The 72,089-nt window shown below is 42.0% G+C and overlaps 1 protein-coding gene across 1 annotated transcript; it reads left to right on the top strand.

Annotated features, from left to right (window-relative positions):
- The first annotated feature begins 30,473 nt into the window (after nucleotides 1–30,473).
- On the top strand, nucleotides 30,474–46,645 carry LOC116522546 (leukocyte-associated immunoglobulin-like receptor 2). Its single transcript, XM_032237506.1, has 7 exons — nucleotides 30,474–30,631; nucleotides 30,744–30,779; nucleotides 37,576–37,869; nucleotides 41,189–41,245; nucleotides 41,721–41,777; nucleotides 44,508–44,603; nucleotides 45,651–46,645. Exons 1-7 carry the CDS (start codon nucleotides 30,604–30,606, stop codon nucleotides 45,677–45,679), a joined length of 597 nt encoding a protein of 198 aa, XP_032093397.1. The 5' UTR covers nucleotides 30,474–30,603; the 3' UTR covers nucleotides 45,680–46,645.
- Nucleotides 46,646–72,089: the final 25,444 nt, after the last annotated feature.

Genomic DNA, 72,089 nt, shown 5'->3' with positions numbered 1-72,089 from the left:
GCATGTAAGGAATAGCCACACCTTGTATTCCTTACAGAGTATTATATACATTTTAGGCAGATAGAAACAAAGTTTATCCAATCAGAGACAAAGGTTCATTATCTTTAAAGCGTTCTTTTGTTCAAGCTCCTGTCTCTGTCTACCTTTTCTGTGGAGTATTCCTATAGCATTGGGTAAGGGTTGGCTGCTCCCCTTTGCCAAGTTGTTTTTCGGCAGAATGCTTTAAGGATTTATGAGCCAGGAAAACTCCCTAGTTGGGTTCATTTATCTATACAGTTTGATATTCCCGTGTAACAATTTCTTCTACTAGCTTCCAAAAATGTGCCAAGTTTTGAAGCCAAGAATAGAAGCGAGACGCAGCAGTGAGATAACATTTGAAGTCCAGTATTAAGGTTACAATTTGCTATGCTAGAAAACAACTAATTTCAGACAGTATACAATAATATAAACAGAAGCCAATATTGATTCATATACTCCTTCAGTATCAAAAATCTGAATGCGTAAATGGTTTTGTTGCATAGATGGCAACAAAATAGATATTTTTGTAGGTGTATTCTTTGGTTAAGTGCTCCTGATGGAAATAATTTCTTCCAAAAATAACTGGCCACTCTTCATTAAGAAAAATACTGCTTCCAAACACAGAAAGAGTCCTGATTTTGCCTTTAGTTGTTCCGTTTCTGAGGGTAAACAGATGCTCCACCTTCCACATTTATCCACATTTATTATTATTTTTGTCTTGTCCAGGTCAAATTCTTTCCCCACCTTTCATATCTACCAATTTCAATGAGATGGTTGCTTTGGGAGAAGATGTCACCTTCTTCTGCTGGAGCCAGGATGATTTTCATGGAAATTTCCATCTCGTCAAATTTGCAAGCTCAAGGGATAGAGGGAAAGTTGTAGACGCTAAGGAGGCAACATCCAAACAGGCTGCATTTTCCTTGCCCAATCTTAGAAAATCACAGGGCGGCATATACCGCTGCAGATCTTGCCTAGATGAATGGCGATGCTCAGATTTAAGTGCTACAATTTATCTCAACCTAATAGGTGAGGTCTGCTTAGTAATTGTTTGGTTTTCACACAACTGGCACTACAAAGAGTTTCACAATTTTGCATCAGCCAAATATTTCCTTTCACTGCTAGAGAAGCTTATAGGACATTTTGGGCAAATAGCTCTCTGCATTTTGTTTGTTTGTTTGTTTGTATTTTGCCCTTTTATTCATTTATGATATAAAATACAAAAATGCAAAAGCAAATAATAGGAAAAATGGGGGAGGGGAAAGGGAAGAGAAAAGTGTAGAAAAGAAGGGGAAAGAAAGAAAAGCATTAACTCCTGACTCCTTTTGGTGCAGTAGAATAAGACGACAGTAACATCGAACTTCAACTTTTTTACTTTTACTTAATAATATAAACCAGCCATTTCTATAACAATAAACGTGTCTAATCAGTAAACCCCAAAGTCAAATTTTTATTTGCCTGGAGGTGGGAAAATTAGCATTTGTAATGCCTGAATGGAAAGCCAAGTTGCTTCAATTAAAATGCCCAGGCATTTTTGCAAGAGATTTTCCTTCTGTGTAATGTTAATCCAGATTAAAATTGGTTCATTTTGTTCTCCTGATGTGACTTAGGTTCTTTTGCAGTCCTTGAAATGCCAAATCCACATCTATGCCTGGGCCCCCACTGGGTTGGACAAAGAGCAGTGGTGAAATTCCAATTTTTTTACTACCAGTTCTGTGGGTGTGGCTTAGTGGGAGTGGCAGGGAAAGGATAGTGCAAAATCTGCATTCCCTAACCCCTCTGGGGCCAGCCAGAAATGGTATTTGCCGGTTCTCCAAACTACTCAAAATTTCCCCACCGGTTCTCCAGTACCTGCTGAATTTCACCCCTGACAAAGCGTGTCTACGTGTGCATGAGGATAGCCAAATAGATATGTGGTCACTTACATCTTTGCATCAGATGTGGTTCACCTCATGAGACAATGCAGCCATTTGCGCACTTGCATCGTGGCACCGACAACTTCATTTTGATATTGTTTTGCTTTTATAGATGCCATTCTTTGTGAGCTAACATTGATTAGTATAATCACTTTGAGAGACAGAATGTGAGATAAGGGAAATTGGGCGCTTGGGCCTTGGATAGAATAATAGAATGGGGAGAAATAAATAGGTTTTCTTATAAATATTTGAAAGGAAAAAGTATTGAGAATGGAGAAGATGATCCATTTATTGTCAAAAGACTGAAAAGGGGGGGATTTTATATGTGCTGAATGAAGTAGGAGTTATTTGCATACAAGGATCTCTGAGATTTCATTGCATCTTTCTTCTTTCTAGATCCCAGCATGACCAAGCCTTCCATCCAGATTTTAATTGAAATAGTAGGTCCATACTTCTCCATACAGTGTGAGGGGAATAAACGTAGTCTGACATTTGCTCTTATGAACTCAAGCCAGCAGATAGCTTACAAGGCTGCAGAGCCAGGGGAAAAGGGAGTGAAATTTTTCCTCCATTGGAGAAGGTTGGAAGAGGCAGGAAGTTATACCTGCCAGTACCACAACAAAAGGAGTCCCTTTGTCTGGTCAGTGCCAATGGACCCATTGGAGCTCCCTTCGAGAGGTAAGTCATTCCAATTCTCCATTTGCCCATCTGGGATGGACTGAATTCTGGAAGATCTCGGACTGAAACAGAACTTTCAGTAATGGATATCGTATAGATTGGTAAACATAAGCCAGTCAGAGACCCTTAATAGGCAGGTATCTGTCTTGGGACCATTGAATGTTTCAGGAGAGACAAGGAAAGAGAAAGATTGACATGAAGGCTGATGGAGAGGCAAGAAGAGACAGATCATTCTTGTTTTAATAGGTCATAGCAATAAATTAATGTTCAGAAGAATGAGAGAGATAGAGACAGAACGGTGAATAGACATATGTTGCAATATTGACCAGAGGCCTATCTGCACTTTTGAGGTGTCCTATCACCAGATTAGAACAATTGTAAACACCGAAGGATATTGCTCCAATGGTGAGTGCATGCAGTGATCATTGGGGCTAAGCATAAGATTTGGATGATAATATTTTAAAGTCATCCCTTGACAGCAACTGCTGAAATTGGAAACACGGAAGGGCGAAGCAGTATTAGCAATGTGCAGAGAGAGGCGAGGAGAAGGGACTTGGTCAAGACAGGACCTGCAAGGACCTTAGTGGTGGGATTGTCCTCTGATAGTTGATCATGAGACCAACTTGAGGTCGATTCCCATGGTGTGGCAGTGTTCCCAGAGCAGAACGAACCTCTCTTGTTGGAAAGCATCTGGTGGCGGTTTAGGTTAACTCGCTGTTATTGTTCATTGGAGAGGAAATCACATTTTATTTATTTATTGGTTTGTCAAACATGTACAAGATAGCAAGTATAAATATGAACATGGACATGAACGAAGGAAACGAATACAAATAAATGGGGACAGTGGGACAGGGACGCTATGCACACTGGTGCGCTTATGCATGCCCCCTTTAATATGTTTTGTGGTAGAGTGGTGCCGGGCTTCCATTCCCATTGTTTTGAGTGGGAATTCTCTTTTCTTGCCAATGAATAAAGATGTGTAGGGAATGTGTATTGCTAATAGATTTCACAAGAAATATTGTTAAAATCCAGAGGAATAAATGAATTTCTTTCTTGAATCCTGATTGTTTTTAGATCCAGAGATGATGACTCCCACCATGATGATGATACCCGGAGGGTCCAGTGGTTCAGGTGAGAATCCCCCCCATAGAGTCCCAGGGACTAAGAAAAAATCTGATTTTTGCCCTTCATAAATAAGAAAGGGGACTTTCTTTCTCCAGACTCCATTGACAAAACCTGTTGAACCAATGAGAAACTTAGCAGTTGCAACCTACTAAGCATAGTTAGGTTTAACTTTGGTTAATTATCCTTGGGACCAAGAACACAGATCTTGAACCACTCCTTTGAGGAAGGGAGGGGCCTGATGAACATCTTCAAGGATGCTCTGAGGATTGTGATAAAGAGAGATAAATTGCTCAGACCTGGTCTGAGTTTGATTTTGAGGATATAGACCAAAACGAACACAATTTCCAATTTCTTGCCTCCAATCCATGAGACATATGGGTTTTTTTTTTAATGATTGTTTAATCCCTCCACTCAGAAATCCCTGGTGGAAGTAAGTAAAAATCTTTATTACGGTGAAAGACCAGCAATACACAATAGTTTTTACACTATATTAAAAAATACTAACATTAAAATATAATTTAAAAATATTGACATTAAAGTGGATAATAACATAATGGTCCAAAGATTGTTAAAGATATGTCCAGATAATTGATACAAGATGGTACTATACTTCTGTAGTCAATTTTTTCTTATGGACATTGCAGCAGCACAGAACTTTGCCACTGCATACATGGTAAACAGGTTAGTGTCCTGGAGGAGAAAGCCTAGATAAAAATGGTCCTGCCCTCCCTGGCAATCTCTCTAATAAGGGGAGAATATATGCAGACCTACAAGCTCTGTATAGCTCGGTTGTAACAATAAAAGTAATGTTCAGAAGAATGAGAAGAGATAGAGAGACAGAAAGGTGAACAGACACATGTTGCAATATTGACCAGAGGCCTATCTGCACTTTTAAGGTCTCCCATCACCAGATTAGAACAATTGTAAACACTAAAGGATATTGCTCCAATGGTGAGTGCTTGCAGTGATTGTCGGGGTTAAGCATAGGATTTGGATGATAATATTTTAAAGTTATCCCTTGACAGCAGTTGCTGCAATTGGAAACACGGAAGGGGGCAGTATTAGCAATGTGAGTATTCCTTTAGGCAGAGAGAGAGGAGAGGAGAAGGGATTTGGTCAAGACAGGACCTGCAAGGACCTTTAGTGGTGGGCTCTGCTTATCCTCTGAAGTTGATCATGAGACCAACTTGAGATCGATTCCATGGTGTGGCAGTGTTCCCAGAGCAGAACGAACCTCTCTTGTTGGAAAGCATCTGGTGGCGGTTTAGGTTAACTCGCTGTTATTGTTCATTGGAGGAGGGATCACATTTTATTTATTTATTGGTTTGTCAAACATGTACAAGATAGCAGGTATAAATATGAACATGGACATGAATGAAGGAAATTAATACAAATAAATGGGGACAGTGGGACAGGGACGCTATGCACACTGGTGTGCTTATGCATGCCCCCTTAATATGTTTTGTGTAGAGTGGTGCCGGGCTTCCATTCCCATTGTTTTGAGAGGGGATTCTCTTTTCTTTGCCAATAAATAAGATGTGTAGCGAATGTGTATTTGCTAAGAATTTTCACAAGAATATTGTTAAAGTCCAGAGGAATAAATGAATTTCTTTCTTGAATCCTGATTGTTTTAGATCCAGAGATGATGACTCCCACCATGATGATGATACCCGGAGGGTCCAGTGGTTCAGGTGAGAATCCCCCCATAGAGTCCCAGGGGCTAAGAAAAGGTCTGATTTTTGTCCTTCATAAATAAGAAAGGGGACTTTCTTTCTCCAGACTCCATTGACAAAACCTGTTGAACCAATGAGAAACTTAGCAGCTGCAACCTACTAAGCATAGTTAGGTTAAGTTTGGTTAATTCTCCTTGGGACCAAGAACACAGATCTTGAACCACTCCTTTGTGGAAGGGAGGGGCCTGATGAACATCTCAAGGATGCTCTGAGGATGTGATAAAGAGAGATAAAGTTGCTCAGACCTGGTCTGAGTTGGATTTTGAGGATATAGACCAAACGAACACAATTTCTAATTCTTGCCTCCAATCAATGAGACATATGGATTTTTTTTAATGATTGTATAATCCCTCACTCAAAAATCCTGATTGTTTTTAGATCCGGAAGTATATGACTCCCACCGTGATGATGATACATGGAGGGTCCAGTGGTTCAGGTGAGAATCCCCCCCATAGAGTCCCAGGGGCTAAGAAAAGGTCTGATTTTTGTCCTTCAGAAATAAGAAAGGGGACGTCTTTCTCCAGGACCCCATTGACATAACCTGTTGAACCAATGAGAAACTTAGCATCTTCAATGGTGGATGGAATTCTATTTCTGCTTACCGTATTTTCACGACTATAAGCCGCACTGAAAATCCTAAAATTTGATAAAAAAACCGGCAGTGCGGCTTGTAACCAGTGCGCTTTATATATGGAAAAAGATCGAAATCTCTCCCTCCCGATTTACGCTCAAACTTGAAACTCGCAAGCGAATGACCGTGAGCAGGCACGCACACGTCCCTTGGGTCTCTCTCTCCCTCCTTAGCCGGGAGGCACCAAACTGCGCCCAACCATCCTCACTTCATTCTGGTTAGGGTGGGAGTGTCTGAGACGCCGCTGGGAGAATGTCCACTTCGGGTTGCCGGGACAGCAAATTTCAAGGAAAAACGCAGCTGCCTGGAATCGGTGCACCACCGAAAGTTCTCTGGTCTGGCTGTACCCCGAGCTGGTGAAGCGCCCTTGCGATCGGAGCAATCGCGCGGCTCACCTCCACTGGCTGTCTCCCCTGGCGATAGGGGGCGGTTGCGAGCACTCCATCAGCTTGGTTCAGCCTGGACCGGAGCCCTTTCTCTTCTCAGAAATGTCTTCTCAGTGGAGCTATAGCAGCCTGCATGCCCCTTTCAGGTACTTTGAACCCCCCCCCCCTGGGAGGGAGGGGGCCAGCCAGAGGGGCATAAAGGGAGCCGCAGCTTCTCTGTGAATGGAGGGGAAAGAGTTCGGCTTCTCTCTGCCATTTAAAGGCTGCAGCAGGGAGAATCCCAACTTTTTTCCTCTCCCCATTCAGAACGAAACTGCTCCAGCCTCCCCACCCCCACGTTGCCCAGTAACCCTAACCTTCGCGCTCTTCTCCGCATTCTCCCAGGATTGCAATAGATGTCCAGAAGCGGCTTTTGGGGCTAATGGGGATTGGATTTCCAGCTCGATAGCCCCTGCCGCTTCTGGACGTCTATTGCAGTTGTGAGGAGCCGAGGAGAGTGTGAAGAAGAGCGCGAAGGTTCTTGGCGCTCCGGGAAGCGGGAGAGGCGCGCGGTTTGGTTTATCCTCCCTGGATGTCGCAGTAGCAGCCCCAAACTCACCGATCTCAGTGTTTTTCGCATCGGGGTGTGCTGCAAGAGGGAATGAGTGAAGAGTGAAGACCTTTTCCAGCCAGCGCAAAGGTCTCCCCCGGACTTTTTTTGCTGAGCACAGGGCGACCGGCCCGCACCTCCACCACCAGCAATCCGGAAAGGTCTTCACTCACTCTCTCTTGCAGCATGCCCCGATGCGAAAAACACAGAGATCGGTGCGCTTGGGGCTGCTGCTGCGACGTCCAGGGAGGATAAACCAAGCCGTGCACCTCTCCCAGCTGCTTTCGCGGCTTCCTGGAGCGCCAAGAACCTTCGCGCTCTTCTCCGCTCCTCGCGACTGCAACAGATGTCCAGAAGCGTCGGGAAACGTGCGGCTTATAACCCGGTGCGCTTTATATATGGAAAAAGTTTGAAAAATTAACGTTAACTGATACTGCGGCTTATAATCCGGTGCGGCTTTTGGTCGTGAAAATACGGTACTCTAATCTACTGTTTATTTGACCCTGATTTTTATTCCTTTTATTCCTTTATTCCTCTCTTGTTGGGAATCAGCTGGTGGCGGGTTATGTTAACTCACTGTTGTTGTTCATTGGAGGGTGGGGGTCATATGTTGTGTGTAGAATGATGCTGGGCTTCCATCCTCATTGTTTTATGGGGGGTTCCCTTTTCTTTGCCAATAAATGAAGATGTGTTGCAAATGTGTATTTGCTAAGAGATTTCACAAGAAATATTGATGAAATATAGAGGAATAAATGAATTTCTTTCTTGAATCCTTCTTCTTTTTAGATATTGAAATGATGAATCCCACCATGAAGACGATACCCGGAGGGTCCAGTGGTTCAGGTGGGAATCCCCCCATAGAGTCCCAGGGGCTAAGAAAAGGTCTGATTTTTGTCCTTCATAAATAAGAAAGGGGACTTTCTTTCTCCAGACCCCATTGAGAAAACCTGTTGAACCAATGAGAAACTTAGCAGCTGCAACCTACTAAGCATAGTTAGGTTTAACTTTGGTTAATTATCCTTGGGACCAAGAACACAGATCTTGAACCACTCCTTTGAGGAAGGGAGGGGCCTGATGAACATCTTCAAGGAGGCTCTAAGGATTGTGATAAGAGGGATAAAATTGCTCAGATCTGGTCTGAGTTGGATTTTGAGAATATAGACCAAAATTAACATGATTTCCCATTTCTTGCTCCTGTCAGCCTCTGCTTTGCTGCTGCTTCGGCTGCCATTGTAACGGGGGGGGGGCATTTGGGAGGGGAATCATGATGTGCTGGAGGAAGATTCTAGCCGCTGACCTGACCATCTTACTCTGCATGTGGAGGAAGGGAGTTTCCCGCCAAGGTTAACTGTCCGGCATTCCATCCTGGTGATGTCTTTTGAAGATATCTCCCACCTGACAGTTGGTGCATTATAATTGGACTATGGACTGTGGTGCCAAGGGGAGGGATTGAATTGCTTTCGCGCCTAATTAAGCAGATTCAGCTTAGCTTTGGTACTGTTCGTTTATAATTAGTAAAAGTACACTGGATTTCAAACAAATGGAGTTGAGTGGTTTCTTTCCTGATTATTAAATGAAGTCGCACCTGACAATAAGCTGAATCTGCACCTCGCACCCAACCCGGAGCGAACAACTACTGAGGGGGGTGCCCTCACAAGAAGAAAAGAAAATGTCTTTGCATGGAAGCGACCAGGAGGAAGAAGTGGGGGCAGCAGCGGGACCATCTCTAACAGAAAGACTAGCCGAACTGAGAGTGGAAGAACCTGCCGTCCGTCCCAGATGGACTTGGGGTGTGGGACAGAAAGAGGAACCTGAGGAATTACAAGCTGGAGTCACGAGAAGGAGGCCCAAGAAAAAAACAGCGGCTGACTGGAGTGGCACTGGAGAAGAAGACTACAAACTCTCCCACGCCATGAGGCTCCTCAAAGAGGCATGGAGCGAACGTAGAATTCGAGAGAGAGCTGTGGAAAGGGAGCCAACAGAGGAGCTGGAAAAAAGGTACTCAATGCATAGCTTAAGGGAAGCTGGAGGGGCCGAAGGGGATGTGCGCAAGAAAACCCAGAACCAGCCTCCCCTCCCCCTGCGGCTAGAGACATTCCAAAAGGAGGGGGGTCAGGCGATGCCAGATGGCTAAGGTCCCACCCTTAAGCATAAAATTGATGGAGAACCCGGAGGTCTCAGGTTGTTTATTTATCAGGTCTGGAATTATATGGAAATATATGGGCCTGATTTAGAGACAGATGAAACTAAAGTGAGAATGGTGTTAATAGCCTTGGAGAAGAAAGCAGCCGACTGGCTACATAAATGCAATTCTCCTCTCCTGAGGAATTTTGATGAATTTATGGCAGCCATGAGAAGAAGGTTCGACGACCCTTTGACCGAGCGTCGCGCTAGGCTGAAATTTACGGCCCTTAAACAGGGAAAGAAAACTGCCTGACTATGTGCAAGAATTTCAGGAATTGTCAGCCTATATGAGGAGGTGGTCGGAAGAGGCCTTGCTGGATCAATATGCTGATGGCTTGGATAAAGATGTTTACCAGCAATGCATAAATAGACGCCTTCCCCGTCGTTTAGAAGCTTGGTATGAGAACGCGGCAGATGTGGAATTGGATTTAGTCAGACTTCGTTGCATGAGAGAGGGAAGTTGAGAAATCCCCCCCCAGCACCTCCTAAATCCCCTCGCCCAAGGAGTGAAGGCAGGGGAGGTTTTGCGGGCAAAGCCAAGTCTTTCACTTGTTTCTGCTGTGGAAAGGAGGGGCATCGGGCTATGAATTGCCGCATCAAACTGATTCAACCCGCTCCACCACACCCCAGGGAGGGGAAACTCGAGAGGACTCCAAGCAAGAGGAAGGAGGCTGCCTTTGCTATTGAGAATGTTTCTCGACGCTTCTAGCCAGAGGAAGGAAGATGGAAGCCCCAGCTCGTCTGACGAATCTGATGATGAGAATTCTCATCACTGAGTCCTATGCTTATCCCAATTGAGCTTAGAGTGCCCTCTTCTGGCGTAACAGACAAACTTCTAGCTCTATTAGATTCTGGGTGTTCCCGTTGCATGATAAGCCCTGAGATGGTGGAGAAGCTGGGCTTGAAATTAAAGACTTTAAAAATCCCTATTGCTTTTTGCCAAATTGATGGTTCTATTGCGGGAGACGGCCCTGCTCATTTTTCCACTGAACCCATCGAGATGTGGATGGGTACCCACTAAGAATTAATAACTTTTATTGTGGCGCTTGGGATGGACCGGCCCCTTATTTTCCGGACTTCCCTGGCTCCGTAGATGGAACCCACGCATTAACTGGAGAGATGGTTGGTTACGGATTCGAACAACCACACCCCTGAGGGGAAAGTTGAAGCTCCAGACTCTGATACTACTACCCCCACACTGGCAGCCAGGGGAAGGAGAGAATTGAGGGGGAGGAAAGAATTCCAAAGGAATATTGGGACCCAAGGATGTTTTTAGTGAGAAATCTTCTGATAAATTGCCCCCTCACAGGCCTACAAATTGCACTATTGATATTTTACCTGGAGGTAAAGCTTCCAAAGCCCACTATATATTCAATGTCCCTAGAGAGATGGAGGAAATGAGGAAATTCATTGATAAAAACTTGGAAAGGGGCTTTATTGAGCCAGCGAGGCCCAGGTAGCAGGGCCAGTATTGTTCAGAGAAAAGAAAGATGCTCCCTCAGATTATGTGTGAACTTCAAAAACCTGAACTGCATCTCAACTCAGAACCTGTACCCATTACCACTGATGAAGGACATGCTGGCCCAACTGGGGAAGGGCCGTATTTTCACTAAATTGGACCTAAGAGAAAAGTACTATAGAGTCAGAATTAAAGAGGGGGACAAATGGAAAAACTGCTTTCAACTGCCCCTTTAGTTGTTTCCAATTTCGGGTAATGCCATTTGGCCTCCAGAGGGCGCCAGCGGTATTCATGCAGCTAATTAATGAGGTTTTACATGACCATCTTTACAAAGGGGTAATCGTCTATTTAGATGATATCCTTATATACACGGAGATACGTAAAGAACACATGAGGCTTGTTCGCACAGTGCTGAAAAAACTCCGGGGGGCTGAACTCTACGCCAAATTATCCAAGTGCGAATTCCATCAGGAGAAGGTTGATTGCCTGGGCTATCACATCTCCCACAGGGGCATTGAAATGGACCCCACTTAGGTCAAAGCGGTCACCGAGTGGGAGGCCCCTCATACATGTAAGCAATTGCAGAAGTTCTTGGGTTTTGCTAATTTCTATCGTCAATTTATTCCCTCCTTTGCTAAGATAGCTCTCCCCATAACTAACCTCCTTAAGTCTAAAGGAGGGACCAAACCCAAACCTAGCAAACCGCTGGATTGGACTATGGACTGTCAAGCTGCTTTCGAGAAGTTAAAGCACCTTTTTGCAGAGGAACCAGTCCTCAAACACCTGGACATGGACGCACCTTTTGTGGTCCAAGCTGACACCAGTGATGTGGCAGTGGGAGCTGTACTACTTCAAGCTAATAGCCAAGGTAATTACAACCCTGCTCTTACACCTCTCGCAAACTAACCGACATGGAGAGATGTTGGGCCATTTGGGAGAAAGAAGCTTTTGCTGTTTGCTGGGCTTTGTCCATGTGGCGCCATTTTTGGGAGGGCGCCAAACACCCTTTCGAGGTATGGACTGATCATAAGAATTTGGAAGCTTTGAGAACGCCCAGAAAACTTTCCCCTAAGCAGATGCACTAGGCTCAGCATTCAATAGATTCAATTTTACCTGAAATACATTCCGGGGGGGGGGGGGGACTTTATGGCTGATGCTTTGTCCAGACTCCCTCAGTACAACTGTTCTAAGCTCAGTGTGGTCCAGCCTGTCATTCCCGAGAAGAGCCTCGCTGCTCCTGTTGTTACTAGAAGTCAAGAAACTTCTAAGATAGAGGTCACTCAGGTCTTTCTTTCTAACCTAAAAAAGGCCCTTACTGGAGATGACTGGTTCCAACAGCACATGAATGAATGCACTATGAAGGATGGATTGCCTTGGATTGGAGCGAAGTTATACGTTCCTGTGTCCATTAGACCCATTGTTCTTCAACGGGCTCATGACTCCCGGATGGCTGGGCACTGTGGATTTGTCAAGACTCTACACCTCGTCAAACGGCAATTTTGGTGGGCCACTTTGAAAAAGGACATTGAGACATATGTTGCCAGTTGTCCCATTTGTGCTGCTGCTAAACGCCCTCCGGGTAAGCCCCAGGGATTACTCCAGGCGGTGACTCACCCAGTAGCCCCGTGGAAGGAGATCTCTATAGATTTCATTGTTGAACTTCCTGAGAGTCAGGGACACACTGTCATCTGGGTTGTTATGGACTTATTCTCCAGACAAGTCCATTTCATCCCTTGCTCCAAGATCCCCTCTGCTAAATCCCCTCGCTAAGATGTTCATCTCTCATATTTATCGCTTGCATGGGGTGCCCAACCGCATCATTTCGGACAGGGGTGTTCAGTTCACCTCCCTCTTCTGTAAAGAGTTTTTGAAGCGGATTGGCTCCACCCAGGGACTAAGCTCCTCCCACCACCCTCAGACTAATGGGGCTGTGAAAGGACTAATTCTGTAATAGAACAATATTTACATTGTTTCATCAACTACCAGCAGGATGATTGGGTGGATTTGTTGCCTCATGCTGAGGTGGCTTACAATAATTCCGTGCACAGCAGCACTGGCTTTACCCCTTTTCGTGTGGTGTTCGGCCAGGATTTTGTATCCATTCCTGAAATTCCTCGCGAGCAACCGCAAGTGTCGTCGCTGTCCGAGTGGAGTGATCACCTTCGGGACATTTGGCATTTGGTTCTCCGGATTCTGGATGCTGCGCACCGCGCTCATAAAAAACACGCTGATAAGAAACGGACTAAGCCCTATGAGTACAAAGTTGGTGATCAAGTTTATTTATCCACTAGATTTTTTCAAACACCCCAGAAGTCGAAGAAATTGGGCTCCAAATATGTTGGCCCGTTTCCCATGTCAAGATCATCAACCCTGTTTCTGTCCAACTCCAGTTGCCTAAGCATCTCAACTGGGTTTACCCTGTTTTTCATGTTAATCTCCTAAAGCCTCTCTACACTTCTCCTTGAGAATACGTCTCCCTCCTTCACCTGCTCCACTTTGATTGAGAGTGAGTGACATTTCGAGATCTGTGAGATTCTGGACTCTCGTAAACGGCGAAACCGTGTTAAGTACCTGGTGGCTTGGAAGCATTTTCCCCCATCTCACATTGAATGGGTTGACGGGTCCCATGTTCGAGCGCCTCGTCTGCAACGCAAGTTCTACTCTGCCTATCCTGACAAGCCCCAATGGTTGGACAGTCTCCTAATTTTTCCTTTCTTCTTGTTTTTTTTTCTCTCCCATACCCTTTCTCTCTTTTATGTTTTGTTGTGTGTCTGTTTGTTTGTGTTCTTTTCATTTCTGCAGGTCTGACCACCCTTTTCTGGAGGAGGGCCGGATGTCAGCCTCTGCTTTGCTGCTGCTTCGGCTGCCATTATAACGGGGGGGGGGTGGTATTTGAGAGGGGAATCATGATGTGCTGGAGGAAGATTCTAGCCGCTGACCTGACCATCTTACTGCGCACGTGGAGGAAGGGAGTTTCTCACCAAGGTTAACTGTCCGGCATTCCATCCTGGTGATGTCTTTTGAAGATATCTCCCACCTGACAGTTGGGTGCATTATAATTGGACTATGGACTGGGGTGCCAAGGGGAGGGGATTGAATTATACATCATATTCTTTGCTTTCGTGCCTAATTAAGCAGATTCAGCTTAGCTTTTCTACTGTTCGTTTATAATTAGTAAAAGTACACTTGATTTCAAACTAATGGAGTTGAGTGGTTTCTTTCCTGATTATTAAATGAAGTTGCACCTGACACCTCCAATCAATGAGGCATATGCTTTTTTAATGATTGTATAATCTCTTCACTCAGAAATCCCTGGTGGAAGACTTTCAGAGGTAGAGACTGGTGCTCAGCCACCAAGAGAGCAGCAGGTTTGGGGGTTAAGTGAGCATGTCTGGAAAAGCAGAAAGTATGCTTTGGGAAAGGACCATGATGACTGCCTTGAGAACTTTCTTCTTCTCAAAATAGCCACCATGATGGTTCCACTAATCAAAAGATGCTCACTTCACAAATAGCACCTGGGGACAAAGCAGTGATGAAATTCAATTTTTTTTACTACCGGGTCTGTGGGCGTGGCAGGGGAAGGATACTGATAATTTTCAGTCACTCATTTTTTTCTTATCGTGTTTCTTGGGCCTACGTGTTAAGGAATATTGCTTTGTTTGGCTGCATTGCTAAAATTGTAGGACACAGAACCTGGCTGGCCCCAAGGCAATTATTTGTGGTTACTTTCCAGCGTGTGGAGATCTTACAGAAAATAGGATGGAAATGGAAAACAGATAAAGACACCTGAGGTTATGGATCTTTTTGCAGATTTAATGGTGGATGGAATTCTATTTCTGCTTACTCTAATCTACTGTATATTTGACCCTGATTTTTATTCCTTAAATGTATTACATGGATTTTCAACATTCACAATGATGATTTTTTATATCCATCACCTACCAATTTGGATTGTCCCCTTCACATTAGCTTCTTTTAATCTTTGCAAAGAATTCTTATGACTGTGATTGGACTGAATTTTGAATCACAGAATTTTACTCTTGAAAAAATTCCACTCTGGGCCTGGACTCCAAGCACTTGCTCTGGGCTGAAATCAGGGTTGCTTGGAAGGACTGGTCAAAACAGGAAAGAGGATGATGCAACAATGCTATCAAAGCCCTACTCCTTTCTTTGCATTCGCCCCCCCCCTCACACACACAAACACACACACACACACACACACAACACACACACACACACACACAAAGGGGCTGGCTTCTATTGTAGTGATGCATATTTCCACACCGTTGGCAGGAATAGATGGTGCGTCCTAGGGAGCCATTGGGCTTTTTGTAGATTAGGAAATCCAGAAAGGGAAGTTGGTTGTTTGCTTCTATTTCCATAGTGAATTGTATTTTGGGGTGTAGGCTGTTGAGATGTGTGAGGAAGTTGTCCAGTTTTTCTTTCCCATGTGGACAAATCACAAAAGTGTCATCAACATTTCTAAGCCAGAGTTTGGGTCTAGCTTAGATATGTTGATGATACTTTCATGATTTGGCCACATGGGAAAGAAAAACTGGACAGCTCAAAAGCTTATTTCAGCTATATCTAAATAGCATCATGTTTCTCATCCTAATTTAACCATTGATGAGGACATATCATATTTATATTATCTTATAAAATCAAACCAGGACATGATGACTTAGTTGGCAGAGCTATAATATACAAAGAGCTAATCAGAAGAATGATATAATTTTACAAAATCATTTACTGAATCTTATAAACATTGTAGAAGAGTCATGTTAATCTATAGTAGCCATTGTTTTTTGGATCTGATACCGAATTCACAGAAAGTAGCTCCATTATTCTATGCCTTGTACTTTGGAAAGAAATAAACAAGTTTTGACTTCCTCCTGTGGGATGTCCCTTCATGGCATTTGAGAAGTTCTCCTTCGTACTCTCTTTTCATGGCTGAACAACTGGTTTTCCCCTTCATCCCTACACCTATACACTTCTTCATGCTCTCTGATTTTCCATTTCCTGGATTTATAGGTAGTCCTCAATTTACAACCGCAATTGGGATTGGACCTGTGAAGTTACTGTGGCCATACGTCAAGCCATACCTGATTTTATGGCCAATTTTATGACAGCGTTAATGACCACCAATGGCCGTTAATGCCACAGTCATAAATGCAAATTCATTCTTCTAAATTATTATTTTTTTGACCAGAAACCCCACCCACCGACCCACCCACCCAAGGTTGCAAATCATGATCACATGAGCACAGGGATACTGGAAACTGTCATATATCTGTGCTGGTTGCCAAGCATCCCATACCATATGATGGTGATACAGCAATAATTAAGTGCAAGAAATGATTGTAAGTGTAAGGGTTGTATTTTTTTCAGCCCCATCACAACTCCAAATAGTTACTAAAGAAATGATCTCTAGTTAAAGATTACCTGTACTTATCATTATAGCCGGTAACTCGGCGTTGCCAGGGTATTTATTTATAGGGGGGAAATGTACGGACCAAATGTAATTTCTAATGTTAGATTTCCCCTCTTACCAGAGGGAGCCCCCTTGTGGAGTACTGTGAAACAGTTACCATGGCAATTCCACTGCGCTGTACAGTAGAAGCATTTTACGGCAGTACAGTAAAGCCATTTAAAGGCACAACAGACTGCATCTTAACAGAACACATACCCTGAGGGGTGTTAGGGGTGTCTTACCCCCTCATTATTTCTGTGGGCTGAGAGATCTTTTCAATGGCTGCTTTAAATGCCATTTTTCCTCCTGTCTCTCAAGGTCACTCTCTTGCTGATTTGCTCTGTCTAAAAACAGCTGACCAACACTCGTGGGTGGACTCATTGCTTCACCAGTAACACTCCACCCCACAAACTGTCTATCACCCATGGATTATTTTGTTGTTGTTGTTGTTGTTGTTGTTGTGTCTAATATGTGAGACTGCTAGAACTGTGCAAATAAGGAGCACAGTACATAAGGAGTTTGTGTAATGCCTGATTAGGATATTGTGAGGCACAGACCAAGCATTATACAGCAAAACCCCAGTGCCTGGTCATGTTTGCTCTCAAAAAGCTAAAATGGACATAGAGAGAACTCAGAACTAAAAAGAGTTCATAGCAGCCAAAAACAACCTTTAGGAGCTCAGAAGGTCTCACTACAGTTGCTACAAAAGTGGCACGTAGCAAGGTGAAAATACTACTTCAACACTGAATTAGGTAAATCTAAAGCATCCTTGGCTATGGATGGATGAGCAAATCTACGTCATGAGGATGTGTCCTTCAAGGCATCTTCAAATCTACCTTAATCAATTGTGTATAAGTCCTCTTTGTCCTCCATTAGCTTTACCTGTCTCAGTTACTTTATTTAAAAATGCTTATAATAAAGGATTTTCTACTTAATTCCTAGGGTTTGTCTATCAAAACCATCTCTGTAAGGGGCAGATGTTGTTGAATCACCATGCAGAAGCAATAACTGGTGTATCAATGAGAAAGGATGCTCAAAAGTTTATCTAAATAGTAGATATGTTTCTCACCCTAATTTACCCATTAATGAGCACATATTTATATTCTCCTATAAAATCAAACCAGGACATGATGACTTAGTTGGCAGAGCTATAATATACAAAACAGCTAATGAGAAGAATGATATAATTTTGCAAAAATCATTTACTGTATCTTATAAACATTGTAGAAGACTCACGTTAGTCTATAGCAGCCATTGTTTTTTGGATCTGATACCGAAACTCACAGAAAGTAGGGCTGTTTGAAATGAAAAATGAAGAATAAAATGCAAATGTTTTGGCTTTACAGGTATTATTAACACGTACATATGGGTACGTATGGCTGTGAGCCTTTCCTGCTTGTCTTGTCACTACTGGTCGCGGTATGGTACAAAAGAAGAAAAAGTAAGTGGAGATAATATTGTAATAAACATGATTAGAGAAAAGTGGATAAATAATGTTCTAAATATTTAGTATATTAAGTATGGTCTATAAGCCTCATGTAATGACTGCATTGCCTTCATTTTCAGAGAGCAGCATAAAAAAGGTTCCCCATAAAAAATAATGGACAATAGTATCAGAGAGATAAGCAAAGCACATTTTTGGACCCTGTGGTTTAAAGAGAAACTTCAAGTTTTCTAGGAATAGGTGACAAAATTAGAGAACATTTAATATTGGCCCAGGAAGATTTTTTATAATCCAAGAGAAAAGTCTTGTATATCTCTTTACTTTCCCTAATTGCAGAGTGAAAGAGAATTAAGAAAAATAAAGTAGGAGATGAACATAGGCTGCCTTAAAGAAGTTAAAGATTTTTCCCCACAGAAAGAAGTTATGAAATCTATGAATTTGTGAAAGAATCGTAGCAGAGGTAGTATTCAGCAGGTTCTGACCAGTTCTGGAGAACCGGTAGCAGAAATTTTGAGTATTTCAGAGAACTGGTAAATACCCTCTCTGACTGGCCCCGCCCCATCTATTCTCTGCCACCACCCCCCCCCCCCCCCCCGGAGTCCTGATCAGGAGGGAATGGGGATTTTGCAGTATCCTTCCCCTGCCATGCTGACCAAGCCACACCCACAGACCCGGTAGTAAAAATGTTGAATCCTACCACTGAATCATAGAAAGAATCTGCCCCAGAGATTTGTGCTTTCAGAAGGTGCTTAGTACTTGAGAGGCTAACATCAACCTTGCAAATCTCAAAGTACAAAGCACCCACTTTCTCTTTTTACTACATGGGCAGTTAGGATGGATCCTTTCTAAGCTTCTTTCTCGGCCCATTGTTCATCTGCAGGCTCCCCCTCCTTTTATCTTCTCATTCCTTAGGCAGCATTTCTTCCCCTTCCAAGCTCATTCCCACCCACCATTACATCACCTCATGTGCTTGTATTGCAACAGAGAAGGAAAGTATGACTTTTCAGCCTTTCTTCTTCTTTCTAGACCTCGGATGCTGGAAAACATCCGGAAGCTGTTTTGAATCACCAGCCATTGAAATCCCAACAGGCAACCAATCCTAGGCAAACCTCTGAACTTTATTGATATGCATCAATAGTCAAAAAATAGATTTTCAGTCATATATGTCATAAGACCTTGGGGGTGGGGAGACACTCCTGAGATGAATACAAGCAAGAATGGCTTACTTTTATTTCCCCACCAATGTGTAATAATTAATGCCAAATGTAAGGACCAGATCATACTGGGGGCTCCAGAAATGAGGTCACCAGAATGCTCTGGACTATGTTACTTAGGACAGTGGTGGATCCTTTAGCACTGAGGCACAGGTTCTTCCCATCATCACTCTTGCCATCCATTGTTAAGTTGAAGGAAGTTGTTGACATTGAGATCTACTTCTGATCTGTAACAATGGTTCCTTCCTATATGCTCTTGGTCAATATTTGAATTACAGATATCCCTCCGCTTACAACTGATTGCTTAGTGACCATTCAAAGTTACTACAGATATCCCAAGGGTTACTTACAACCTGGATTCAAAGTTCCAATGGTTGGTCCCCACCAATGTGTAATATTAATTCCAAATGTAAGGACCGGAATATACTGGGGGCTCCAGAATGAGGTCATCAGAATGGTCTTGACTATGTTACTTCGGACAGTGAAGTAAGCTTCAACCTTCAACTGTCTACTGTGGACCTTACCCCATTCCTAAGAGGTCCATAAAGGGGGAGTGCATAAGTGTACTAGCCTGCCTAACTTCCCTGTCCTACTGTCCCCGTCGATTTATATTCATTTCTATCCATGTTTATATTTATGCCTTCTATCTTGTACATGTTTGACAAACTAATAAATACAAATATTTCCCCACCATTTCTGGCTGTACTTCTGGCGCCCTCGGAAGCATGATCTGCAAGCTTTGCAGTCAGCTCCGACCTCTCCCTGTTGGAGGGTCCAATTTTGGACCATAGCCACTCTGAAGGGATGGTGAACTAAGGCAGGACCGCCTGGTAGGTCGAGGAGAGCTGCAGTCCCTGATTGGGAAGGACGAGGAGCAGCGGCAGTCAAAATGGCTGCCATGAAGCCGGGGACAGCCTGATACCCAAGACTGTGCTGGAGAGGAGAAAGTGAATGGAGTGTCATCTGGTGAGAAAATACTTTTTATTGGAAGTTGACCCCAGAAATCCAAGGGGAAGCATATTTAAAGCTATTTGTTGAAGCTGCGAATGGGCACACAAGAAAAATACCGGAGAAGAGGAAAAAAAATACTTTTTCAATAATGAACAGAAACCTGGTTCCTCAAAGCTAAAAGACGGTGTTGAGAGCATTTTTAAATGCTGGGATTAAAGTCCCAGATTTCTCCTTACAAACATTGCTCATTATTGGATTTATAATTTAAAAATTATTGAATATTGAAAACTTGGAATCAGAACTGTTACTGTGTTTCCCCCAAAATATGACATGTCCTGAAAATAGGCCATGCCAGATTTTGGGGTGGGCAAAAAATAAACACCCCTCCCCCCAAAATAAGCCCAGGGGACAATCTCCCCCCTCCAGTCAGGCAGAGCACTACTCACTAGCCCAGCGGCATTTCAAAGGCGCCAAGCCGCCTAAGCCTTCTGGCAGTGGCCGCTCTGGGAGTGGGCTTACCATTCTATGGTTGTGGCCTGGCTGCCAAAAAACTCTCTACCCCGGCTCCCGGAAGATTCGGCAGCAGGCCGGCTGGCTTGACCGGACTTTCAGAAGAAGCCATCCTCAGTGTTGGGTTGGCAGTGGCAGTGTAGGAAGCGGCAGCCTGGCCTGGCCCTGGCCTGGCCCTGACCCTGGCCCTGGCCCTGCAGGGCAGCTGGCCCAGGTCGTGTTGAGAACTGAGAGATGCGCGAGTGGGTGGAAACAGGTGCTTATGCAACACCCTCCTCCAGCTGGGCAGAGCAATACTCACTAACCCAGCAGTATCTCGAAGGTGTCAAGCCGCACGAGGGCTGGTCCCCCCCCCAGTCGTGCAGCTTGGCACCTTCAGGATACCACTGAGTCTGTGAGTGAAGTTCTGCCCAGCTGGAGAGGGGGGTTGCCGTGTGGCTAGTCTCTTTCAAGCAGACTCCCAAAGAGCCTGGTTCCAAAATAATAAGCCCCTCCCCCAATAATAAGGCTAAAGCATATTTTGGAGGTCAAAAGAAAATAAGACCCCTGCCTTATTTTCGGGGAAACACAGTAACAATATTACAGAGAAGTTGCAGCAGACAGAAGCGAGACTGCCATCTGCTGACGAAAAGGGAAATATGCAACTTGGAAATAATTATTCCAAAAGATTGGAAATATCTACTCTAAGACCACTAGAGATTTGATTATTAATTAAGGACTTCAGTTAAGAGCCCTGAACATCATTGAATATTATTGAACATATAAATTAATTTGAAGAGATAACCTCCTGGTAAATTTAAATTGTTTGGATTGACTATTGAGACATTTAAAATTGTAACTTGGAAGATTGGCTTTTTGAATTATTGAACTCGGGACAGTGGACTAAAAAGAGATTGACTAAACACAGACACAAAATAAGATGGAAGTGAGGAGAACCTAAACAGAATGGAGCTTTTTCAAGGAGTGAGAAATATTTGATCGTATAGACCAAAAATTGGGAAATTTAATACAAATAATAATGGACAATGATCAGGACAAGGAAGGAAGAATAGAGCTACCAGAAGAAACAGAGAGAAAAGTGGAGAGAAATCAGCAAAAAAGAAAATAACGAGATGTTGCCAAAACAAATAGTGATTGAGGAACTAAAAAATGAGGGAAATAATGTAAATATTTAAAAGGGAATGGGAGGAACAGGAAGAGGACTGTGGAAAAGAGATAGGAGATGGAATGGATAGTTCTGGATTTAGACAGTGGGAAAGGATAGAGTTGGGAGCAAAAGTTAGATTGCAGAGTCAAATAGAGGGAATAAAAGACACAAATATGGGAGGGAAACTAAAAAGAAAATAAGATTAAAGGTTTGGAATCGGGTAACAGATGAAGGATAAAGAAAAATAGAATAAAATAATATTTTTATGAATATATTTCAATAATGTGTATTAATATCAGAACTATACAGGTTGGATTATTATTTTAGCAGTGTGATAAACATCAGTATAATATTGTAATATAAATGGATATGAAGAATGGGAAAAAAGATTTTGAATGGCTGAGTACAGTCAGTCATATTTAGTAGTAACTAAATATGTATAAAAATATGAATAACAGTGGAAGGTTAGAACTAAGCAATGGGTAATTAAGGAAATAGATATAAATATATATTAATCTAAACATGTGTATTAATAGTAGAATTATATGGATTGAAGAACTGGAAATAATATGAATAGAAACACCCTAAATATATAAATGATCATCATTGATACTAAAACTGTACAAGAAGATATTGAAAAATGGAAGAATGAACGATAGAACTTTGATTAACTAAGGAAATATGAACAACAAAATAGGTGAAAAACTACTCATCATCACTCTCGCCATCCATTGTTAACCAAAGTTGAAGGAAGTTGTTAACATCGAAATCTACTCCTGATCTGTAACGATGTTTCCTTCCTATACACTCTTAGTCAATAATTGAATTAAAAGATAGTCTTCAACACACAATGGGGCATCCTCTGAGATGCTAACAATAACTGGTGGAGTTATAGGTAGTCCTTGACTTACAACAATTCACTTAGTGACCATTCAAATGTACAAAGGCACTGAAAAAAGGTGACCTATGATTGTGTTTTTCACACTTATGACTATTGAAGCATCCCCATAGTCACGTGATTTACATTCGGATCCTTGACAACTCACATTTATGACGCTTGCATTGTCCCAGGGTTACCCTGTGTGACCTTCTGACAAGCAAACCTATGGGGACTTTAATAATTGTGTTACTAATTTAACAACTGCAGTGATTCACTTAACAAATGTGGCAAGAAAAGTCATGAAATGGGGCAAAACTCACTGAATAAATTTCTCACTTAAGAACATAATTTGGGGCTCAATTGTGATTGTAAGCTACCTGTACTGTGCCTTCCAATCTGACCCAAAGATAGCAAACTTAGTTTTGCCTTTATGATATTATGATGTCTGCTAATTTAACTTCAACTTTATTAGTTGTTCAGTATTATTTAAAACAGTACATAGAAAGACCCTAATTAGAACTGTATATGAACTCAGTCATAGCTGAGGCCTCAGTGAGTTCACAATTCACAAGACTGCAACTCCTGCAGATTAGATGCTCATTTCAAGTTTACAACATGCAAAACCAAGAAAGTTTCCTTTGTGGAAGAAATGTGCAGAAAACGAATCCTGTCCTTACCTTTTATGTTTGATGTATATTTGTTATTAAACTTTTAGTACCCCGACTTCAGAGCTTTGTCTGAATACATAATTAGGAGAATAGACCCCCTCTGTCTGTTCCTTGGGCATTGGCAATAAGGACAAACATTTGCATGCCAACTGGAGCCTCTGATGTTTCCAAAAGGCAGGAAAAGATGGATGTTTGTACAGGAGAGACAAAGAAGAATTACTTTTCTATCCAGGCCCTACTTAAATCTGATCCTATTTCATTTTTCAAAATGACTTGAAATCAGTTGGAGGGGGCCACCTGCTGGATTGGCTTAGTAATTACTAAGTAATAAAAACAGTGTAAACAGTTTGTGCCAAGGCATCCTCCTTTAAGGAGCTACTCTTCACCTTTGGAGAGCTACAAATCCCAGCCCTTGAATATGTTGCTGTCCTGATACAGTCTATGATCACAATATGCTGACCATCCGTTGCGAAGGAGGAGAGAATTCCCATTGTCCAGCAAGTCAATTATTTTACAACCTTTTTGACCCGGTTGCTAAGCAAATCACTGCAGTTATTAAGTGAATCATGCAGTCATTAAGTGAATCTGGCTTCACTATTAACTTTGCTTGTCAGGAGCTATCTGAGAAGGTAGCAAATGATGATCACATGACCCCGGGATGCTTATCCATCATAAACACATGCTGGTAACCAAGCGCCCAAATTTTGTTCATGTAGCTGTGGGATGCTGCAATGGTTTGTAAGCACAAGGATCAGTTGCAAGATACTTTTTCCAATGCTGTTGTAACGTCGACTAGTCACTAAATGCATGGTTATAAGTTGAGGACTATCCATAATCTATTTTTTCCAACTATTGAAACTATAAGTCACCGTAGGACATCTTCTGGCTATTTTGCAGCCATCTAAGACTTTTCAGTCACTCACTTCAACCCTGAGTTACATCTTCATAGTTATTTTCCTCTGTCAAAATCTTAACTGTTTATGATTATATCTTAGCTATATACTCCTTTTATACTTGAGCTTGGGATGAAAGGGACATGTTCTCATTCAAAACAGTCCAAGTTATCTTTTAACCTTCAAGATAACATTGATCTGCCATTTAGCCTAAAGTTAATGTAAAACAAAATCCATGCTAAACAGGCAGGTTTGACCAAGAAAGAATTAAAACCAACATTTCTTCTAAGAGAAGATCTCACCTGCAGCTTTTTCCAAAAATGGTCCATTTTTCTACCACTTGATAGGATTTAAATCTTGCAGCGTGAAAAAGGAATGCCCTTTTCTTGTCATAGGAATGGGGAGGAGCAAATGAATCACATGCTTTTGATTCTGGTATGTGAGGTTCTCATGCCTTCTGTAAAAAATGACCAGGTTGAGGGAGGGGTCAAATGCATCATCAGTAATGAAGAAAAAAGGTTCTTATTTGATTAAGGAGCTTTTGGCAGGACAGTCATGATTTTTCAAAATTTGTCCCATGTCCCACGGTGTGTTCAAAAAGTCCCGATTTTCCAAAAGAAAGAAAAGACGCTGAATCATCAATTTTAAAAAGGACGCCGTTAAAAAAAAAGTTTTTATTTCTCTGAAATATCATTCCCAATGTGGCCTTTAGAGGGCAGTGGTTTCCCTCCCTCCGCTCGGCTCGCTTACAGCACCCGATGAGGGGTGGGACTCCCTCCCCTCCTGTGCGTGCTGACGTGCGATGTTTTTGCGACAGCCATTTGGTGGCCTCAGGCGGGGGGGGTGTTTCGGTGGTGGTAGCGCAGCGAGGAGGAGGCTCGGTCCCAGGCCAAACGGCTCAGCCATTGGAAGGGGGTTTTTTTGCCCGCTTCTCTCGGGCGCCACTCTCCCTGCAGCCATGCGGTGCAAGCCGCCATCAGCAACCTGGTCCGGGTGAGCCGAGGGGAGGCAGGCAGGGATCCGGTTGGGAGAGGCTGGTGATGGGAGTGGCTTTTTTGCATCCTGTAAACTGTTCAGAGAGGGCTGTAAATAAAAGCACCATGAAGCATTACCCCTGCCTCTGTCGCCTCCTCTGCTGTGCGTTTGAGGAGCCACAAGGACGCAGGAGACAGTAGGAAGGCAGCGGAGGGGGCAGGAGCAGGGAAAAAAAGGCCCCATGCTCCTCAAAGCACGGTGGAGGAGGAGGAGGCGGCGGCAGGGGTAAGGCTTCATGGTTTTACAGCCCTCTTTTTTTTTTTTACAGCTCAGGTGCTCCGAGGGCCCCCCCCCCGTCAATGGTGTCCCGCTTTACCCATCTTAAAATCTGCTCACTTTATATTTGATATCCGGCTCAGAAAAGTTTTCATTAAGACCTAGTGAATTCTAGAAAACCCAGGATTGTAGAAGACAGCCACCCAGCTATTTGAATGGATTAAAACCTAAAAATCAAGCCAGAATGAAAATAACCTTGTTATTTGTTCATCATACCATGTTTCCCCAAAAATTAGACCCTGTGTTATGTCTTTTGTCACCAGAAAAGGCACCAGGTCTTATTTTCAGGGGAGGAAGTTGTCCGCTGATTCACCTCACTTGCGCATGTCACCCCCCCCAGGCTCTTTTTTGCTATCAGAGGCCTTCAGGAATGTCTTCACCTGGCAAAGCCAGCAAGGCTTTCCTGAAGGCTTCTGCAGCCAGTAACAGAGCTCCAAATCGATCTGGAGCTCTGTTATCAGTTATAGAGACCTTCAGGAAAGCCTTGCCGGCTGCAGCAGAAGAAATGGGCCGAGGGGTACGAGGCCTGGCTGCAACTGTCCGAAGGTAAGTAGTAGGGCAGCTCCACCCCCCATCCCCACCCTAGTTTAATTTTACCTGTGCACCCTGGAGTGGGCAGGTTCTTAACTAGGGCTTATTTGGGGTTATATGGGTGCACATGTAAAAATCAAGCTAGGACTTACTTTCTGAGTAGGTCGTATTTTCGGGAAAACACGCAATGGTGGGATGCAAATAATTTAACAACCGGTTCTCTGCCCTCATGATTTCTTCCAACAACCAGTTCACCAAACTGCTCGGAAAGTTAACAACTGGTTCTTCCGAAGTGGTGCTAAGTGGCTGAATCCCACCACTGGAAACACAGTATTACCTGGAACAGATAATTAAAAAAAAATAGTGCCTTCTCCAAATCATTCAATTTGTGAGTTTTTTGCTACTTAGAATTGGTATTATAATGATTTCAGCCCAATTGTGACCTCTTCACTCTGTCTGATGTGTAAATATCAGCCTTGCTTTTTAAGACTTCCATTTGAACAGAAGACTTTTCAGGTACATCAACCACAGTCTGGAGTTTCTTGGGGGGGGGGGGAGGATGTTAGGCAATTTTTTTTTCCTCTACTGCAAATGATAGCCTTGTTGCCTATTTATGCCTAAAGACAGAGAGAATGGTTTCCAGATGGCATTTTCTCCTTCACCTGATTTTTTAGGAAAAGGAATATTAGCTGACTCAATCACAGTTCCTTTCCCTCAGACTGGCAAAGCATTTGTCCCAGTTGGAGTCACTTGGTTAACTAAGTGTTAGGATATTACAGCTGCACCCAACCTCTTTGCACTGTGGTCCGATGAATGAATAAGGCACATTTAAAGCTGAGTGCAAGCCTCATAGAAACCTTTGCAGATGCAACTGGGAAAAAATGGCCTCAATTTTGCTGATTTTGAACTGCTTTCAATATTTTTCTTTGCAGGCTTCTTTGGATGATATGCATATAGACCAGGGACATGCACTCAAGGGAGGCAGAGCCTCACCACTGTCATCATGAAAAGAAAAATATGTAAAAAAAAAGGGCAAGAGCTGAGGTCAGGCTGAGCTACTTGCTGCCAGAGTCACCGTGGATGATTCTGCTTAACTGTTTAAAAAAGCCTCTAAAAAAGCACCCTCTACAGGAGGAGGCAGCCTCATCTAGTCTGACTTTAGGTGTTTTATGATCACTCAAGCAGAGTTAAGCAAGAGTTAAAAGCCGAACAATTCCTGACATAGGTGAGACACATCATTCTCCAGCCTCCTCCTGTAGAGGGCGCTTTTTAACAGGCTAAGCATGAAGAGATAATTCCTATAGAAACCTGTCCTGAGGTGGTTTACTTCCAAAGAGATTTTTTTTTCAAGGAGAGTAAATGACAAGTGTGCAAAACATTTCAAAGCCAAATGCCTGGTTTCAAGGTCAAAATAGCATACGCTAAAGGCAGATCGGTCTGTTTTGAACTAAGCAGATGTCACATTTGAAATGTTTGACTCACCATTACTATAAATGTTTCTATTATAGAGAGTGAGGAAACCAAAGAGAGCACAGGGAAAAGAAAGGCACAAAAAAGAATTAAGACCTGAATTCTTTCATATTAGAAAGAAAGACCAAATGGTTTTGACCAATGACAGAAGTTGGGCATTGGTCCATGATGGGGAACCTACGGCATATGTGCCACAGGTGGCACGCAGAGCCCCCACTGTTGGCACGCCAGCCGTCGTCCCAGCCCAGCACCACCGTGCATGCAAGTGTGCCTCCCATTGGCCAGCTGATCTTTGGGTCTCTGCCATGAATGCATGTGGGATGGGACGTATGCGGGGGACAGCATGTGAATGCATGGGGGCAGGATGCATGCGTGAGGGGCTGCTTGCATCACATTTTGGGGCTTTGTGCAGCACCCCGGTGCCTCGTTTTGGTTTCCAGGTTGGTTCAGAGGACTTCCAGACCCAAAATGGGGTGTAGGGGCATGGGAATGTGCGCCCCCCCCTCTTTGCCACGTTTTGGCTTTTAGGTTGGTACAGGAGGCCATCCAGGTCCTTCCGTGCCCTGTTTTGGGCCAGAAATCCTCCTGCACCAACCTGGAAGCCAAAAATGGGTGAGGGGGACAGGGTGAATGCATGGGGGAAGAAGAGCACAGGGAGTCACGTGCACATGCACAGGGGGTTGCGCGTAGAGGGTGGGTGCATTTAGAGGGGATTGTGTATGCATGCACAGGGCGCGGAGCACACATTGCATTCTGGTTGTGGGTGAATGGGCACGCAGGCGAGTCCTTTCGGCATGCAACAACAAAAAAGTACCCATCACTGGCATAGGTTATATTTTTTTAAAAACCTCTGGATGTTGCAATCTATGTATGATGTCCTAGAATAAATAATAAATGGAATACATAATAAATACACAGAAGCAGAACTAGAAAATATTAAATATAAAATATTGAATAAACTAGAGGTTGGTGATATGCAGTAATAGTAATATATAGCAACAAATGGATATTATTGCAGGTCTATTCTCTGGTTAAGTGCTCCTGATGGAAATCATTTCTTCCAAAAAGAACTGACCACTCTTGGTAAAGAAAAATATGCTTCCAAACACAGAAAGAGTCCTGATTTTGCCTTTAGTTGTTCCATTTCTGAGGATAAACAGATGCTCCACCTTCCACATTTGATCAATAATAATTATTATTATTAGTCTTGTCCAGGTCAAAATCATTCCACACCTTTGACATCTACCAACTTCAGTGGGATGGTTTTTGGGAAAAGATGTCACCATCTCCTGCAAGAGCCAGGATGATTTTCATGGAATATTCTCTCTCACCCAACATACAAGCTCAAGTGCTCATTGCACAGACAATGGGACAACAAAAAAATATTGTATACCCACAAGCATTTTGAAATTAAACATATTAGAAACTTGCACTTTCTCTTTTCTTTCTTTTCCATTTAACCAGACTGAGCCACAGCAACGCATGGCCGGGTACAGCTAGTAAAACATAAAAACTGAACGATACAAAATGCACTTTTGTGTAGCACACTTATTTTTAACTATAGCTTTTATATCATTTTACTGTTTTATTTGTAAATTCTCCAGGTGTGTGCAAGTGTAATAGACAATATTAAAATTGGATTAAATTAATTAATTTTGTAAAAATGACACCAAGTAGCGTCATTAATATGGATGTTAATTCAATCCATAAACAGGGCCCTTAACACACTCTGGGCTCCAATCCTGGGCAAGCAACCAAGTCTTCATAGTCTTATGGAAGGCAAACAGGGTCATCCAAATAGCAGAAGGGAAAATATTCTAGAGGGCAGGGAATATGGCAGAGAAGGTTCGTCTCCTGGTCCCCACCAGTTAACATTTCTTGCAACATGTCCAACCCATCTGACCAAATGGGACAAGTGGAGACAACTGGAAGAAGACAGTCCCTTGGATACAAGCAAACTGAGAGAGAGAGAGAAGTGGATTGGATGTTGGTTTTACAATACAAAATTCCCCCAATCCTCCTTCCATCGCACCAACCAAACTCAGAGGTATAGAATAAGTGGTACCTGGGTCAACAGCTGTAAGAGGTCTCTTGGGGCCCCAGCCTAGTAGACAATCTCTTAAATATAACCCAGGAGTATGCTGCAGCTGCCCAAAAAGCCAATGCCATCCTGGGCTGCATTAACAGAGGGATACCATCAAGATCACGCACTGCAAAAATGACGCCATGTCACTTCCTCTATGAGCCGTGGTGGCGCAGTGGTTAAAATGCAGTATTACAGGCTGACTCTGCCCACTGTCAAGAGTTCAATCCTAACTGGCTCAAAGTTGACTCAGCCTTCCATCCTTCCGAGACTGGTAAAATGAGAACCCAGATTGTTGGGGGCAGTATGCTAAATCTGTAAACCACTTAGAGAGGGCTGCAAAGCACTGTGAAGCGGTAAATAAGTCTAAGTGCTTTTGCTCATGGTATTTTTACTGCACTACTGAAGCCACAATTGGAATACTGTGTCTAGCTCTGGCCACCAAGATACAAAAAAGATGCTGAGGCCCTAAAAAGAGTACAGAGAAAAGCAACAGAGATGATAAGGGGTCTGGAGGCTAAGTTATATGATTAATGGCTAAAGGAACTAGGTGTGCTCCGCCTATCGAAGAGAAGGCTAAAGAGAGTGGGAGCGACATGATACGTGTTTTCCAGCACCTGAGGGATTTTCATGGAGAAGATTGGATCAACATTCTCCAAAGCACCTGAGGGTAGAGCAAAAAGCAATGAGTGGAAGCTGATCAAAGAGAAATCTAACCTGGAGCTAAAGACAAATTTCCCAAAAATGACAATCAATAAATGGAACAGCTTGTCTCCTGGAGTTGTGGGTTCTCCATCACTGGAGGTTTCCAAGAAGAGATTTGATATCCACTTGTACGGGATGGTCCTACTTCGGACAAGGTGTTGGACTAGAAGACCTTCAAGGCCCCTTCCAACTCTATGATTCTAGCTCTATTTTTTCCATCTGCTAGGCAATGTGAGAAAAAACTTGATAATGCCCTTCTGGACCTTGGGGGGGGGTTCCTTGTCCCCCCACTTCAAAGAGAATGTCTCAGAGCCTTAAAACTCTGGGTCTCCTGCAAACGATTCTTCAGTTCCTCCATTTCAACACACCCATAGATTGTTGTCATTTCCTCTATTTTCTTTCTTTCACAACTGGAAGTTTAGAGAATCATCAGGCAGAACAAGAAAATGTTTGTCTGAATTAAGCTGCTTTCGGGGGGGGGGGTGCAGGAGAAGATCTTTTCCATAATTCCTGCTGTATTTCAACATCAATCTGTTCCTCTGAGCGACAGGACAGGACAACTCAGAAGACCTAGGGAGCCAGAAGTTCTGCTGCCTACAAAAATCCCAGCATGAGGCTCATTTTCAATCTGTTCTTGGGTTGGTATTATCAGTAAACAGAAGATGGGAGCAGTAGGGATGGAGACATGGGGCCGTGTCAATTTCTACTGGTCAGGTATTTTGACACTAATGGAATCATTTTTTTTCCCAGGATGGTGGCTGACTCAGCATAGATGGATGGCTGAAGGTGAGTCTCATTAGATACACAACTATTGGATGGATGTAAAACGAGAATTACATATCATGGTCTCCCCAAAGCAAATCCATTTATTTTTATATTTTAGCTATATATGGAGAAATAACAAATGTTTTGACAATAATAGTAACAGTAAGAATCATAATTATAATAACAAAAATCATGTAAATTTATTTATATTTATAGTCATATAATTCATTTTTTACTTATATACAGTAATAATCTTCTTCTAATTTCTTCCTCTTATATCTTACCACTGGCAAAACATATCTCATGTTGAGTAATATTCTGTATCTGCTTTATGTTTTATTTTTAAAGTCAGTCTATCCATCTCTGCACAATTTAATATTTAACGAATTATATTTTCATATTTTTCCAATATTGTGTAAATACAATTCTTGCTGCTGTAAACACATGTATTAAATATGTATCCCTTTTATTGTAGCTTTCTGGTAGTATGCCTAACAAGAATATTTCTGGCTTTAGATCTATATATTGCTTAATTATCTTTTCTAACCACATGTGTATTTTCCTCCAGAATTTTTTGCCTTCGCACATGTCCACCACATGTGATAATAAGTACCTGGAGCCTGATTACATTTCCAATATTTGGCAGACATATTTTTAGACATCTTTGCTAGCCTTGCTGGTGGCAAATGCCACCTTTTATAGGTTTCCTTATATGAGGTGGCCATTGTCATTTTATAGGTCCTATCCCAAAGTTTTTGCCATTTGTCTAGTTCTATAGTATAGCCCAAAAAAATTTGCCCATATTATCATTGTTTCTTTCACTTGTTCATCTTCCATTTTAATGCTTAATAAGTAACTATATTGTTTCTTTATTAATTTTTCATCTGTCCCTAATAGTATCCGATCAAGTGCTGTTGGTTCTTTATGTCTTGGCATCTTTCTCATATCTAGACTGTATTTGCAGGTGGGGCCCTTGATTCTGCAATTTCTGCCTGGTTTTAAGTTCTCCTTTGGCATTTAAAAGTTATAACTTTTTCCCACACTAAGAATAGGGCATTCCTCACATAGTGTCTTTGAAAATATCCATGTCCTGTGTTTCTTTTCTGTACCACAAAAAGGCAAGCCAACCTAATTGTAAATCATGTCCCTCCAGCAAGAGTAATCTTCTATGCCTCAGGTTTATCCATTCTTTCACTCACATAAGTACAGATGCCTGGTAATACAGCTCCCAGTACGATAACTCAAACCCCACCATTGCTTTAAGACTCCTGTGGCATTTTCAATCTTATTCTTGCTCTTTTCCCTTGCCAGATATATTTCAAAATTCTTTTATTCAGTTCCTCAAAATATTTTTTCTCTAATCTTTGAAATAAAAAGAGTAGCTTTGGCAATATATTCATTTTTATAGTAGCTATTCTTCCTACCATTGATAGTTGTAAGGTCTTCCATTTCTTCAAATCCAATTTAATTTGTTGCATTAAATTCATGTAGTTATCTTCTTTAATTGTTGTGCATCGTGCTCTTAAGTAAATTCCTAAATATTTCACCATTTTTACTATCAGATCTATTTTCTTTGTCAGTTCATTTTTCTGTTTCTCTGTAAAGTTTTTAACTACTATTTTGGTTTTTTATTCATTTATTTTCAGTCCTGCAACTTCTCCATATTCTTCTATTTTTCTTATTAGTTTGGGGCCGATTTCTAATGGTTCTTCTAAGATGAATATCAGGTCATCTGCAAATGTTTGTAACTTATATTTTTATTTCCATCCCTTTTATTTCTGGATCCTGCCTAATGTTTCTAATTAACACTTTCAATGTCAATATAAGTAATAGTGGTGACAATGGACTTCCTTGTCTAGTGTCTTTTTTTATATAAAAATTCCCTGTCATGTCCCCATTCAAAATCACTTTTGCCCCTTGAGCTGCATACCATATTTTTCGGAATATAAGATGCACCAAGATTTTGAAGAGGTAATTTTTTTAAAAAGTTTTTTCAGTTTGGAGGCCTCCCAAACTCTCTGCAGGCCTCATTTTTTGTGAAAAACGGGGGATGCAGAGAGTTTGAGAGGCCTGCAAAGTGCTCCAAGGGGCTGGGTGGGCAAAAATGAGCAAAAAACAGCCAATTTTTGCAAAAAAACAGGGCATGCATAGCCTTTGGGAGGCTTGTAGAGTGCTCCTGGGGACTGGGAGGGGGTGGAAATGAGAAAAAAGGCAATTTTCACTCGTTTTTGCCCTCCCCCCCCCGGAGCACTTTGCAGGCCTCCCAAACCCTCTGCACATCCATTTTTGTGAACGGGCAGGGTTTCAGGAGGCCAAAATGCTGTATTCAGTGTATAAGATGCACCCAGATTTTCTCCCTCTTTTGGGGAGGAAAAGGTGCCTCTTATAATCTGAAAAATACAATACATTGTCTTGATCGTATTTATAAATTTTTCATCAAAGTCCAAACATTTTAATTGTTGCATCATGAATTACTAGTTTACATTATCAAATGCTCTCTGGGCATCTAGAACCATCAACACCAATTGTTTTTCGGAATGCGTTTATAATACTCCGAAGTATCTAAGATAATTCTCACATTTTTAATTTGTCTTTTTGATAGAAAGCCGTTTATAACCGAGTCAGTGACGTGCAGTCATTAGAGGCAGGGGAGGCGGGGCCTCACCAGTCTCCTGAGGAAAAGGAAACAATTTTTAAGATAATTAAAAAGGCCAAGGTAGTTGCTCCCAGACTCCAAGTCACAGTGACTCTGAGTCTGCTTAGTTCTATCTGTAGGAGGAGGCTAGGGAACTATGGGCCTCATTTGCATAAGGAATTTTTCGCCTTTTAAGAGTTAACCAAGGGTTAAAAAGCAAAAAATTCCTTATGCAAATGAGGCACGTGATTCTCCCGCCTCCTCCTACAGAGGACACTTTGTTTAGAGGCTATTTTAAAACATCTAAGCAGTCATCCACGTAGTGGCTCTAGCAGCAACTGTCCTAGCCTGCCTGGCCCTGGCTAGATCAAATTTGCATTTTTGACACAGCTGGAAGGTATGTGGGTCAGAGTGAAGGGGCAGGGGGGAGGAATTCAATTTATTTGTAATGTAAGTAATTGTAATTTGTTTTTATTATGTGTATGTGTATGTGCATTTTTTTTACCAGCCTATGCTGGCGCGCGGGCTGGCACATCTATTTTAATTTTTCATTTTTCATTTTTTTTTCATTTTTTATTTTTTTATTTTTTATTTTATTTTTTATTTTTTAAAGCCATGCCGCCTCAGCGCACCATAGAGCGAAACAAGTCCTGGCTTGTGGCCGGGCAGCATGCACTTTAAAGTGCAAGCGTGCTGCCCGGCCACAAACCAGGCCTTGTTTTGCTGAATGGAGGCCGAGCTGGCCGGCACTTTAAAGTGCCGGTATGCCTTCTGGGCTGGCCATTCAGCTGGACATGCTGAATGGCTCACCCGGAAGGCATGCCAGCACTTTAAAGTGCCGGCCAGCTCGGCCGCCATTCAGGAAAACATGTTTTGCTGAATTTCGGCCAATCTGGCTGGCACTCTAAAGTGCCGGCATGCCTTCCGGGCCGGCCATTCAGCGGGTTGGCCGGCCCGGAAGGCATACCGGCACTTTAAAGTGCACGCCGGCCCGGTTGCCATTCATGTTTCGCCACCCAGCCGGATTCACCAAAACTGGTGCCAGCAGCAACGGGACATGCTCGGGGAAGGGAGAGCCAGAGCAGGCTGCCCAGATTTGCACTCCAGCCGCCGCCACTTCTGCTGCTGCTGCTGCTGCTGCTGCAGCCACCAAAGACTCCTTCCCCTCCGCCACCCGCATTGGATGGGTGAGCACGCGAAATGAGGAAAAGAAAAGGTTGACGGCTCCAGGACCCAGCAATCCGCTGGAGCGCCGGAGGAACCAGCGGAGGTTGGGGTGGAAAGGATTTCTTCGCCTCCGTCCCACCCTCCGGCGGCTTAAAGGGGCAGGACCCGGTTACCAGACAGCCAGCGCTGCGGTGGCAACCACATTACCATGGGCTTTGTTACAGACGCACCTGGGCTCGACCCGAGAAGCGACGCCTCCAAAAGACTGTCACCTGAGGCCGCCTCACCTCGTTTCCTCTGTCCCTCCAGGTTGTGGAAAAATGAGCAGCTCTATTCTCCGGTCTCATTTTCCTCAGCCTCTGCGCTATTGGTGTGTGTGTGTTGGGGGGGGGGGGGTTAAACCATCGCCTTGCACCAGAATTGATAGGAAATAAAAGACTGAATTGTTTTTAGCCTGCTTACCTCCCCAATATACAAAAGATCACTTGGAGTTAAGTAAGACCTTTAAATGATATTTGCTTCAAAATGCTTAAGAAACTTGGTTTTCCTACCTTTCAAGGAAGGCTTAACTAGTTCTAATCCATATCAGTAACAGATAATATTTCTTCAGGCCCACCGGCAAACTTTGATTTAGGTTTAAGGATTGGTTTTTGAAACGTTTTGCTAAGATGGCATATCTGCCAAATCAAAGAACAAAATCATGCCCCCTCCCCCAAACAATTTTGTCCTGTTTAGTTTTGTTCTGTTCTTGGTTATTTTCTGTGAGTTTGTATTTTATCCCTTGAATTTTTAAAAAAAGGAAAAAAATATGGTTACTTAGCCTAATATACTAATGTAACACATCTTGTTTACAAATCATGATCAGTTCTAAACTATGGATTTATAGATCACAATTGCTGTGTTCATACAATAGGTTAAGCCAAAAACAAATCATAGATTAGTTGATTGAGCCAAACCAATGTCCCTTGATTTATACTTTATAATAAAATGAAGCCCCTTTGCTTCATGTTCATACATCTTATTCAGCCCTAGGCAAATGAAAGATTATTTCACTACTTGATATGGAAAACAGGAAGTCGCCATGAAGTTTTAAGACACATTAACTTGCTGTCAGGAATCTTTCCAATATCCCACAAAGAAGACATGATTTTTTTAAGCAAACAGTTGAAGTTCCTTCAAGTGTTTTGGAACAGATTATTCTACATATAGCTCACATTTCTTATTTAGCCGGTGATACTTCTGTTAACATTAACCCATTGTAAAAATAACAGCAATTGAATGTTTTAGCAGAATCAACGCATTACATGACTGGAGTAAAGTTAGCGGCAGGGCAGCTTTTGCCTCTTGAAAGCAGGCAAAAGCCGCCCTGCCGCCCCGGCGCTATGTCCGACATAGAGGCGGGACGCCTCTATGTCAGACATGGTGTCCCACTTCTATGTCGGACATAGCGCCGGGGCGGTAGTGCCGCTTTTGCCCGCTTGCCTCACCAGCCATAAACCTCACCGCACTTCACTGATCTGAGTGTATAAACTTGTTTAAAAATCTCTTGAGACTTTCAACTATTATTGAAACAAATAATTTATAATCTGCATTTAATAAGGATATTGGCCTGTAATTCTTTATCTGAGTCCTCTTTCGGAATTAAGGTAATGTTTACTTCCATCCATCTATGTGGTATCTTAGTTTCTAACAATACTTCATTATTCACCTCTAACATTGATAAGCTTAATGTATCTTTTAGATTTTTATAAACTTCTACTGGTAATCCATTTGGTCCTGGTGTTTTGTTATTCTTTTCTCTTTTAATCGCCTCTACTTGTTCCATCATCATTATTCTTTCATTTAGTCTTCACCGTTTCAGGAACTTTTGGCAATTGGGCTTTTTTCAAGTATTGCATAATTTTTTTCCTCTGAAACTTTTTCTTGGTCATATAGCTCCCTATAGAACTCCTGGATTATTTCTTTTACTTTCATTTTGATACTGTAATGTCTTCTTCTCATCTTGTAGTTTAGTTACCAGATTCTTCTCTTTCTCTTTTTCAACTTATATGCTAGCCATCTTCCTGGTTCATTCGCGTTTTCAAAGAAATTTTGTTTTGATCTTTTAATTCATTGTGCTGATTCTTCTTTCTCCATTATACTTAATTTATATTTAATTATTTCCATTTGATTTTTTACATTTCCATTTACTTTTTGCAGTTGTTTTTGTAGCTCTGATTCAAGTCTTTTATACTCCTAAAGTTTTTCTTCTGTTGTTAATTCTTCTTGACTTTTATATTCTATTTTTCCCCTCATTTCCTGTCTCTCATTTGTGCTAAAATGGTGATCATAAAATTCCATTGCTTTGTCTAGTGAATCCAGTCTGTATCTTTTGTCATTCCAATTGTATTCTCTCAGGTATCAGCCATCTGTAGTTTACATTACATTTAATCAGCATCACAGTCAATAATTGATATTGTTTCTGTAGGTCTCTCACTCTCCTAGGAACCTGCTTCAAGACCACCTATTATTTTCCCTTGTATTGTAATGGTTCGTCTCTTGCCTTCTTGAATATTTCCCCTCTCATCAATTTTTTTTAAAAATCTCACGTGAAATAACTCTGCCCTTGTTCTCCAAACCAAGGTGGGAGATGGTATCCCTTCCAAAGGATGGGGTGGGGGGAATCCCTCAATCCATTGGGATCAACTCCTGGAACCAGAGGGGCCCAAATTATTTTTCTTTTCAGACAACTACAGTATCTTGCATTAGTGCAGCCATTCATTCTCTCTCTCTCTCTCTCTCTCCCTCTCTCTCTCTCGCACGCACACACATTCCCTCTTCATTCATGTGAGTGTGAGTCATTGAGCAAGGAAAATGTTGATGCTGTTTCAGGTTTAGCACAATTTCATATATAGCTCTCATATATCACATTAAATATTGTTTGTTGGCTAAAAGTACAACCTACCAATCTCTTACACAAACAACTGCTTTCAGGTTATCCATATTACAACTCTTTCATCTTCTCCTCTTATCCAGGGCAACGTCAACTTTATCCCGCACCTTCCATCTCGGTCAATCCCAGTAACGTGGTTGCTGTGGGAGAGAATATAATCATCAGTTGTAAGAGGGATTGGAACGCAAAAGAGAAATCCACTTTCTATCTAAGGAAAGATAATAATAGATTCATAGCTGAAGCTGATACCGAGGACAATGAGGTTGAATTTCATATTTCCAATGTCCAAGAATCACATCAGGGAAGATACGAATGTATGTATCGTATATATCAAACTTGGTCATCCTACAGCAAGCCAGTTTATATCTTTGTGCGAAGTAAGTCCTTTTCTGTGCTGCTTTCATCCATGAGACTAACCTAACTACAAGTAGACCTCAATTTACAACAGTTTGTTTAGTGACCATCTGACGTTACAACAGAATTGAAAAAGTGACTTATGACCGCTTTTCACACTTATGACCACTGCTTTATCCTCATGGTCAAAATTCAGAGGCTTGGCAACTTATTCATATTTATGACAATCACAGTGTTCCCGGGGTCATGTGATCCCCTTTTGTGATCTTCTGACAAGCAAAGTCAATGGGGAACCAGGTTCAATTGACAACCACAGTACTATCTTAACAACTGCAGTGGTTTACTTAACAACTGTGGAAAGAAAGGTCTTAAAATGGGGCAAAACTCACCTATCAAATGTCTCAGCAACAGAAATTTGGGTTCAATTGTGATCAGAAGTCAAGGACCACCTGTATTTCCTCCACCTATAAATGGAAACCAAAGTCTGCATTCCCCCAAAATGCAGAAGGAATGGAAATTGCCATTTTCTCCCCAAGGCTGTTTCCTGCCAAGCTCTCGAGAGATCATTCCAGAGTGGAGCCTCCTGTTCAGCCAAGCTCGGCAGGTCAAGTGTTTATTCCTCATTTTTCCAACCACCTCAATATCTCCATGGGAGAGTAGAAATAATGCCTTCTAAATTTCAGGATCAAGGCAGGACAATGTATGAAAGGCATGACAGAATTATCAATAGATGAGAATATTTGTAGCTCAAGGTTAAACTGGTGCTCTGTGAGCTTGGTTATTTTCTTGCAGACGCTTCATTACCAAACTAGGTAACATTATCAGTGCCAACGCCACTGCTTTCTGGCACCCATCTTAGCCTGTAGTATCCAGAGATTAATTAAGAAGCTTTCTTAAATGTGGCTGCTGCTATATATGTCCTTCCCCTGCCCTCATCCCCACAAAGTGAGGGAAGAAAAACAGAAATTTGCATGGATTTGTTCATCCCTGCAAGTTTAAGGGAATGTGTTATAGTTTAGATCTCTCCATCTGTCTTTAAGCCAGCAGGAAATTGTACTGGCATGAATTTGCTATCCTGTTGCTGATGTCTAATCTACCCTACTGCTCTTGTTCCCTATCATTTGAAGGCAAAGATTAATTTTTGTAAACCATCTAAGTTACCCATGTGTAAGTTGGGTGGCTACATAAATTTGTTAAAAAATAAAATAAAGATAAGCAAAGCCAAAGTGACTTTACTTCTTCACCACCTTTCCATAGCTGGGATCAGAATCAGAGGAAACCATCACTTTACTATTGAAATAGGTGACTTGTAGCTCTCACCAACTGGGGATGAGTTGAAGTCAATATCCTGGAGACAAATAGATATTGGCCATTGTTGAGGAATGATTTTGCCGGTTCCACCATGTAATATAATTACATACATACATACATACATACATACATACATACATACATACATACATACATATATATAAACAATTTTAATAACTTACCACATTCTTTAACATCTTTGGTTCTGGATGGGGTTGACCCCATCTTCAGTTTGCCATTCTTTCCCAGAAGTCCTCGGTCAAGGTATTTATTTCAAAGGTCTCTCCTGCAATGAAATTTGAGAATAATCTTTTGCTTTTCAAGGTCTTAAGGGAATACGTTTCCCAGTCCTTCTTTGAAATGTAATGAGAAAAGGGAAAGAGATCTTATCCGGGGGATGATCAAGTAAAAGTGTGAGCAGCCTGAAGTTGAACAACAGGAAAAGAAAGGATCTTAGAAAGGATCTGGAGAAGTCAAGTTTGACTCAGATTTCCATCCTTCTGAGGTGGGCAAAATAAGGACCAAAATTGTTGGGGGAAATATGCTGACTCTGTAAACCACTTAGAGAGGATAGATGAAGCTGTATTTAAGTCTAAGTGCTATTGCTATTGCTATCTGCCATAACTCCTCTGATGGTAAAATGAGATGCCAGGAGATTTGTGCTTTCAGAGGGAGCTTAGTACTTGGGAGGCTGGCATCAGCCATGCAAATCTCAGTTCAAAGCACCCACTGTTTATTTTAACCACCTGAAAAGTTAGCAAGGATCCTTTCTAAGCTTCTTTCTTGGCCCATTGTTCAGCTGCAGACTCCCCCTCCTTTTATCTGCTTGTTCCCTAGGCAGCTTCTCTTCCCCTTGCAAGCTCATTCCCACCCACCATTATATCACCTCATGTGCTTGTATTGCATGAGGGGCTGCTTGCATCACATTTGGGGGCTTGTGCAGCACCCTTGTGCCCCATTTTTGGTTCCAGGTTGGTGCAGGAGGACTTCCAGACCCAAAATGGGGTGCAGGGGGGATGGGGACATGCACCCCCCCTGTGCCCCATTTTGGCTTTTAGATTGGTGCAGGAGGCCATCCAGGTCCCACCATGTCCTCTTTTGGGCCAGGAAAGCCTCCTGCACCAACCTTGAATAAACGAGAGGTTGGTGAAATGCAGTAATGGTAATATATAGCAACAAAATGGATATTATTGCAGGTCTATTCTCTGGTTAAGTTCTCCTGATGGAAATTATTTCTTCCAAAAAGAACTAACCACTCTTCGTAAAGAAAAATATGCTTCCAAACACAGAAAGAGTTCTGATTTTGCCTTTAGTTGTTCCGTTTCTGAGGATAAACTCAGAAATTATTATTGGTCTTGTCCAGGTCAAACTCATTCCACACCTTTGACAATTGTAAACACTGAAGGATATTGCTCCAATGGTGATGCTTGCAGTGATTGTTGAGGTTAAGCATAAGATTTGGATGATAATCATATCCATTGACAGCAACTGCTGACCTTGTTTAGCCAAAGATCAGAAAATGAGCATAAAATTTGGATGATAATATTTTAAAGTGATTCCTTGACAGCAGTTGCTGAAATTGGAAACACAGAAGAGGCAGGATTATTAGCAATGTGAGTATTCCTTTATGCAGAGAGAGAGGAGAAGGGACTTGGTCAAGACAGGATCTGCAAGGACTTTTACTGGTGGGCTCTGTTTGTCCTCTGAAGTTGATCATGAGACCAACTTGAGATCGAGTCCCATGGTGTGGCAGTGTGCCCAGAGCAGAACGAGCCTCTCTTGTTGGAAAACAGCTGGTGGCGGGTTACGTTAATTCACTGTTGTTGTTCATTGGAGGGAGGAGGGTCTTATGTTTTGTGTAGAGTGGTGCTGGGCTTCCATCCTCATTGTTTTATGTGGGGGGGGTCTCCTTTCTTTGCCAATAAATGAAGATGTGTTGTAAATGTGTATTTGCTAAGAGATTTCACAATAAATATTGTTGAAATATAGAGGAATAAATGAATTTCTTTCTTGAATCCTTCTTCTTTTTAGATACTGAGATGATGAATCCCACCATGAAGACGATACCCGGAGGGTCCAGTGGTTCAGGTGAGAATCCCCCCATAGAGTCCCAGGGGCTAAGAAAAGGTCTGATTTTTGTCCTTCATAAATAAGAAAGGGGACTGTCTTTCTCCAGCCGCCACTGACAAAACCTGTTGATCCAATGAGAAACGTAGCATCTTCAATGGTGGATGGAATTCTATTTCTGCTTACTCTAATCTACTGTATATTTGACCCTGATTTTTATTCCTTTTATTCCTTTATTCCTCTCTTGTTTGGAAATAGCTGGTGGCAGGTTACGTTAACTCACTGTTGTTGTTCATTGGAGGGGGGAGGGTCATATGTTTTGTGTAGAGTGGTGCTGGGCTTCCATCCTCATTGTTTTATGGGGGGGGGTTCCCTTTTCTTTGCCAATAAATGGAGATGTGTTATCAATGTGTATTTGCTAAGTGATTTCACAAGAAATATTGATGAAATATAGAGGAATAAATGAATTTCTTTCTTGAATCCTGATTGTTTTTAGATCCAGAGATGATGACTCCCACCATGAAGACGATACCCGGAGGGTCCAGTAGTTCAGGTGGGAATCCCCTCTAGAGTCCCAGGGGCTAAGAAAAGGTCCGATTTTTGTCCTTCATAAATAAGAAAGGGGACTGTCTTTCTCCAGACCCCATTGACATAACCTGTTGAACCAATGAGAAACTTAGCAGCTGCAACCTACTAAGCATAGTTAGGTTTAACTTTGGTTAATTATCCTTGGGACCAAGAACACAGATCTTGAACCACTCCTTTGTGGAAGGGAGGGGCCTGATGAACATCTTCAAGGATGCTCTGAGGATTGTGATAAAGAGAGATAAAATTGTTCAGATCTGGGTTTTGAGGATATAGGCCAAAACGAATACGATTTCCAATTTCTTGCCTCCAATCAATGAGACATATGGAGTTTTTTAATGATTGTATAATCCCTCCACTCAAAAACCCCTGGTGGAAGACTTTCCAGAGGTAGAGACTGGTGCTCAGCCACCAAGAGAGCAGCAGCTTTGGGGGTTAAGTGAGCATGTCTGGAAAAGCAGAAGGATGCTTTGGGCAAAGACCATGATGACAGCTTTGAGAGCTTTCTTCTTCTCAAAATAGCCACCATGATGGTTCCTCTAATCAAAAGATGCCCACTTCCCAAGTAGCACATGGGGACAATGCAGTGATGAAATTCAATTTTTTTTACTACCAGGTCTGTGGGTGTGGCAGGGGAAGGATACTGATAATTTTCAGTCACTCTTTTTTTTTCTAATTGTGTTTCTTGGGCCTACATGTTAAGGAATATTGCTTTGTTTGGCTGCATTGCTAAAATTGTAGACACAGAACCTGGCTGGCCCCAAGGCAATTATTTGTGGTTGCTTTCCAGCGTGTGGAGATCTTACAGAAAATAGGATGGAAATGGAAAACCAGATAAAGACACCTGATATTATGGATCTTTTTGCAGATTTAATGGTGGATGGAATTCTATTTCTGCTTACTCTAATCTACTGTATATTTGACCCTGGTTTTTATTCCTTAAATGTATTACATGGATTTTCAATATTCTTAATGTTGATTTTTCATATCCATCTCCTACCAATTTGGATTGTCCTCTTCAGATTAGCTTTCTTTTAATCTTTGCAAAGAATTCTTATGACTGTGATTTGGAGTGAATTTTGAATCAGAGCATTCCAGAGTTGAAAAATTCCACTTGGGGCCTGGACTCCAAGCACTTGCTCTGGACTGAAATCAGGGTTGCTTTCAGGGAGTGGTCAAAAAAGGAAAGAGGGTGATGCAACAATGCTATCAAAGCCCTACTCCTTTCTTTGCATTCGCCCCCCTCTCTCTCTCACACACACACAAACAAACAAACACACACACAGACACACACACAAAGGAGCAGGGCTTCTATTGTAGTGGTGCATATTTTCTTTTTCCACACCACTGGCAGGAATTATATTAAATTATCCCAGGGAAATGACTGTCAGCTTATACCCAATGAAGGAGGTCCCAGCACCTCACTGTTTTCACTGCTGAAGGGTTCTTATTGTTAGGAAGTTCTTACTACCGGTAACTTTCACTCAAACTTTCTCTTACTATAACTTAGCTCCATTATTCTATGTCTTGTACTTTGGAAAGAAAGGAACAAGTTTTGACTTTCTTCTGTGGGATGTCCCTTCATGGCATTTGAGAAGTTCTCCTTCGTACTTCTCTTTTCATGGCTGAATAACTGGATGGTCTTGTTTTCCCCTTCATCCCTGCACCTACGCGCTTCTTCGTGCTCTCTGATTTTCCATTTCCTGGATTTATAGGTAGTCCTCAACTTACAACCAGACTCCTTGGTTTTCTAGCTGGATTTTGTCTTTGGGGTTTCTTAAGATGTTGGCTATTTTTTGGTGGGTGTTGAAGGCTGTCTTGATATTGTGTTTGTGGAGAATTTTGCTGATTTTATCTGTGGTGCCTTTGATGTAAGGGAGGAGGACAATGCCGTTGTCCTGTTCTGTGTCTCGGTTTTTGGGGGGAGACTCCCTTTGGATTAGGTTGGTAACTGTTTTTCTTTGGAATCCATTGGAGATTAATACGTTTGTGAGAGTGTGTAATTCAGTTTTCAGGTGGTCTTTGTCGGCTAGGCGTTTGGTTCTGGAGATGAGGGTCTTGGCTACAGAGTTGATCTGTGCAGGGTGGTGATGGGATTGTGCATTTAAGTAGCGGTTGGTGTGTGTTTTTTTCTGGTAGATGGTGTGTCCTAGGGAGCCATTGGTTTTTTTGTAGATTAGGACATCTAGAAAGGGAAGTTGTTTGTTTGTTCCTATTTCCATAGTAAATTGTATTTTGGGGTGTGGGCAGTTGAATGTGTGAGGAAGTTGTTTAGTTTTTCTTTCCCGTGTGGCCAAATCACAAAAGTGTCATCAACATATCTAAGCCCGTGTTTGGGTCTAGCTTAGATATGTTGATGACACTTTCGTGTCAAAAGCTTATTTCAGCTATATCTAAATAGCATCATGTTTCTCATCCTAATTTATCCATTAATGAGGACATATCATATTTATATTCTCCTATAAAATCAAACCAGGACATAATGACTTAGTTGGCAGAGCTATAATATTCAGAACAGTTAATAAGAAGAATGATGTAATTTTACAAAAATCATTTACTGTATCTTATAAACATTGTAGAAGAGTCATGTTAATCTATAGTAGCCATTGTTTTTTGGATTCGATACTGAAACTCAGAGAAAGTAGGGCTGTTTGAAGTGAAAAATGAAAAATAAAATGCAAATATTTTGGCTTTACAGGTATTATTAACACATACATATGGGTACGTTTGGCTGTGAGTCTTTTCCTGCTTGTCTTGTCACTACTGGTCACGGTATGGTACAAAAGAAGAAAAAGTAAGTGGAGATAATATTGTAGTAAACATGGTTAGAGAAAAGTGGATAAATAGTATTCTAAACACTTAGTATACTAACTATGGTCTATAAGCCTCATGTAATGACTGCGTTGCTTTCATTTTCACACAAAAGCATAAAAAAGCTTCACAGAGCAGCATAAAAAAGGTTCTCCATAAAAGATAATGGACATTAGTATCTGAGAGATAAATAAAGCACATTTTTAGACCCTGTGGTTTAAAGGGAAACTTGAAGTTTGCTAGGAATAGGTGACAAAATTAGAGAACATTTAATATTGGCCCAGGAAGATTTTTTATAATCCAAGAGAAAAGTCTTGTATATCTCTTTACTTTCCCGAATTGCAGAGTGAAAGAGAATTAAGAAAAAGGAAAGTAGGAGATGAACATAGGCTGCCTTAAAGAAGTTAAAGATTTTTCCCCACAGAAAGAAGCTATGAAATCTATGAATTTGTGAAAGAATCATAGCAGACCTGGTATTCAGCAGGTTCTGACCAGTTCTGGGGAATTGGTAGCAGAAATTTTGAGTATTTCGGAGAACTGGTAAATATACCATCTCTGACTGGCCCCATCTATTCTCTGCCTCCCGAGTCCCAGCTTATTGGGAGGGAATGGGGATTTTGCAGTATCCTTCCCCTGCCACGCCCACCAAGCCATGCCCACAAAAACAGTAGTAAAATATTTGAATCCCACCACTGAATCCATAGAAAGGATCTGCCCCAGAGATGCCGGGAGATTTGTGCTTTCAGAAGGAGCTTAGTACTTGAGAGGCTTACATCAGCCTTGCAAATCTCAAAGTACAAAGCACCCACTTTCTCTTTTTACCATCTGAGAAGTTAGCATGGATCCTTTCTAAGCTTCTTTCTCGGCCCATTGTTCAGGTGCAGACTCCTTCTCCTTTTATCTGCTCGTTCCCTAGGCAGCTTCTCTTCCCCTTGCAAGCTCATTCCCACCCACCATTATATCACCTCATGTGCTTGTATTGCAACAGAGAAGGAAAGTATGACTTTTCAGCCTTTCTTCTTCTTTCTAGACCTCGGATGCAGGAGAACATCTGGATGAAGTCTCCTCTGTTATTTTGAATCACCAGCCACAGAAAACCCAACAGGCAACCAATCCTAGGCAAAGCTCCGAACTTTACTGATATGCACCAGTGGTCAAAAATACACAGAAAACCCAACAGGCAACCAATCCTAGGCAAAGCTCCGAACTTTACTGATATGCACCAGTGGTCAAAAATACAAAAAAGACTTTGAGGGGATGACTCCTGAGATGAATACAAGAATGGCTTACTACTATTTCCCCACTGATGTGTAATTATGGATGCCAAATCTAAGCACCGGAATATACTGGGGGCTCCAGAAATGAGGTCATCAGAATGGTCTTGACTATGTTACTTCGGACAGTGAAGTAAGCTTCAACCTTCAACTGTCTACTGTGGACCTTACCCCATTCCTCAGAGGTCCGTAAAGGGTGCATGCGTAAGTGTGCTAGCCTGCCTAATGTCCCTGTCCTACTGTCCCCATCAATTTGTATTCATTTCTACCCATGTTTATATTTATGCCTTCTATCTTGTCCATGTTTGACAAACTAATAAATACAAATATTTCTTCACCACTTCCGATTGTACTTTCGATGCCCTCGGAAGCCTGATCTGCAAACCCTGCTGTCAGCTCCGACCTCTCTCTGTTGGAGGGTCACATTTCGGACAATAGTCACCCTGAAGCGCTACTGAAGTAAGGTGGGACTACCTGGCTGGTTGAGGAGAGCCACATATCTCCTCCCTGACTGGAAAAGCCCCCACATCTGAAGACGAGGAGCAGCAGTGTTGAGGCCTCAGAAAGTCCTCAACTTACGACCTAGAGGCTAACAACAAGCCAAGCTGCGCCCTGATTGGCTAAGATGCGGCTTGGCTAAGCGTGGGCCACTAGGGGCGCACTTATTGGCTTTCCCTGCTTGACAGCTCCGTATAAATAGCTGTCAAGTAGGGAAGGTGCTGAATCGCCTTGTACATAGTTCTAACCTGTAATAAAGCTGTCGATCGTTCTACAGTCCTGGCTCCTATCTTGTCCTTCCGTCGATCTTAAAAACTGGCAACGAGGGTGGGATACTGGCGATTCCACTAAACGGCTACCTAGGACGAGCGAGAAGACTGTCAACCGCGAGGCCGTGAAGATTCGCTAAACTTTTTTCCTTCTATTTTTTTGCTTCGCTTCCTCGCCTCACGAGACTCGAGATGGCAGCCCTGCCTCCATTCGCCCAATTTGGAACCTCTGGCAAGTCATGGGCCGGGTTCCTGGAGCGCTTCAAGTGCTACCTAATCGCCTCAAATAACCACAATTTGCCGCCTGAGGAGAAGTGCAGTTTTTTCCTCAGCTGCTGTGGTCCGGCGATGTTCATCTCCGCTAGAGCCCTAGCCTCTCCTTTGCCCCTCTATTAATTAACCTGGGAGACATTAATGACCAAAGTGAGGAACCACTATGCTCCCACTCCCTCTCGGATCACCCGCGGCTACACATTTTGCCAATACGTACAAAAACCAGCAGAGACTGTCAGCCAATTCCTACAGTCTCTGTGCGTGGCAGCGATCCAGTGTGAATTTGCGGACATGGATGATAACTTGGTGGAGCAGTTCATCTGCGGTGTAAAGGACCCTTGCCTAAGACGCCGTCTGCTGGCTCGACCGGAGGTCACCCTGCAGCAGGCCGTGGATGAAGCCAGAGCCGCTGAGCTCTCGGAATAGTCCACAGCCGATATGCAGAGGGTTCAACCGCCGCCGCCTCCTCCTCCCGCCCTGACTGGAAAAGCCCCCACATCTAAGGCAATTTGAAGAGGCGTGGATAACTTCCTGGTAAATTTAAATTGTTGACTACTGACTATTAATGAAACATTTAAAATTGTGACTTGGAAGATTGGACTAAAAAAGAGATTGATTAAACACAGATGCAACATAAGATGGAAGTGAGGAGAACCTAAACAGAATGGAGCTTTTTCAAAGGATTGAGAAAATATTTGATCGTATAGACCAAAAATTGGGAAATTTAATACAAATAATAACGGACAATGATCAGGACAAGGAAGGAAGAATAGAGCTACCAGAAGAAACAGAGAGAAAAGTGGAGAGAAATCAGCAAAAAAGAAAATAACAAAGAGGAGATGTTGCCAAAACAAATAGCGATTGAGGAACTAAAAAAATGAGGGAAATAATGTAAAATATTTTAAAAGGGAATGGGAGGAACAGGTAGAGAACTGGGGAAAAGAGGTAGGAGATGGAATGGATAGTTCTGGAATTAGACCGTGGGAAAGGGTAGAGTTGGGAGGAAAAGTTAGATTGCATAGTCAAATAAAAGACCTAAGGCACAAATATGGGAGGAAAACTAAAAAGAAAATAAGATTAAAGGTTCAGAAGTGGGTAAGAGATGAAGGATAAGAGAAAATAGAGTAAAATAACATTTTATGAAGATATTTTAATAATGTGTATTAATATCAGAACTATACAGGCTGGATTATTATTTTAGCAGTGTGATAGATGTCAGGATAATATTGTGATATAAATGGATATGAAGAATGGGAAAAATAAATTTTGACTGTACTACTAAATATGTATAAAAATATGAATAACCGTGGAAATTTAGAACTAAACAAGGGGAAATTAGGGAAATATATATAAATATATATTAATCTAAATATGTGTATTAATAGTAGAATTATATTAGATTAAAGAACTGGAAAGAATATGAATAGAAACACCCTAAATGTATAAATGATAGTGATTGATACTAAAACTGTACACGGAGATATTTAAAAATGGAAGAATGAAGGATAGAACTTTGATTTAACTAAGGAAATATGAACAATAAAATGGGTGGGAAACAGATCTTTAAATATTATAGTGATATGAAAGAGGGAGAGTTAAAATAGGGGTAGAAAATAGTGGGGGGAAATAATTATATATTAATATGTTAAGATATACAAAAGGACAGTCACATTCTGAGCATGCTCAATAAAGTTTTGTTTAGGCGGGAGATAGTCGACAGCTGATTGGCTTACCATCTGTCAGCCCCGAGTATAAAAAGGGAGCTGTCAGATGAGAAGCCGCTGTTCCTGTCTCAAGCCGGTTCCAACTGTTAGCTTGTTACGTTACAGGGAATAAACTTGGTAGTCTTTATTCCTGTCTCTGCCTCAGTCATTCCGGCCATAACCCACAGTCCTAGTACACAATACTGGCGACGAGGGTGGGATTGCCGAACTGAGGTTGCGAGTTAACTGAAGTCACTAGCTGAAGTCACTTAGGAACCGAGCTACCCTTCGCGACGAGACATCGCTACCAATCTGACAGGAATGGCCACTGTAACGTTTGCGCCATTCAGCCAGGGCTCTGAGACTTGGAAGTCCTATACAGCTGTATTTGAAAAGGTATATAGTTGTGATGGTGAACCTATGGCATACATGCCAAAAGTGGCACACAGAGCCATTTCTCTGGGCATGTGGAGGTGTCTCCTGATGCTGTTTCGGGTCCAGCATGCTGGCCAGCTGGTTTTCACCCATGCAGGTATGCCAGAAAATGGAAGAGCAGCTGCCCCATGTGCAAGCACGCACCAGGAAAATGATCTTCCTGTTTCCAGCGTGCATATGTGCGTCAGCCACTTGGTCTTCTGGAAGCACAACCGCTTCCTGTCCGTGCACCTCTTACTGATTCCCAGCTGGCGTGCTGTCTCTAGAGTTCCTCCTGTGCAGTCCTGCTGCCCCAGAAGATCAGCACAGCAATCTAGGGCTGGAAGGGACCTTGGAGGTCATCTAGTCCAACCCCCTCCTTCAGCAGGAGACCTTATATCATCTTAATTATTTTGATGCCTCTAACATAGAGGAGAAATTCCCAGAAATCCCCAGGAATTGCCAACCCCTCCCCCCTAGTAAAAAAAACCTAGAGCAAAAATTTCATGCAGTGTTAAAAAGAAGAATAGAAAAAAGGGCTGCAGTGTATTATTTAATGGACTGCTAAATTGGCCATGACCACCCAGTCACATGACAACCTGGCCAAGCCCACCCAGTCACATGACCACGTGGCCATGTCTGCCTAGTCACATGACCACATAGCCACGCCCAGCAAACCATGCCCACAGAACCGGTAGTAAAATATTTGAATCCCATCATTGACTTTCTTGGTTCTGCTGTTCCATCCTCCCTTCTTCCCTGATGGACCACTTAGGTTTTGTAGAGCTGCTAGAGGCGATGTCCTCCTCAGCCCAGGCACTGAGGATCTCCTCCTGCTGGGTTTTGGCGGAGGTTTCTCCCCAGCATTCAGCATCTTCTTGATTGCTGCCCTGGATTTTGGGTGCATGGTCCCCATGGTAGGGCTGTTGTCTCTCTGGGTTGACCCTTTTGAACTTCCTGCCTAATGTCAGGTCCTGCCCTGCCAGTCTTCTCAAGAAAGCAGAACTCTTGAAACGAAAGCCATTTCAAAAGGAAACTTTTATTGGAAGATTGTGACAGCAAGAGACGTAGGCGGGAAGTAACTTTTCCCACTTGAAACGTTAGAATAAACCTTTGCAGATAGAGCCCCTCCCAAAGTCCAATACACGATTGAGCCAATCCCCGGGTGTGAAGATGTTATGGGAAACTCAGGCCCAGAAAGGTGATAAATGCTGGTCACCAAGGCAATGCTGCTTCTCTTCTCCAGGGACAAGATGAAGCAGCTGCTCGAGGCACATCCCTTTTTATATGTGAAATATAAAATATTGAATGGCCATCACATGCCAAAACCATGGAGGGAGCATGCGCATGCCCACACCCATAATTCTATGCGCCCACCCCCTGCACATGCATGTGTGACTCCCCCCGTGCTCCCTCCACTTTTGCCACGTGATGTCACGGTAGACCTGTTTTTCGCCCTCCCCAGGCTCCCGACCCTTTCTAGGAACCTGAAGAGAATGAAAATGGCCTCTCTCCCTCCCCCCCCCCCCAGAGGCCCATTCCCAAACTTCAGGTTTGTACGTTGGGTTGTTTTTCACCCTCCAGAGGCTTCAGGGAAGCCTCCGGAGGGTGAAAAACGGCCAGAAATGAAGGCAGAACCAGTTGGCCAGCGCACGCATGCACGCTGGAGCTGACAGGGCAACACCTGTGGCTCGCATGCCATAGGGTCACCTCACAGAACTAGAGGTTGGTGATATGGAATAAGATCTTCCCTAGTTTACTTTCTAGGCTCAAACACATCATCAACCTATTTGCTGAATTCTATTGCAGGGTCTCATCAATGGTATTGTAAGGTTCCAGCAGTTTTCCCTGAGCCACTGAGATGCCAAAGAGTGAGACTCGAGACGAGGCTTCCAAAAAGTATCAGCTTTTATTTATGGCCATAGCAAAAGCTGGGTGACAAAACTATATCCAAAGCATACGAACAAAAGCATGTAAGGAATAGCCACACCTTGTATTCCTTACAGAGTATTATATACATTTTAGGCAGATAGAAATGAAGTTTATCCAATCAGAGACAAAGGTTCATTATCTTTAAAGCATTCTTTTGTTCAAGCTCCTGTCATTGTCTACCTTTTCTGTGGAGTATTCCTATAGCCTTGGGTAAGGGTTGGCTGCTCCCCTTTGCCAAGTTGTTTTTCGGCAGAATGCTTTAAGGATTTAAGAGCCAGGAAAACTCCCTAGTTTGGTTCCTTTATCTATACAGTTTGATATTCCCGTGTAACAATTTCTTCTACTAGCTTCCAAAAATGTGCCAAGTTTTGAAGCCAAGAATAGAAGCGAGACGCAGCAGTGAGATAACATTTGAAGTCCAGTATTAAGGTTACAATTTGCTATGCTAGAAAACAACTAATTTCAGACAGTATACAATAATATAAACAGAAGCCAATATTGATTCATATACTCCTTCAGTATCAAAAATCTGAATGCATAAATGGTTTTGTTGCATAGATGGCAACAAAATAGATATTATTGCAGGTGTATTCTCTGGTTAAGTGCTCCTGATGGAAATCATTTCTTCCAAAAAGAACTGGCCACTCTTCATTAAGAAAAATACTGCTTCCAAACACAGAAAGAGTCCTGATTTTGCCTTTAGTTGTTCCATTTCTGAGGATAAACAGAATGCTCCACCTTCCATATTTTATCCACATTTATTATTATTTTTTGTCTTGTCCAGGTCAAATTCTTTCCCCACCTTTCATATCTACCCATTTCAATGAGATGGTTGCTTTGGGAGAAGATGTCACCTTCTTCTGCTGGAGCCAGGATGATTTTCATGGAAATTTCCATCTCGTCAAATTTGCAAGCTCAAGTGATGGTTTGAAAATTGTAGATGCTAAGGAGGCAACATCCAATCAGGCTGCATTTTCCTTGTCCATTCTTAGAAAATCACAGGGCGGCATATACCGCTACAGATCTTGCCTAGATGAATGGCGATGCTCAGATTTAAGTGCTACAATTTATCTCAACCTAATAGGTGAGGTCTGCTTAGTAACTGTTTGGTTTTCACACAACTGGCACTACAAAGAGTTTCACAATTTTGCATCAGCCAAATATTTCCTTTCCCTGCCAGAGAAGCTTATAGAACAATTTTGGGCAAATAGCTCTCTGCATTTTGGTTTGTTTGTTTGTATTTTGCCCTTTTTATTCATTTATGATATAAAATACAAAAATACAAAAAGCAAATAATAGGAAAAATGGGGGAGGGGAAAGGGAAGAGAAAAGTGTAGAAAAGAAGGAAGGGGAAAGAAAGAAAAGGCATTGACTTCCAACTCCTTTTGGTGCAGTAGAATGAGACGACAATAACATCAAACCTCAACTTTTTTACTTTTACTTAATATAAGGTGACCAGACGTCCCGCTTTTGGCGGGACACCCCTGCTTTTTAATGCATTTTCCCGCGTCCCGCACGCTTTTTTAAAAAGCACACTTTTTTTGGCGCTCGCAGCTCCCGCCCATCAGCTGCTAGCTTGCTGGGCTGGCTCATCGTTCTGTTCTATCTGCTACCTACAAATTTAAGCCAGCCCAGCCTGCCGCTCACTGATTTAATTGGCCAGGACTCCAGCCAATCAGTGAGCTGGCTGGGATGGAAAATTTTCCATCCCAACCAACTCATTGATTGGCTGGACTCCTTAGCCTGAGGACGCCTGCGCGAGTCTCCATTTTCCTTTCGTCTTTTGGGGTTGCAGCTGCGCTTGTTGGTGAGTAATCTAATCTAATTCTAATCAGAGAATTTTCCGCTCGCCGCGGCAGGAGGAGAGGGTGGGGGCAGCGGCAGCCACCTGCACAGAATTTCCTCTCGCTTCCGGGGCTCCCGCCGCCCGGCAGAAGCCCCTGAAGCACGTGGAAGTTCTGTGCAGGCGGCTGCCGCTGGCCCCACCTCTCCTCCTGCCTCTTCGTGAATGGGATCGCCACCTCTGAGAGCGTGGGGGCAGCGGCAGCCGCCCGCAGAGAACTTCCTCTCGCTTCCGGGGCTCCTGCTGCCCAGCAGAAGCCCCTGAAGCGCGTGGAAGTTCTGTGTGAGCAGCTGCCGCTGCCCCCACGCTCTCGTTCGTGCAGAGAATTAGCCTCGGCTGCTGAAGGGATCGGGCCGCCACTTTAACTTTCTCCTCCTCCTCCTCCCCTTCCACCCTCAGCAAGAGAAACGGCAGCCGGTCCGGGGAATGGACACTTTGGCAGGGCTTCCACAGTGCTGTGGAAGCCCTGTCAAAACACACGTTTCCCGCCTCGGCTGCTGAAGGGATCGGGCCGCCACTTTAACTTTCTCCTCCTCCTCCTCCCCTTCCGCCCTCAGCAAGAGAAACGGCAGCCCGCCCAGGGAACGGACACTTTGGCAGGGCTTCCACAGCGCTGTGGAAGCCCTGTCAAAACGCACGTTTCCCGCCTCGGCTGCTGAAGGGATCGGGCCGCCACTTTAACTTTCTCCTCCTCCTCCTCCCCTTCCGCCCTCAGCAAGAGAAACAGCAGCCCGCCCGGGGAACGGACACTTTGGCAGGGCTTGCACAGCGCTGTGGAAGCCCTGTCAAAATGCATGTTTCCCGCCTCGGCTGCTGAAGGGATCGGGCTGCCACTTTAACTTTCTCCTCCTCCTCCTCCCCTTCCGCCCTCAGCAAGAGAAACGGCAGCTGGGCTTCCGCCCCCGCGCCACCACTTTTTCTTCTTCCCCGGCCTTCTCAGTTAGCTTGCTTGAAGCTCCGAGGAGGCAGGAGGAGGGTCGCAGGAGTGGAAGTGGGGGGAGGTCTCCCCAGCCGGGAACAGCTGAGAGGCTGCCGGCCCCTTTCGCAGGAAAGTTAACTTTTCTTGGCGAAATCCTGCCCCCCCCCCCGCGTGGTTGAGTGGTCAGCTGTCCTCTTCCCGTAAGCCGCCCGGAGTTACCTGTGTGTGAGGTGGGCTGCCCTATGCATTTGCGTGTGTGCGCTGGAGAGAGAGTGAAAAAGAGAGGGAGAAATAATTATATTAATTAGATAGATCAGTCTTTCTCCACCTTGGAGACTTGAAAGTGTGTCGACTTCAACTCCCAGAAAGGGAGTTGGGAGAAAGGGAGAAAGGAGGAGAGAATGAAAGGAAGATGGAAAGAAGAAAGAGGTAAGGAGAGGAGGATGGAAAGGAGAGAAAGAGGGGGAGAGAGGGTAGAAAGGGGAAGAGGAAGAGCAGGAGTAGGAGAATGGTAAGGGAAGAAGGAAGGGAAAGGAAAGCAGGAAGGAAGAAAGTAGAGAAGGGAGGAAGGGAGAAAAGACAGGGAAAATAAGGTGGTGTTATAACAGGAGGAAGGGATGGTAAACAAAGCAACCCAAACTGTATATTATAACCTATTAATTGAAATAATAAATGTATAAGAATGATAAATGTTAAAACACTTGTAACCAAATGACATGCTATATGTGATGATGGGTTTTTTTCTTTTTGTTTTGTTTCGTTTTTATTGTTGTGGGTATGTGTCATCTATGTAACAAAAAAAATAAAAAAAGTTGATAGGCAAGAGGAAGGAGGAAGGAAGGAAAAAAGAAAAAGAGGGAGAGAGGGAGAGAGGAAAGAAGAAAAGATGGAACTAGAAGGGAAAGAAGGGAGGGAGGAATGGGGAAGACAGGGAAAGAGCAGAAAGACAGAGAAGGTGAAGGTAGATAGGCAGAAGGAAGGAAGAAGGAAGAAATAGGAAAGGAGGGAAGGAGGAAGGAACAGAAGCGAAGAAATGGAAAGAGCAGAAAGACAGAGAAGGTAGATAGGCAAAAGAAATGAAGCTGAAAGAATGAAAGGAGGAAGGAAGAGAAAAAAGGAGGAAGGGAGTGAGTGAGGAAAGAAGAGAGGATGGAAGGAGAAGGAAGGAAGAGAGGGAAAGAGCAGAAGACAGATAAGGTGAAGGTAGATAAGCAAGAGGAATGAAGGAAGAAGTGAGGAGTCTCGAGGAGGGGGAAAACATTTAGTGACCAAAGTTACAATGGCATTGAAAAAAGTGACTGATGACCATTTTTCACACTTAGCGACCGTTGCAGGATCCTCATGGTCACGTGATCAAAATTTTGTTTGGCAACAGATTCGTATTTATGCTGGTTTCAGTGTCCTGGGGTGACCTTTTGACAAAAAAAAATTTTTTTAATCAAGCCCCCCCCCCCGGTCAAGAGCGTCCCTCTTTTCCAATCTGAAAATCTGGTCACCTTAACTTAATAGTATAAACCAGCCATTTCTATACCTGAACCGGGAGGCCCTCACAACAGTCACTCGAGCCCTTGTGATCTCTAGGCTAGAATACTGCAATGTGCTCTACATGGGGCTGCCCTTGAAGAGCATCCGGCGACTTCAGCTAGTCCAGAATGCGGCCGCGCGAGTGATCGTGGGTGCACCATGGTTCGCCCACATAACACCTATCCTCCGCGAGCTGCGCTGGCTACCTGTTGATCTCCGGGTGCGCTTCAAGGTGCTACTTACCATCCATAAAGCCCTCCATGGTAGTGGATCTGAGTACTTGAGAGACCGCCTCCTGCCGATTACCTCCCTTCGACCTATTAGATCGCACAGATTAGGCCTCCTCCGAGTTCCATCTGCCAGTCAGTGCCGACTGGCGATTATGTGGAGGAGAGCCTTCTCAGGAGCAGCTCCGACCCTTTGGAACGATCTCCCCGTGGAGATTCGCACCCTCACCACCATCCAGACCTTCCGCACAGCCCTTAAGATCTGGCTATCCCATCAGGCCTGGGGATAAGATTCTAATTCGCCCCCAGCCGAATGTTGAATGAAAGTTGTGTTTTATTGCTTTATTTTTTATTCACGTATTGTCTTATGTTTTGTCTTGCACTCCCCCTCCTATGAATTGTAAGCCGCCCTGAGTCCCCTCAGGGAAAAGGGCGGCCTATAAATCACAAATAAAATCTAAAATCTAAATCTAAAATCTATAACAATAAACCAGTCTAATCAATAAATCCCAAAGTCAAATTTTTATTTGCCTAGAGGTGGGAAATTTAGCATTTGTAATGCCTGAATGGAAAGCCAAGTTGCTTCAATTAAAATGCCCAAGCATTTTTGCAAGAGATTTCCCTTTGTGTAATGTTAATCCAGATTAAAATTGGTTCATTTTCTTGTCCTGATGTGACTTAGATTCTTTGCAGTCCTTGAAATGCCAAATCCACATCTATGCCTGGGCCCCCACTGGGTTGGACAAAGAGCAGTGGTGAAATTCCATTTTTTTTTACTACCGGTTCTGTGCGTGAGGTTTAGTGGGAGTGGCAGGGAAAGGATACTGCAAAATCTGCATTCCCTCCCCACTCTGGAGCCAGCCAGAGGTGGTATTTGCCAGTACTCTGAACTACTCAAAATTTCCCCCACTTCATTTTGATATCGTTTTGCTTTTATAGATGCCATTCTCTGTGAGCTAACATTGATTAGTATATCACTTTGAAGAGAGAGAATGTGAGATAGGGGGAAATGGGAGCGCTTGGGCCTTGGATAGAATAATAGAATGGGGAAGAAATAAATAGGTTTCTTATAAATATTTGAAAGGAAAAAGTACTGAGAATGGAGAAGATGATCCATTTATTGCCAAAAGATGAAAAGGGAGGGATGTTATTGTGGCTGAATGAAGCAGGAGATATTTGCCTACAAGGATCTCTGAGGTTTCATTGAATCTTTCTTCCTTCTAGATCCCAGCCTGACCAAGCCTTCCATCGAGGTTTTAGAAACATATTCTCCATTCTTCTCCATATCGTGCAGGGGGCCAGAACTTAATCTGACCTTTGCTCTTATGACTCAGGGCAGCCATTTCATTACCAGGCTGCAGAGCCATGGGAAAAGGGAGTGAAATTTTTCCTCCATTGGAGAAGGTTGGAAGAGGCAGGAAGTTATACCTGCCAGTACCATAACAAAAGGAGTCCCTTTGTCTGGTCAGTGCCAAGTGATCCATTGGAGTTCCCTTCGAGAGGTAAGTCATTCCAATTCTCCATTTGCCCATCTGGGATGGACTGAATTTCTGGAAGATCTCGGACTGAAACAGAACTTTCAGTAATGGATATCGTATAGATTGGTAAACATTAGGCCAGTCAGAAACCCTTGATAGGCAAGTATCTGTCTTGGGACCATTGAATGTTTCAGGAGAGACACGGAAGAGAAAGATTGACATGAAGGCTGATGGAGAGGCAAGAAGAGACAGCTCATTCTTGTTTTAATAGATTATAGCAATAAAATTAATGTTCAGAAGAATGAGAAGAGATAGAGACAGAAGGGTGAATAGACATATGTTGCAATATTGACCAGAGGCTTATCTGCACTTTTGAGGTGTCCCATCACCAGATTAGAACAATGTAAACACTGAAGGATATTGCTCCAATGGTGAGTGCATGCAGTGATCATTGGGGCTAAGCATAAGATTTGGATGATAATATTTTAAAGTTATCCCTTGACAGCAACTGCTGAATTGGAAACACGGAAGGGGGGAGCAGTATTAGCAATATGCAGAGAGAGGAGAGGAGAAGGGACTTGGTCAAGACAGGACCTGCAAGGACTTTTACTGGTGGGCTCTGCTTGTCCTCTGAAGTTGATCATGAAACCATATGTGCTTCTTGTCACCTCAAGAGGATCCACTGCTCCTCCCCTCTCTTTTGGCATGCATAATGGCCTTTCAAATTCGACCCAGTCAAATTCCTCCCTCCGTTGCTCTATAGAACTTCCCAGGGGCTCCATTTGGGGCTTTGGGGGCCTGGCTTGATTCCAGTCCAGCATCCCTCCACTTTTCCCAGCTCACTTAGGGCCTTTCTCTTTTCTGGGCATAGGGTGTGGTGGGGGCTCAGCTTTAGCTGTTTTTAGGGGTTGATTACTTATCTCATTTTGCTTCGCTCATCTCAGCTTTGATGTCAGATGGCTGCTCTCCAGCTCTGTTTGGATAGCTGGCCTTTTGCCATAGTCTTCTGAATTTCCTTCTCGACATCCCCGATATTTAAAAGCAAAAGATGGCTGTCTGTAAAGTACCCTAATGATGCCTGCTTCATAATAAGCGACCCAATATTGTAATATAAAAAGCAGTGATTTATTACAGCTTCATTAGACATTCTTCATTAGGCATTTCTTATTCACAGTCATCTTTTTTTTTGCGTTCTTATATGCTTTTGAATCTTGCCCCGTGTTCCTTTCCTCCCTTCAGTCTGTGTCATAAATCATGTTATCCAATATTTTCATCATCCAACCCAACTACTGTAATCTGAGATCCGGCTCTGCTGACATCTGCATGGAATGTCACACAGAGAGTTGACAGCGTGAATGTTTGGGTGAAAGTGATTTGAGTGTGACTATTTTCCAGGACAGGGAGTGTGCAAACTGAGTGATGATAAGCCAAGCCTGGGAGCAGACATATAACCTTTTTAATGGTGTCAGACGTGGGAATTTATTATCTGAATACTAAATAATAACATAATAATAGTTATGCTTTATTGAAATATGGGGACACCAGCAAAAGAGTGTGATAGCTCCACTGGAAAATCCTGAGGAAGGTGAAATGGGTTTATATATTGTGAAGGGATGGAGAAACTTGTTAAGAAGCTGGGATTACTATTTGTACAGGAATTGCGTAGCACCTGTTCAAATAAAGTGAGAGACACTGACACAAATTGGTAGTTTTATGGACCATGTTTTCCCCAAATAAGACAGGATCTTATTTTCTTTTGACCCCTGAAATAAGCATTGGCCTATTTTGGGGGAGGTCTTATTATTTTTGAGGAGCAGGAGGCAGCAAATGTGGTCACCTCGTGGCTGCTGCTGTGTGGCAATATTTTCAGTGAGGGCTTTTTTAGGAAGAAGGTGTGTAAATGTGGTAAAAGATGAGAGATGTGGGTGAAAATATGGAGAGATGGAATGGGCTTCTACTAGAAGCTTGAAGGAGATGATAGAGCAGTTAGAAAGAAATCAGCAAGGAAGGTGTGGATCAGAGGAGAAAAATGGAGGGAAGATGGAGAAAGAACAGCCTTTCTTGCTGCTCAGGCAGGAACTGAAACAATTAAGTAAGCTATAAACTGGAAAGAGGAAACTCAGATCTCAATTTGTGAGGAAAACTGCAATCTCAGAGCCCTTATTGAGTAATTGACTAATTATTACTCAATTTCTAGACTCTCTGGCTGCTGAGGTAAATAAACTCTTGACAGGCAGTACAGATAGGGCTTGACATATGACCACAATTGAGCCCAAAATTTCTGTTGCTAAGTGAGAAAGTTGTTAATTCTTTTCCCTCATGTTTCCTCATTTTATGGCCTTTCTGACCACAGTTGTTAAGTGAATCACTAGAGTTGTTAAGTTAGTAAGAGGGTTGTTAAATGAATCTGGCTTCCCCATTGACTTTGCTTGTAGAAGGTTGAGAAAGGAAATCATAGGACCACGGGACGCTGCAATCATCATTAATGTGAATCAGTTGCCAAATGTTTGAATTTTGATCACAAAACCCCCAGGGATACTGAAATAAGTGTGAAAAATGATTATGTTATGTTACAACTTCAAACAGTCACCAAATGAACTATTGGAAGATGAGGATTATCTGCATGAGGGAATTGTTTTCTTTTCAATGGGCAGAAAATGAGCATGGGCAAGGTAGTGAGATGCATCAGACTGTTACTTCAGGGGTTATAAAATAGCCCAACCCTATTTGGGGAAGCCCTTGCTTCGGATATACTCAGAGAGACCCCAACCCTCCCACCCAGGAACCAAGAGCACCATACTACAGAACAGGCATGTGGATGATTTATTGTTAGCAGCTCCCACTGAGGAAGATTGTGAACAAAACACTATCAGTCTTTTGAACTTGCTGTGTGACTGTGACAGTGGTGGGTTTCTCCCAGTTTGGCTCGGCTTGGAAGAACCGGTTGGTGAAATTTACTGATCCGGTGAGAGGAGGTTTGACCAGTGGACCAGGAAGTAATGTCCGGAACACCTGCCCTGGCTCTGTCACTCGCTCATCCTGGCCATCTCATCACAGCTCGCTTGCTCCCCACTAAACTAGTCCAGCCCGCCGCTCACTGATTGGTTGGAATCCAGCCAATCAGTGAGCAGGTTGGAGGCGACCTGTTTAAAGTGTGGCGCTCGTTCCTGAGCAGCTGTCGCATTGCACTTGCTGATCGGTCCCCCCTTTGTTTTGCTTTGCCTTGCAGCCGTTTGCTGCTTCCCTCAGGTAAGCAAGTAAGTGCGAAGGGATGGCAGCGGGAGGCTAGCTTACGCCAGCTTGCAGCTTTCATGAGGGAAAGCCTTCCAGTCCTTGCCTCATGAAAGCCGCAAGCTGGCGTACACCGTGTTGCCGAAAGCGGGGTGGGCAGCAGCGGCAGGCTAGCTTTCGCAGCTTTCACTAGCTGTGAGCTGGCATATGCCATGCGGCCAAAAGCAGGTGAGCGGCGGTGGCAGTGGCGGCAGTGGAAGGCTGGCTTTCGCAAAGGAAGGTCTTCAGGCCTTCCCCCATGAAAGCCGTGAGCTGAGGTACACTGCGTGGCTGAAAGTGTGTGGGCGGTGGCAGCAGTGGCAGGCTAGCTTTCACGAGGGAAGGCCTTCAGTGTTAGGGTTGCAATGAGTTGGACATGACTTCGCAACTAACAACAACAAAATGAAGCTGTCTAAATAATCACAGGTAATCACACATGTATTTAATCATACATTCTAAGATTTTATTTACTGTTTTATGTATTTCATTTATTTATTTATTTACAAGGTAACAGGTATAAGTATAAACATTGGACATGAACACAGGAAATGGGGATGAATAAATGGGGACAGGGATGCTAGGCACACTGGTGCACTTATACATACATCCTTACAGACCTCTTAGGAATGCGGTAAGGTCCACACTAGACAGTTAACGTTGAAGCTGTGAGGGTTAAAGGATATAACAACATATTTTGGGTTTTTTTATTTAAGAGTAGAGAAACAATAATTCTTAGGACACTGATAGGAGGTCTATCAAGGTAGAAATCTGAAACACTTCACTTTTAACCATCCATTTTTAATGAATGGTTGGATGGATGGAATGGATGGATGGATGGATGGATGGATGGAAGGAAGGAAGGAAGGAACGATGCTGAATGTACGGCTACAGGTTAGTCCTTAATTTACAATCATAATTGAGCCCAAATTTTTTGTTGCTAAGCGAGACAGTTATTGAGTTTTGCTCCATTTTCTCTTGCCACTGTTGTTAAGTGAATCACCGCAGTTCTTAAGCTAGTAACATGGTTCTTAAATGAATCTGGCTTCTCCATTGTCTTTGCTTGTCAGAAGGTCAAAACACGTGACCACGTGACCCAGTATTTGCAACTGTCATAAATATGAACAAGTTGCCAAGCATCTGAATTTTGATCACATGACCATGGAGATGGTGCAATGGTCATAAGTGTGAAAACCAGTCATAAGTCACTTTTTCCAGTGCTGTTGTGATCTTCGAATGGTCACTAAAAGAACTGTTGCATATCGTGGACTACCTGTGCTAGTAGTAATCATGTCTGTGTCAGCAAGAATGAAAATTTGCCTTCATTCGTGACCCTCAACTCTGGATACCTATAGAAAAAGATGTGCTATGAAGTGAATTGGAATAAGCAAAAGATATAGATTAAATGTACAGATCTAGGCTTGAATATCACTATAAGGTGCCAAGACCAGAGGAAAAAAATCTATCAGGAAAAATCTCTGCAAGTCAGGGAAACTTACACATTCACAATGACCAACAATATGGAGACCCTACTGAGTTCCTTTCATCCTAGCTGAAGTTGGGGACAATAACACCACAGAAGTTTTTGATTGGTTTATCCATAATGCTTTTTTAAAGTTTCAGGTTTCATTAATATTGTATTTTATCGGTAAATATATTCCAACGCTTGTTGGAAATCTCTCTCTATATTTTTGCAAAGGCTGTCTGGAGTCAAATACGAAGATACATTATTTTGTAAAAAATTTCTTTTGAACTAAAATTCAAAGTAAATTTTAAACCGTTTGTTGTTCCTTACACTCCCATATATCTAGCTTTATGTTATACTCAAAGTTTGTTGCCCATTTTACCATACAATATTGACATATCATCTTCCAGACATAATTTACATAATTTAGAAATCAAGTAGTCGGCCATCTCCAGAATATAAGTTGATATCTAATGCAAAACTTTTGATCAAGTTTAAATCTTTCAAAAATTCTATAATAATTAAACCAATCACAAACAATCCTCACTAGTTGTTCTCTTGTTTTTATCTTAAGTCCCCTTTTTTTCAAATATCAATAAATCCCAATATGCCATTCATTTATATTCCAATAGCATCTATTTTCTATGTAGTGGTTCATGGAGTGATACCAAAGTGGAACTTGGTCAGCCAATTTTCTTTTATTTCCAGCATACTTTCGCAACTTTTACTTTATCATGCCATAAGCAAGCATCCCACCCAAATCTCAGATCAGAATCTTGAGATCTAACCATCTTAGCCTTAAGATCTAACCACCTTACAATTTTTAAGGTTATCCAAACTTTTAACCATTCCAAACAACAACCATCATAATATAATCTAAGATCCGGCAATCTCAGATCTCCTCTTCGTTTTAGCATCCTGTAAAACCATGATGGCGAACCTATGGCACACATGCCAGAGGTGGCACACAAAGCACCCTTTGTGGGCATGCATGCCATCGCCAGCTACTCTTCTGGATTCTGGAGCACACATCCGCAGGCCCTGGAATGCCGAAAATGGTCTGAAAATGGCCTGAAAGCGGCCCAAAAAACAGCCAAAAAACAGGCACACCAGCCAGCGGGTCTTCGGGTTTCCGGTGCTCTGTTGCACGTTCCGGTTCGGGCATTTGGTGCCGTAAAGGTTCTCCCTCACTGCTGTAGAAGCTTATATTTAATTCTTGTTTTTTAAATTTTATTTACATTAAGTCTAGGGTTTATTTTCCAATGACTCTGTAATCCCCTCCCTTAGCATGGAGTTGAGCGTTTACTGGCCGGATGCCCTTCCTGGGAGCTGTGCGGATGTTTGCAGCAGATGTTTTCCCTTAGTGCCCAAGAGAGAAGTATCTTATTTTTCGGAGTATAGACACACCTTTCCCTCCCAAAAAAGAGGGCGAAAATTTGGGTGCATCTTATACACTGAATGTAGCCCCACCTACCGGCCCCAACCCTTGGCTTCTGCCTCCCAGCAATTTACCCCTTTGCAGCAAAAGGAAGCTTGCAGATCGGGAGAAATTGAAAGTGAAACTTGCTGTTTGCTTCACGTGGCAAATTGCTGGGAGGCAGATTTTTTTTTTTCTTGTGCTAATCAGGCTGTTTGCTGCAAGGAGGTGAGGCAACAACTATAAATGCCTATAGAATGTTCAAATTATTAGATTTATTTTTAAAAACTGCTTTATTATTATTCTAGACAACTTAACAAAATAAGTTGTTTTAAAATAAATGCTTGATCTGAAGAGGCCCTGTGCTAGTTTAAAAAGTGCTATTCCTTTAAATAACTATACTTCCAGAAATCACATTTTAACAGCATCTGTATAAGTGTAATCTGAAATATAACACAACGAACAGTGTATATTCTCTGTACTGTTTGTTGCAAGGAAGCAAATTGCTGAAAGGCAGAGGCAGATATTTTTCCCTTGTTTTGTTCCCCAAACTCTAGGTGTGTCTTGTACTTCGGTGGGTCTGAAAAATACGGTATCTATCTGCCACTACCTAGGATCGAACTCACAGCCTCCTGATCGTGAGGCAAGAACTCCACCTCCAGGGAATCATGCCCACTTGATATATTTTGCATTTAGGCTAGACTTATTTAAAAACTGGGAGGGGGGGAGAGGCTGCAGATGGTAGCTGGGTGCCAAGTGTCCTGACAGGAGCTGGGGATTAGTTGGCCCTTTGGATGTTGCTGAACAACAGATCCTAGCATGTGTCATACTTGATCCATCATGCTGTTTCTGGGAATGGTACTCTTCAGAGATGTCACATCAGCTGTTTTTCACTTCTGCATTTGTTATTGTGATTAATGATTAGGGGTTTTTTTTAGCAATAAAAATAGCTAGCTTGGAAGCTTTCGCATGCTTTGTGTAATCTTTCATATTTTTCAGGGTGTAATTTTCCTTCTCTTTACAGTGATGAAAGAAATGTCCTTCTGGGTTCGGCTCCAAGTGGGGAAAAAGACACTGGAGACATGGAGGCTGCTTGGAAAGATGGTTTTAATGGTGGACAGGACCACACGGCTTAAGTCCTGAACAGAAAAGGTGATCTCGTGCTTCAATGTTGGTGGAGAAAAAGAGAAGCGAGACTGAGATGCTGAGTCTCTGTTTTTTTTGCCCTCTCTGGCCTTGATCTTGAGCTTGTATTCTGATTGGTTTTCAGACTTCCATGGGCCCATGCAGGGGCAACTCTCTAGGCTGCGTTTTGAATCCAGGTTTGATTGAGTTCTCAGATGCCATGTGGCGAGTTGGGTAAAGGGCCAATATTATCATGCCTTAATCCCATCACTCTGGAGCTGAAGGGGAGAACTCTTTATTATGTAAAGTGGACTAGCTCAGGCTTTAATGGCTCATTGATAAAGGGGGATGGGCAGGAAGCTGCAGGTAGCTATTCTGTCTTTTAAAACATGCTTCTTCCTTTTCACATCCAGAGAAATATTCTGCCTTTTCAATATTTCCTAGGATATTTCATTTTTCTTGGAGAGGGCTGGGTGACAACTTCCTACAACAAAAAAGGACACCATTCACCAAAATGGGTCCTTGCTGAAACCATCCCACTCACCTTGGAATCAATCTCACAGAGGATAGAGAAGAAGAAGGAAAAAACACTAAGCCAGATGCCCTCCATTATAGAAGTCATAATTATTTCCATGAAAAGAGTGAAGGTTTTGATGCTGCTAAAGAGGGGGAGGGAATCATTAACTTATCAGTTTCATCTTGAAAAACCCTCACAACAGTGTATGTAACACATTTCTTCCCCTTGGTCAATTTTAAGCTGCTTTTGCAATAGAAAAACGGGATGTGGCTTTGCAGATGACAAGACCTGTTGACTGTGAACAACGCCAAAGCGAATTCTCAAAGAAGTCATGATTAGACAATAGTCCAGTCGGTGTTGTGTCTTGGGAGGTGCAAATTCCTCAGTGGGGACCATTTTCTGCACACAAGAAGAGCTGAGAAGACTGTCGTGGCTATAGGGCTGAGGGAACTTTGAAGATGAAACTATCCCTCAACGTCTTCTTCTTTGGTTGGTATCTGATATGGAAGGGAAAGAGAATCATATATGCTGTTTGATGCGGGGGGGGGGGGGGGAGAAAACCTAAGATTGCTTTCTATTTCTTGGTTGCTGTGCCTCTAATGGCCTGATCTTCTTTCCAGGATGGTGGCTGTCCAGGCAGTAGTGTGGATTCTAGCGGTGAGTCAATACGGTGGAAGTTTTTACATCTTTTTCCCCAAATGCTGGGAGGTTCTAGGGTTGATTTTCTAGATGCCTATGGACCACCCGAAATAACCATTAAATAATTGTTTATACTTGGAGGATTTGAGCTTAGACAGAGGCATAAGGTAAGCACTCCAAAAAGCAGATACTTCCACTGATGTGGGGTTGACCACAAGGGTTTTTAAGGTATTTATTTCCAAAGTCTCTTTTGCAGTAAAGTTTGGGAGGAATCCCTTGCTTTTCAGATTCTTGGGGGGAACAACTTTCTCAGTCTTTCTTGGAAATGTGTTTATTGTTAAATTTATATGTTGCCCATTTCACTGTTAAGGGACTCTGGATGGGTCTTGATTGAATGACTGAATTGGCACAAAATTCTTAATTGCTCCCATTAAAGTTGGTGGTTGCATCTATACTATGCACGAAGTTCAGCTACTTTAATTTTTCTTTTGTCTTTTGCACTGCATTGTGTCACCTCAAGCTACTTTAACGTGGTTAAACATGTGTCCATACATGGATCTCAGTCTTGCTCTTTTAACCATTAAGTCATGTCCGACTCTGGGCAATTTTATAGGCAAATGGTTTCAATGCTACCCTGTAAAGCACAGCTTCTTTAATTAAGCCAGTGTGAGCTTTACTTGCCCCTTCTTGTTTCACCAACCATTCCTAGCATCATTGACTTCCACAATGAATTTGCATGCATGACATGGCCAAGGTAAATCAGACATGGCCTTATGACTTTAGCTTCTAGTGATGTTTCTGGTTTTATATCATTTAAAACCTCTATGCTAGTTACTCTGACTGTCCATGGTATATGCAATAATTTATCGCCAGCATCACAGTTTGAGATCTCCATTTATTTAATTAAATTGCCAGACACTCAAACTGAGCTATAGGGATATGTATGCATCATATCATGTCAGCATAATTTGGAGAGAACCTATTCAAAAGAAGTTGTGATGATGTTTGTGTGTATTTTTGCTGCACTTTTGGTGTTTTGTGTATAGCTTTCTGTGTGCAGTTTGCAAGTGATGACAATATGAATGATTTGCAGTGAATATTTGAAATAATGCCTCATAAAACAAAGTTTATTAATCTGGAAATTAATGTACCAAAGACCAAGCTGGCTATATTTGACAAGGTAAATAAAGTGACAAACTGCAAGTGATGATGAAAGATTATACCAAGTAGAAAATTATGTGTATATTGGTAAAAAGTGTTATAGCTGAAGTAGAAAGAAAGTTTATTTCCAGGTCTTCTTGCCTGAACATGGAAACATGGCAGGATCAAGTTCAGTTCCCCACTTTACATAATTCCCTCAGAACCCCCCAAAATTGTTCCTAGCCTCTAAGCAACTCTCCACTCCCATATATCATATTTTTTCGGAGTATAAGATGCACTTGCCCCCCCCCCCAACGAGGGTGAAAATTTGGGTGCATCTTATACACCGAATGGAGTCCCACCCACTCATCAGTCCCCACCCTTCAGCCTTTGCATCCCAGCAATTTGCCCATGCAGCAAACAGCAAACAGCCTATTTCAGCTTCAGCTCAGCTGGATAAGCATAAGCAGCTGATTGTCAGTTGGATTGGACTCCCAACCATCAGCTGTTTCAGGCTGCATGGACTGCTATTGCCTATTGCCGCCTCTACCTGCCCTATTTTCAGCCTCTGTGTGCCCCATTTTCCACCTTTGCTAATCCCTTCCACCCAGAATGAATGGAAATGGGGCACGCAGAGGCCGAAAAAGGGGTGTGCAGAGGCTGAAAAACAGGGTGCACAGAGGCGGCAATAGGCAATAGCAATCCCTGCAGCCTGAAACAGCCAATGATCAGGAGGCCGATCCAATCGCCAATCAGCTGCTTCTGCTAATCAGGCTGTACTGAAATTAAAACTGAAACACTGTTTGCTACAAGGAGGCAAATTGCTGGGAGGCAGAAGCAGATTTTTTCCCCTTGTGCTAATCAGGCTAAACTGAAACTGAAACAGGCTATTTGCTTTTTGCTTCAGGAGACAAATTGCTGGGAGGCAGATTTTTTTTTCTTTTTAAATTTTTTTTAAACATAAAAGACAACATATAAAACTTTCATCCATTACATACAGCATGTCGTTTGGTTACAAGCAGTTGTGCATCCATATTTTCAATTACATATACAATCACAAAAATTTCCGTCTAATATAACTAAGTACCTCACTTTCATTGTACATCATATATTCAATTGCGGTTAATATTTCTTTCAGCAAACCCAATTCCTTGCATCCTTGATTGTCTACTTAATAACAATATATCTTTGTGTAATCACATACCTCATTCTGATTATTTCTACAGTGTAAAAGAATTTTCCAACTGTTTGTATTTATACATCACTACTTTTGATTATGCATAATCCCGCCAATCATCCATCAAGTATGCTTACGTTCATTGTTGTCCTTGTACATCATACATTCAAGCACAAATGTTATTCGTTCATTTTAAACAGAGTGTTCTAAATACTCACTTCATACAAATACCAATCTTTCATTACTTCCTTATTAAACTATTTATCCAGAAGATATTTTAATAATATACATCACTACTTAAACTTATGCATAATATCACCAATACTCTATCAAAATACATAGATTCATTATTATCCTTATCCTTCATTTTAAAGCAAAATATTCTAAATTATTTAATTCATATATGTCAGTCTTCATGTATCATTATAATCTATTTAACAACATGATTGTATTATCCCTATCTCCTTCGATTGAAACATAAACATTTTTCATTTCCAGATTTTTTTTATCTAGCCACTGATAAATAAATCCCATATCTTATAGAATTGCTCATCTTCTTGTTCTCTAATTTCAAATGTCAATTTACTCATTTCAGCACACTCCATTATTTTTCGAATAACTTCCTCCTGTTTTGCTATTGTTTCATTTTTTCCAGTTTTTGCAAATACCAATTTTAGCTGTTGTAAAATGTTTACAATCAGATATTTCAAGTCTTTATTGTAAGTTTCTGGTATGATTCCCAATCAAAAAATCTCTGGTTTAAGGTCTATGTGTTTGTGTATCATTTTCTCCAACCACATGTGAATTTTTAGTCCAGTATCTTTTGGCTTCAGTGCAAGTCTGCCACATGTGGTAATATGAGCCTGGTGTCTGATGACATTTCCAACACTTTTCCAATTTATTCTTGGACATTCTTGCAATTCTCATTGGGGGTAGATGCCACCTGTAAAACATCTTATACAAATTTTTCTTATATGCAGTTGACATTGTCATTTTTATAATTTTGAGACCACAATTTCTGCCATTTCTCTAAGTCAATCCCCTGCCCAAAATTTCCCCCCCAAGCTATCATGGTTTCCTTAACTTGTTCCTCTTGTAATTTAACCTCTAATAAATATGCATATAGTTTTTTTAATTACTTTTTCATCAGTACCTGTTAAAATTTTGTCTAGCCTCAGTCATTTTATTGTAAAGACCTTTTGATTTCTATCTTCATTACCGTATATCTAGAGTGTATCTGCACATATGAATACCAATTCATTTCTATCCTTCTTGTTTCAACTCTTGGATAGATTTGAGTTCTGCATTCAATATTTCAACATATCTATTGTTTGTTCCTTTTTATATATTATTGGATATGAAAATGCTTCAATGGTTGATTTCCACTGGAGTTTTTTAAGTAATGTAATTTTTTAACCTTTTCCCAATTTAATAGCAAAGCCTCCTTTATATAATGTCTTCTAAAATAACCATATGTTTTAGTTCCTTATACCATAAAAAAGCATGCTATCCCAACCTAAATCAATAATCCAGAATTTTTTAGTGTTATCCACTCCTTAATCCACATCAGATTTGTTGCTTGGTAATATAACTCCCAGTCAGGTAAAGCCAATCCTCCTCTTGTTCTAGCATCTTGTAGCAATTTGAGTTTTATTCTTACTTTTTTCTTTTTCCAAATAAACTTGTTTGTTAAATCTTCAAAAAAAAGTCCTTGCCCAATCTAATTGGAATTGTCTGGAACAGGTAAAAGATTCTGGGTAAAATGTTTGTTTTAATTGTAGAGATTCTTCCTATCATTGATAGTTGTAGGTTTTCCCCATGTCATCAAATCAGTCGCAATTTGCTGCTCCAGTCTAATATAATGTCCTCCTTAAGAGTGCTGATAGGTATAACCCCAAATATTTAACCTTGTTTGTGACTTGAATCTGCAAAACTTCCGCCAACTCTTCCTTTGTCTTAATGGTATGTTTTTGTCAAATCTTGTTTATCATTGTTATTTTCAACCCTGCTACTTTTCCGTACTCCTCTATTCTTCTAACAATTTGAATGCTGTCTCTAATGGGTCTTCAAGAATAAAAACCAAATCATCTGCAAATGCTTGTAGCTTGTATTCTTCTTTTTAATTTCATTCCTTTTATTTCTTCTTCTCTAATCTTTCTGTTTAAAACTTCTAATGTTAAGACAAAAAGTAACTGTGATAGTGGGCAGCCTTGTCTCATACCTCTCTTTATTTCAATAGAGTCTGTCAGTTCTCCATTTACCATTATCTTTGCTGTTTGTTCATGATATACCATTTGTATAGTTTGAATAAATTTTTTACCAAAATTCATCTGTTCCAATTGTAAGAACATAAATTGCCAATTCACATTATCGAAAGCCTTCTGTGCATCAAGAAATATCAAAGCCGAGGGAGGAGCCAACGTCGCGATGACACATCGCACGGACCCGTTTATCCACTCTGATAAAAAAAACATTTTGATCAGAGTGGATAAAACTATTTAAGTATTTTCAAGTCTCTCAGCCAGTATAGATGCAAAAACTTATAATCTGAATTTAATAAAGAAATTGATCTATAGTTCTTGGTTTGTGCTAAATCAGTCTCCTCCTTGGGTAGCAATACAATGTATGCTTCTGACCATGATTTAGGTATTCTACTCTCAGACATCACTTCATTCATAACTTCTAAGAGTGGGAGAGACAAGGATTCTTCAAATGTTTTGTAAAATTCCACTGGTAATCATCTGGTCCCGAGGCCTCTCCATTATTTGTTTTTTTAAGTGCTTCCATTAGCTTCATCATCGTTATTTTACCTTCCAACATTGTTCTAGTTTCATCTGGTATCTGGGGAAGATTAGCGACCTGTAAATATTTTAACTCCTCCTTTCTATTTCTCTTGTTCATACAGCTTAGCATAATATTCTTGCGTAATTTTCTTTTTCTCAGCATTTCCATACTGAATTGTCCTTACTCATCTCTTAGCTGCAATATTTTCTTTGCTTCTCTCTCTTTTTCAATTTATATGCCAACCATCTGCTGGTTTATTTGCATTTTCAAAGTAGTTCTGTTTAGTACCTCTAAATCTTTGTGCCAGTTCTTCCTTTTCCATAGATCCATTTTGTGTTTAATTGTATCCTTTTTATTTTAACATTTTTTTGTGGACATCTCTGTAGGTCTTTTCAAGTATTTTATAGTCATTCTCTAAAGCTTTATGTGTTTGTCTTTTCTTTAAATTTCCCTTCCTTGTGTAGTCTTTATCAGACCTCTAGTAATGGCCTTCATTGTACCCAAAGATTCTGCATTGATGTATCTTCTTTTTTATTTCTTTAAAGAAAAAGGCCAGTTCTTTTTCCATTTTCGGTACAAAGTCTTTTTTTCAATATAATATTATTTAGTGTCCATCTAGATTGTCCTTTGGCCTTTCCATTTGATTGTAATTGGATTATGGTCTGCCCAAGTGCTTGTTTCAATCTCGATTTCTTGTATGTTACAAATCAGTTCCGTGAGGCCCATATCATATCAATTCTGGAAAATGATGAATGTCTATTTGAATAAAAAGTATATTGCTTTTGTAGGATTTCTTTCTCTCCAAATATCTTTTAGATTTGTTTCATCTATCATCCTGAAAAAGGATTTTGGAAGCAATTTCTACTTAATATGTTTTGTGTGTTTGTAGTTGAAGTTCTGGTTTACAATGCCATTAAAATCTCCCATCATACAAATATCAACATAGTCCAAGTCAGAAATTTTTTTGTGGGTTTTTTGTAAAATTCATCCTGTTTTTCATTGGGTGTATAAATTGCAATTAAGAGTACTTTTTAATATTATCCATAATTTCCACCATCAAGATTCTTCCCTCTTCATCTGCATAGATTAGTTTCGCTGGAATATTATCTTTAAATAGAAGATCATCCTCTTTTCTTACAATTTGCCAATGTAGTAAACATTTTTCCAAGCTTTTGTTGTATTAGTAGATATCCATGTCTCTTTGAATATGCACTTCTTGTAGGAAGATTATGTCAAGTTTTAGCTTTTCTAATTTATGAAATATTTTTCTTCTTTTTATTGCTGAGTAAGTCCATTTATATTGCTTGTGGCCATTTTTTCCTCCATGTTTATACTTTATATACAGGATTTATGGCTCTACTTGATCTAGGTTCTCAATGTTTCTGGGATTTACGCTACCCACCACACCTTCTCCTTATCAATTCCGCCTATAACATCTTCTATTTTTTCAATCTCAATATGGGGGCCTCTAGTAGGTGTACCAATAATTATTCTTTTCTAGTTTTCTCAGCCATTCCTCTGAAGTATTCTGCGTAGAAGGCTTCTGCCTTATCGATTGTATCTATTCTGTATCTTTGTCCTTGC

Source organism: Thamnophis elegans, chromosome Z (genome assembly GCF_009769535.1).
Source record: "Thamnophis elegans isolate rThaEle1 chromosome Z, rThaEle1.pri, whole genome shotgun sequence".
NCBI lineage: Eukaryota > Metazoa > Chordata > Lepidosauria > Squamata > Colubridae > Thamnophis > Thamnophis elegans.
Note: the sequence above shows the minus strand (reverse complement) of the source record. Positions and strands in the feature narration are given on the sequence as shown.

Coding starts and splice junctions, on each gene's coding strand:
- LOC116522546 (XM_032237506.1), top strand. CDS start 30,604: ATGAGGCTCATTTTCAATCTGTTCTTGG. Junction 30,632..30,743: donor CATTTTCAATCTGTTCTTGG/GTTGGTATTATC, acceptor TTTTTTTCCCAG/GATGGTGGCTGACTCAGCAT. Junction 44,604..45,650: donor ATGGTACAAAAGAAGAAAAA/GTAAGTGGAGAT, acceptor TCTTCTTTCTAG/ACCTCGGATGCAGGAGAACA.